This window comes from Lutra lutra, chromosome X (assembly GCF_902655055.1).
Source record: "Lutra lutra chromosome X, mLutLut1.2, whole genome shotgun sequence".
Classification (NCBI taxonomy): domain Eukaryota; kingdom Metazoa; phylum Chordata; class Mammalia; order Carnivora; family Mustelidae; genus Lutra; species Lutra lutra.
In genome coordinates, this window is record NC_062296.1 from 70,680,566 (window position 1) to 70,752,654 (window position 72,089).

The window sequence follows — 72,089 nt, forward strand, 5'->3', positions numbered from 1 at the left end:
TTATTTGACAGAGAGAGATCACAAGCAGGCAGAGAGGCAGGTAGAGAGAGAGAGAGAGGAGGAAGCAGGCTCCCTGCTGAGCAGAGAGCCCGATGCGGGGCTCGATCCCAGGGCCCTGAGATCATGACCTGAGCCGAAGGCAGCGGCTTAACCCACTGAGCCACCCAGGCGCCCCGGGAATACCTTTTAAATCAAGTTTTGGAATAGAAGCAGTGCATTATTTGGGGATCTTCCAGATGTGTGTATTTGTTTATAAATCAAATAGATCTTTATAGATCTCTGTTTACTTAGGGTCTTTTGTTGATGAGACATTACTAATTATGGAACACAATACTCAGGATCAATACATTTGATTGATTTCAATGTGGATTTTACCTACATTACTATTTTAAAATAGTTTCAAGGTTCCAATAGGCGGATAGTGTTGAGAGGAATCTGCATCTTTTGTTGGTAGTGAATGTAATTTAATTGACTTAGAGCCTTATAAAAAGGATTTCAAAGTATATTCTAAATTCATTTGTTTCAAAGGTGAGTAGAAGAGAATGGAGAGATGACAAAAACTTACAAGATTGTTATAGAAGTTTGAGTAGAGGGCTGAGAACAAACCCACAGTCATCACTTATTCCATTATTGGCAAAAATGGGAATTCTCATACACTACTGGTGGGAAAGTAAGTAAATTCTTAGAAGTATATTGGAGATTATTTAGGCAATATGAATTAAAATTTAAAATGGGCATGTGTCTTAAATTTCCAGTATGGTGTACATGGGCTACATCCTAAATATTCCCTAAAAAAATAAGAGTTAAATAAGTTATGATAATGTGATGAACAGAAAATTGTGCAGCCATCAAATTATTACTGTATTTTTATAAATACAAGTAGAAACATGTCTGTGATGTATTGAAGAATTTTGAAAATAGATTATAAAATAATATTTGCAATATAATGTTTAGGATAAGGTATATTGAATAAGAATGTAAGATATACACACAATGTAAGACAGAAAGAGACTCTTATAGTGGAGTATTATTTGGAGATGGTCTTCAAATAATTGAGTGTATTTCTGTGATATAGTTATGGGTAATTTTTAAGACCTTTTTCTAGTGAAAATTACTATTCTATAATTTAAAACTTTTATACTTAGAACAATACAATGAATTCACAAAATAATTAATGTGATTAGAAGGATTATAGAAGGATTAATGGGAAATGGGTGAGAATATATTACTTGTTTGAGAAAAATGATTTTCATACTGAAAGGAGGTAACTTTTGTTTATGGAGATGCATTTTCTCTTTTAGGATGAGGGAGGCCTCAATGTATTTTTAATTTAAGAGGCAACAAATTTACTCTTTTGGCAACTTTACATTATTTTGTGATCACATGAACCAAGCAAACAAAAACTTCCACCTATAGCCAAGTTTATGGTGGTCATGAATTCACTTGAAAATAAAAATTGATTATAAAATAAGGATATGAGATGCACTTTTCTAGTTTATATTATTTTGAGGTGGTGGTAAGATGCATTCTGCTTTATAAGATATGCATGGCTTAAAGACCTGAGATGTAAAGGAGAAAGTACATTTCAGGAATGAAAGGCAAACATGGCTAGAGTGGGGAAAGAGTAGTAAACTGACATTGGCCTTAAGGGAGAAATAGAGACTACTTCATGCAGCACCCTACAGATTGTTTACCATTTTGGATTTTATTTCAGGAGAAATAGAGAACCACTGCTAAGGTTTAGTCAAGTGGATTGATATAATCATTTTTATCCTTTTGAAGATCATCTTGACTCCCATGTGGAAAAGGAACTTGAGTGGGAACAGAGGATATCTGAATGGGGATTAGAGGCTCACCAGTCTGAGTGAGGTTGCAGAGGCCAGTTAGAAAGAATGATTGTCTAGTCATGGAAGTACTGTGATTTGGACTGAAGTAAGGGCATTCAACTTTAAAATGAAAACTTTTATCATATGGTTTCACTTATTTGTGGAGCATAACAAATAACATGGAGGACAAGAGGAGTTAGAGAGGAGAAGGGAGTTGAGGGAAATTGGAAGGTGAGGTGAACCATGAGAGACTATGGACTCAGAAAAACAATCTGAGGATTTTGAAGGGGCGGGGGGTGGGAGGTTGGGGGAACCACGTGGTGGGTATTGGAGAGGGCACGGATTGCATGGAGCACTGGGTGTGGTGCAAAAACAATGAATACTGTTATGCTGAAAATAAATTAAATTTTTTTTTAAAAATGAAAACTTTTGGCTAGCAGAATCTGTCTAGGTTGAGTCTTGATTAAATGATGGGAAGGAGAGAAATCCTAGATGACTTGAAAAATCTTGGGGCGCCTGGGTGGCTCAGTGGGTTAAGCCGCTGCCTTCGGCTCAGGTCATGATCTCAGGGTCCTGGGATCGAGTCCCACGTTGGGCTCTCTGCTCAGCAAGAAGCCTGCTTCCCTCTCTCTCTCTCTGCCTTCCTCTCCGTCTACTTGTGATCTCTCTCTGTCAAATAAATAAATAAAATCTTTAAAAAAAAAAGAAAAATCTGATAGGAGAGGTAGTAAAAGGCACTTCCATTTAAGATAGGGTACACCTAAAGCTAAGCAGATTTGAAGTGGTATGTACTTTATTTTTAGATTCTTTTTTTTTTTTTAGATTTTATTTATTTATTTGACAGACAGAGATGACAAGTAGGCAGAGAGGCAGGCAGAGAAAGAGGAGGAAGCAGGCTCTCCACGGAGCAGAGAGCCCGATTTGGGGCTCGATCCCAGGACCCTGGGATCATGACCTGAGCCAAAGGCAGAGGCTTTAACCCACTGAGCCACCCAGGCGCCCCTATTTTTAGATTCTTGTAATGTCAAATTTGAGGCAGAATTAGTTCAGTAAGTAGTAGAAAATAGGTGTCTGGAGTTCAATAGAGCTCATTTTAAAATTATTTTCTCTTAAATCATTATTTATCCTACAGAAAAGTGGCACTGATTCTGGATGTCAGTTTCAATTTTGTTTTGCTTTTGTTTTTTCAAGAAATCATTCTTGAAATGATGACATCCAAAAATCTATAATACCAGGAAACAAATGCCTAATGTGAACTATTGTTTTGTTAATAACTCTCATAGAAACCCTTTCGGGTGTGAAATGGAAAGCTATCTGGCATTCTATATTGAGGGACACAGACCCTAAATGAGTATTCTCCAACAAAAGAGTCTTGGTTGACAGATATAAAAATGTCTTCTGTTATGAATTCACCTTAGTCTTTCTTAAAAAATATTTATTTATTTGAGAGAGAAAGAGAAAGAGAATGTACAGGAGACTGTAAGCATGGAGGGGTAGAGGTGAGAGCAGAAGGAGAGGGAGAGGCAGACTCCCCATTGAGCAGGGAGCCCAACACAAGGCTCCATCCCAGGACCCTGGGATCATGATCTCAGCCGAAGGCAGACACTTAACTGAGCCACCCAGGTGCCCCTCATCTTAATTTAGTCTTAAATTGAAAACTGTGGTCCTCCTCGAGAAACCATCTAAAAAATTCCCTTATTGTCAACCAAATTAGAATACAGTTTTTTTTCAAGATGTAAATTCGTATTGAAAGTGTTATGGAAAGTGTATACAATTTAAAAAATTATTAAATGTGAGTAGTGCCTTTTTGTGTGAAATTAAAAAAAAAATCTCCAGCATCTTATTCTGAATTTTCCCTAGATTAAAAAAATTACTCAGATCTTATATTCTGCCCAAATATTCTGTCCATTTAATACACAATGACTTCTGACTCTTCTATGAAAAACATCTGTACATGATTTTTAAAAATCATGCTATGAAAAGAGTTGTATTCAAAGAAAAGATGAGAGTCTGGGGCCCAGAAAATTTTATTTACATTTGAGATACAAAGTTGTTTTTCATGCAGCATTTTAAACAATAAAAACTTTTTAATAAAGAGCTGTAAGTATATTTTGTTGTGAGATTTTAAAAATGATAATTTGGTCAAAATAGAGTGAATCAAGCTTAAAGGCATCCTTGTTTGACCTTGAGCACAGAAACTCAGAAACCTCACAGTCCCATCTTTCTCTTGAGTCTTTGGGTGCAAGTTTGTTTACAGTTCAGGTCACATTTGCTTGTGTTTTCAGTAACAGAGCTCTTTTGGGCTCCAAGCATGGTAAAAGATAATTCGCATATACCACAAGGATAAAGCAATGAAACCAATAAGCTATTGAAGTACTTACAATCCTCAATGATCTAGTGACCTTGACATTTATGTTGAGAAATTCTAAACTATGAAAATTGAAGAGAAGAAGGCGGAGGGCATTTACTACAGAGAAATAACACATACAAATGCCCTCGGGCTTGAACAAGTTGGTGAACTTGGGAAACTAAAAGAGGCTAGTCAGTACCTCTGGAGCTTAGGGGTTAGCCTGGGATAAGTTCCATGTAATGAAGTAGGAGAGTTTGACAGGGAACTTTCAAGTCTAGAAAGATTTTTTTTTTAAGATTTATTTATTAATTTGAGAGAGAAAGAGAGAGAAAGATTGATAGCAGGAGTGGGTCAGAGGGAGAGGGAAGGAGAGAATCTCCAACAGACTCTCCACTGAGTGTGGAGCCTACTTTGGGGCTTGATCTCATGATCCCAAGATCATGACCTGAACTGAAATCAAAAGTCAGAGAGACACTTAACCAACTAAGCCACTCAAGTGCCCCAGAGTCTAGAAAGATTTTTAACTTCATTCTAAGGTGAATAGGAAGTCACTGAAGGATTAGGGGAGAATGTAATGATGAGATGTACACTTTTAAGGGGGGTCAGTCTGATGCTGTTAGCTATGAAGAGGACATTGGGCAGAAAATCAGGAGTACAGAGTTACTGGTCAAGTACAGATTGGGTGGAAAAAACCTATGCAATCAGTTTAGACAGAGTTTCCAAGTTAGTTAACCAAGGACTTTCAAAAGCTGGATGACCACGTAGACAGGAATAGATACTCTACTTGGCAGTATAGATTGCCTTGGCCCATCAGAGTCATCAGTGGCATAGGCAAGCAAGACACAAAAGACATATGGTAAGGTGTGTCCAATTCTAGGAAGTACAGTCCTTCTTATGACCCTGCCCTGTTGAATTTGGATCTGACATCACCATTTTAGAAGACTTTAATAATCTGTGTACTTCCATTTGAGGGAGTATTTTTGTAAAGATCTTTTTTTTCTGGTCCTCAAGCTAAACTTAGAGTCATAAAGGCCACGTTATCATCAGTGGATGAAAATTCTCTTTTTGGTAGTCCCTTTCACTTCTGCAGGTGGCTTAAGCAAGTCTGTTGGCCTCAGATGAAAGTATATTTTCCAGTGAGCAGTGACAGGAAATGAATATTAGTTGGATGGTAGGGATTCGTTTGGAGAAAGTAAAAATCATAGAGGAATACCAAAGAAATAGATACTGAAGCCATTTGGCTAATCTTCCTAACTTAAAAGCATCCATTCCATTAATTAACAAATAAGAAATGAACATGTCCCAGTGTAGAATTCAGTGTCATTTTGCACTGGCTTAGCACTCTAAATTTTACTCCCCTCATTTATCTGTCCCTTATTTTTCAGAATTATATAATTAAGTGTTTTCCTTTTCTGGTGTGGAAGAAAAGGAGCTTCTTCTCAGATAATTAATATGAGTAGCACAACTTGGCTCAAAATCATTTGCAACTGTTGATTGCAGCAATGGTTTAATAGTGAAAATACCATAAATATCCTTAGTGCATGTGATGGAATGCTGTTGAGTAGCTAAAAGGGATGTGTTACAGGCATTTTTCTCAAGTGAGTGCGCTATTGCTACCTAGGGCATATTTTGCAAAGTTTGGAGACTTTTTTTTTTAAATTGTAATGACTGCAGAGGATGAAGTTCTACTGGCATCTAGTGTGTAAAAGCCAGGGATGCTACTGACCATCCTAGAATGCAAAGGACAGCCCTTCTCTCCCGATACCAAAGCATTGTCCAGGACAAAATGTCAGTAGTGCTGCTTTTGAGAAACTCTGTATTATATATACATGACATAGTAATGATATATGCCAAATACATAATATTGAAGAAAAAAGAGGAAGATCTTAGAATGATGGGAAAGTATGCTAGTATACACCTTATTTTCATGCTAGCTGCTAAAACAAACCAAACCCCCAAACTTCAGAGAGTTAACAGCCATGGATTTCATGCTCATGTTCCAGTCCATGGCAGCATGTGGCTTTCCTACATGGGGCAATGTAAGCCTCCAGACTTTCTCCTGTCTGTTTGATCCACCATCTCTTTGGTCTCAGAATCCTCTGCATTCAGCCATCGGATGGAAAAGAAAGAGTGGAAAAGACATGTTAGCTCTTAAAAATCTCAAACACAAAATTGACACAAATTACTTCCACTCATATTCCACTGGGAGAAACTAATCAAATAAGCACACACTGGATGTGAGAAAGGCTATGAAATGTTGTTAGAGGGTGAACAGCGTCTCCCTCAGCAATACTACCACAGTATGAGGAGGGGAATATGGATTGCTCTGGACAGCTGCTTAGTTCTGCAAAGGGCACCTAGCACATAAGTAAATTGGTAAAGGACACACACACTCGCGCGCGCACACACACACACACACACACACAATACCATGTATTGGTTTTGGATATAGAAATGTATGTGGAAGATAGAACAATTGGACTGGATTAATGAGCATAAAATTCACATCTGATGACCACCTATGAAAGAGGGGGGGATAGAAGAACAGATCTCGAGATAAGAGAGAAAAACTCTCTTCCAACATGTCTGTATTGCTTTCTTTTATGATTGAATTATGAACACTGAATTAGATAGGACAAGGTATTAGTAATTATGATTTCTTGGATATGTATACATATGTACTTGTATAATTCTGGACTTCTCTACCTGATTTTATCTTCTTCAAAAAAAAATAATGAACTTCTTTTATGTCAAAGACTTTGTTTTTAAATTGATAAAATGAGGTAGAATTTATACATTATTTTTAAGTTCTATGTAAAAAGTGTGGTTATATAAAAGAATTTTTATAAAAGTTTTATTGATATAAAAGTATAACTTGGAGGAACATTATATAGCATTCCTTCCTATGCATTCCTTTTCAGGTTTATCTATAGAACACAATACTTATATGTTCCCAGGCTTCTTGAAGAAATTCTACATACAACGTGATCATTCAGTAGTCTCTTCTTATCTGCGGTTTTGCTTTTTGCGGTCTCAGTTATCCGCGGTAAATGGTGTTACTACATCACAGTGCCTGTCATTTATTTCTCTTCATCTCATCCCATAGGCATTGTAGCATCTCCCATCACCACAAGAATGATGAGTACACTTCTGTAAGACACTTTGAAGAGTGATATTCACATAATGTATTACAGTGTATTGCTATAGTTGTTCTATTTTACTATTATTGTAAATTTCTCACTGCTGATTTATAAATTAAACTTTATCATAGGTATGTATGTATTGGAAAAACAGTGTCCGTAGGGTTTGGTAGTATCCATGCTTTCAGACATTCCCTGGGGGTCTTTGTACATATACCCCATGGATAAAGGGTGTCTACTGTATGTTGTTGAAAATACCCTTGTTCCTTATTTACTTCAATCTCTCTAGTAGCATCATCTTTTATTCCTGAAATATACCTGATTTTTCAAGCCATGTTGTGAATATTAATAGTATATCATCCTTGCAAAAGATAAAAAAGCAAATCAAATACACTTTGGAATTCAAATTGTGCACATGCACACATGTGTGTGTGTGTGTGTGTGTGTGTGTGTGTGTGGTTTCTATAGTAATAGAATTCAAGGATAATTAAATAATCAAGCTGTAGGAATGGTGGGGACATGGGCCTAGTTGTCTGCTATTAAGGATGACTGAGTATACAAGTTCTCAATTGATGTATCTCGAGTAAAACACTCCAAGGGGAGCATGTGTGTGTCACACTTTGAGTCAGGTATTGATAATCTTGGTCCAGTCAGCCCTGGCTGGAAGGCACTGTCATGCAGTACAAACATGACACCTGGGACTGTGCTTATAGGTATATTGGAATGGAAAAGGTGGCAGTTTTCAGAAAAGGGAGACAAACTGTGGGCTGGGCGGTCCTTCCCATGTCTCTCTCTCACTTGGTATGCTCCATGCCCCACACTATTTGGGCAGAAAGAATTCTGAGTTTTGTCATTTGATCCTCTAGTTTTCAAAACCTATACAAATGAAAAAAGTGTTTCAGAGGCTTTATGCATATTTTTCTTCCTCTTAGGATGAAACCTTGAATCAGGAATCCATCACTATGTAGTGTTAGAACATGAACTGTATCAAGTTCATCCTTCCCTGACATTACAACATACAAAAAGTAAGGAGTAATTTAAACTCTTTGTAAACTATGATTTTAATAAGTGAGTGATGATAAAATTACTAGTATTATTTTACATTATCTAAGGTTTTGTATTTGGTTTTCTTTTTAAAAATATATAAGTTAATAAAGGAGTCAATTGAAAATATACCTGTGTAAATTGTAGACATAATAAACTAAAATTATATCAGCCCAGTTATAAAGGAGCACTTAGGAATAGCTTAGCTAACTCTCCTTCTTAGGTCCTTATGCAAACCTCAAATCCTGTTGTTATTTATCACTTATTGGGAACCAAAAAGAGTCCCAAATGTTGCTTTGATGAGCAGGATGCCATGAAGTACTGTTTTAAAGGCCTTATTAAACACTTCAGTGAAATAGGAAGTCATTTATGTGGCATCATTAATACCCCTCACTGAATTTAAACTATGATTGTCAAAGGAAAAAACTGCTCCTCTCTCATAATTTTATCTTTACTTACTCTCTTTCTTGTCAAATACCCATGCATTTAACAAGAGTCTTTTGGGAACTTCTTTGTGCTATGCTCTATGTTAGCATTAGGGCAAAGGAAAGAAGGAAGGGAGGAAGGGAGGGAGGGAGGGAGGGAGGGAGGGAGGGAGGGAGTCTTTGCCTTTGAATTCCTTACACAATGACATGAGATGGAAAACCAAAGTAGCAAATATATAAAAGGGCCTATGATATGAGAGGTAGAGAATGGTTTTTTAAAAAGTGCCCAAACTGAAGAAGGCATTAGTAGTAAATAAAAATGTTTCAGCAAGATTATGAAAGTTTGTGTAAACCTTAATAAAAAGCTTAGAAGGAAGTATCTAACATAAAAAAAGAAGTGGTTCAGCAAAAATTACTTTGTATGTTACTATGTTAAAACATTTTTAAATAGTTTGTCCTACATTTAATTGGAATGATTTTGGAAAGTAACATCTTCTAAAATTCATGAATTATTTGCTATGTATTATTATTTCCTTTAGAAAAACATTCTAATTATGGGAAAAATAGATTGTCTTAATGTGTTTTTATATTCAAACAAATTATGTTTAACTCAGAATTTGAGTTCCTCATTAACAACCAGTCTTTTTTATTTTTAAATTTTATTTTTTATAAACATATATTTTTATCCCCAGGGGTACAGGTCTGCGAATCGCCAGGTTTACACACTTCACAGCACTCACCATAGCACATACCCTCCCCAATATCCATAACCACACACCCCCTCTCCCAATCCCCCTCCCCCCATCAACCCTCAGTTTGTTTTGTGAGATTAAGAGTCACTTATGGTTTGTCTCCCTCCCAATCCCATCTTGTTACATTTATTCTTCTCCTACCCCCTTAACCCCCCATGTTGCATCTCCTCTCCCTCATATCAGGGAGATCATATGACAGTTGTCTTTCTCCGATTGACTTATTTCGCTTAGCATGATACCCTCTAGTTCCATCCACGTCGTCGCAAATGGCAAGATTTCATTCCTTTTGATGGCTGCATAGTATTCCATTGTGTATATATACCACATCTTCTTTATCCATTCGTCTGTTGATGGACATCTAGGTTCTTTCCATAGTTTGGCTATTGTAGACATTGCTGCTATAAACATTCGGGTGCATGTGCCCCTTCAGATCACTACGAACAACCAGTCTTGACCTTGACTAAAACACTTAAAATATTAGGAAATGTGGTAGCTGTATATTGTACTGCCTACCTTGTTCAAACTAGACATGTGTAATTAATGAGTGTATATATATATATATATATATATATATATATTTACATATGTATTCAGTATATATATTATATACTTGTCATACTGGTCAACAATTTAATTTTTTGTTTTGACAGTTTTCATTAAATCAGAAAATATGCCTACATATTAAATTTTCAAATATTTCAGTGAACTGAGATATTTTTATTGTTGGCATTATTTTTAGTTTGATTATCAACATAAATGCTAAACACATAAATTTTTTGAAGTTTTCAAATTCCAGTTAGCTAACATACAATTTAATATTAGTTTCAGGGGTACAATTTAGTGATACAACACTTCCATATAACACCCTATGCTTATCAAATCAAGTGCCCTCCTTTGTCCCCATCACCTATTTTACCCATCTTCCCATACAACTCCCTTCTGGAAACCATCACTTTGTTCTCTATAGTTAACATTCCATTTCTTGATTTGCCTCTCTCTTTTCTTTCCTTTTACTCATTTGTTTTACTTCTTAGATTCCATGCATTAGTGAGATCATATAGTATTTCTCTTTCTCTGATGTGTTTTGCTTAGCATTATACTCTCTAGCTCCATCCATGTCCTTGCAAATGACAAGATTTCATTCTGTTTATGGTTGAGTAGTATTCCATTGTATGTATGTACCACATCTTCTTTATCCATTCACCAATCAATGGACATTTGGGCTACTTACATAATTTGGCTATTGTAGATGATGCTTCCATAAACATTAAGGTTCATATATCCATTCAAATTAGCGTTTTTGTATTCTTTGAGTAAATACCCACTAGTACAATTGCTGGATCTTAGGGTAGTTCTATTTTTAACTTTTTGAGGCACCTCCACATTGTTTTCTAGCAGGGCTGCACTAGTTTGCATTCCCACCAGCAGTGCAAGAGTTTTGCCTTTTTGCCATGTCCTCACCAACACCTGTTGTTTCTTGTGTTTTTTATTCTAGCCATTCTGATAGGTGTGAAGTAATATCTCATGGTGATTTTGATTTGTAGTTCTCTGATGATGAGTGATATTGAGCAGCTTTTCATGTGTTTGCTAGCCATCTGGATGTCTTTGAAAAATGTATATTCATATCTTCTGCCAATTTTTAAGTGGAGTATTTGTTTTTGGGGTGTTGAGTTTTATAAGTTTATTACATATTTTGGATACTAATCTTTTATCATGTATGTCATTTGCAAATACCTTCTTTCATTCCATAGGTTGCCTTTTAGTTCTGTTGATTTTTTTTCCTTCACTGTGCAGATTTTTACTTTGATGATATCCCAATAGTTGGATCCCAAGGCATCCTAATTGTAAAGGAAGAAGTAAAATTGTCACTATTTTCAGGTGACATGATACTAGATAGAAAACCCTAAAGACTCCACCAAGAAATTATTAGAATATATGAATTCAGTACAGTTTCTGCATACAAAATTAATATTTACAAGTTGCTTGTATTTCTATACACTAATAATGAACTATCAGGGAAATCAAGAAAATCATCCCATTTACAATCTCATCAGAAGGCTAACATACAGGGCACCTTGGTGCCTCAGTCAGTTAAGCACTGCCTTTGGCTTAGGTCATGATCCCAGGGTCCTGGGATTGAGCCCCCCATTGGCCTCCTTGATCAGCAGGGAGCCTGCTTCTCCCTTTGCTCTCCCCTCTGGCTTGTGCTCTCTCTTGCTCACTCTCTCAAATAAATAAAATATTTATTTTTAAAAAAAGAAGACTAACATACATAGGAATAAATTTAGCCAAGGAGGTAAAATACCTATATTCTGAGAACTATAAAATGCTGATGAAAGAAATGGAAGATGACATAAAAAATGGAAAAATATTTCATGTTCATGGATTAGATGAAGCAGTACTGTTAAAAGGTCCATACTTCCCAAAGCAATCCATAGGTTCAATGCAATCCCTATCAAAATACCAATTTAGTTTTTCACAGAACTAGACAAATAATCCTAAAAATAATATGAAACTTCAGAAGACCTTGAATAGCTAAACAGTCTTAAGAAAGAGCAAATCTGAATATATCACACTTCCTGATTTCAATCTATACTACAATTTTTTAGTGATCAAAACAGTAGATTTTGTCATAAAAACAGGCATGTAGATCAGAATGGAGAGTCTATAGATAATACTACAAATACATGGTCAGTTGATTAATGACAGAGAAAACAGGAATATACATTGGGGAAAGGAGAGTCTCTTCAATAATAAAGGGAAACTAGACCATTATCTTCTACTGTATACAAAAACCAACTCAAAAGGGTTAAGACTTTAAGGTCTGTAAAGCTACTGGAAGAAATATAGGTGCTAAGCAACTTGACATTGGTCTTACTGATGTTTTTTGGGTCTGACTCCAAAGGCAAGGGAAACAAAAGGAAAAATAAATGGGATTACACTAAACTAAAAGCTTCTGCATAATGAAGTAAATCAAATAAACAAAAAGGCAATCTACTGAATGGGAGAAGGTATTTACAAATCTATTATCTGATAAAGTGTTAATATTCCAAAAAAGGGATCATTATTGACTCATAAAACTCCACAACAATAACACAACAAAAAAACTGATTAAGAAATGAGCAGAGGATCTGAATAGACATTTTTTCCAAAGCCTTACAGATGGCATACAAGTACATGAAAAGATGTTCAATATTAGTAATCATCATGGAAATACAAATCCAAACCACAATCAGATATCCCTTTATACCTGTCAGAATTCCTGTTGTCCAACAGACAAGTGTTGGCAAAGGTACTGAGGACAGGGAACCCTCATGCAATGTTTGTGGGAATATAAATTGGTGCAGCCACTGTGGAAAAGAGTATGGTAGTTCCACAAAAAAATTAAAAATAGAAGTACCATGTGATCTAGGTATCTTTTCAGTATATATCTAAAGAAAGTGAAATCAGTATCTCAAAGAGATATTTGCACACCCATGTTTATTGTAGCATTATTAACAATAGCCAAGATAAGGAAAAAACCTTAAGTGTCCATCAATGGATGTTTGGATAAAGAAGATGTAGTGTGTGTGTACACAGTGGAATATTACTTAACTATAAAAAATAATGAAATTTTGCCACTTGTGGCAATGAAGATAAATAGGCCTTAAGGGTATTACACTAAGTGAAATAAGTCAAAGAAAGACAAATACTGCATGATTTCAGTTATATGTGGAATTTACAGAGCAAATCAAACATAAACAAAATAGAACAGATCTCCTACTCACAGATGCAGAGAACAGATTGCCAGAGTGATTGCCAGAGTAAAAGAGGGATTAGTGTGGATGGGAGCATGTGGCAATGGGTGAAGGAATCTAAGAAATACAAACTTCCAGGGATGCCTGGGTGGCTCAGTCAGTTAAGCGTCCTACTTTTTTTTTTCAGCTCAAGTCTTGATCTCAGGGTTGTGAGTTCAAACCCCACATTAGGCTCCATGCTGGGAATGGAGCCTACTTAAAACAAAACAAAACCAACCAAACAAACAAACAAAAACCCAAAACTTAAAAAAAGAAACACAAACTTCCAGCTCTAAAATGAATACATCATGGAGATATAATGTACAACACAGGGAATATAGTCAATAATATAGGCAATAAACTTATAACAACCTTGTAAGATGACAGATAGTAACCAGACTTATTATGGTAACAATTTTGCAATGCATAAAAGTGTCCAGTTACTATGTTGCATACCTGAAACTAATATAATATTATATATTAATTACACTTCAATGAATAATAAAAGAAATGCCTATTTCTTGAATGCATATAAGAATAGCATTTACTAGGCTGTTCCATATATTGATTCAGTCAAACCATATGACTTAAAACAGCTTCCTATAGTATCAATTTTATATTCAGGATAGGATTGGAGACTGCTTCTTGCTTTGAAAATAAAAACAAACAAAAGACTCTGCTCTAATTCCATTATATAGGAGAGCACAGACCTGTGGTGAGTCAAGGCTATATAAAAGCAGGCACTTGGTTTCATTTAATGAATTCATTACCGGGGGGCAGGGGCCAGCATGCTGCCCAGATCTCAGAATGCTGGCTTCTTTTTTATTAAGGCAACAGTCTTAGAATCCTTGTAATAAAAGTTTGAACAAAATTCCAAAGCTCTCTAATCATCCTGGAGTTGACAGATGCACTGATATAACACATGCCAGTCTGGAGCCCCAGTTATGAGCTCCTCAGTTATTGCAGATTACAGTAGTGGGGTTTGAAACCGTTTGTGCTAAGTGAGCCCCACATTTTGATTAATAGTACTAAAAAATTATTTTAAAGGTAAATTTCAGTGTTTGTGTAATTAGTGTGGGTCATTTATTTTGGAAACCTCAAATCACAGAACCTTATCTTAGCTATTGCATTCATTCATTCAGTGCTCTAATTTTGACCCAACTGATGGCAAGGTTTTCTCCACCTTATCCTGTAAATTAATAACAAATTAACCTTGCTAAAAATATATTTTTCTCATCTTTCCTTTTTCTCGTAAGTCTTCAGCATATGTCTCCCATGCATCTAATCTAGTTCAGACTCCCTGATCCCTCAGGCCACCTTGGATCCCACCTCATCTCTTACCACTCCAGCAAGACAAGCTTTCAAAATTTTTTCAATGAAGTCCTTTTAAAGCTGTCAAGTTACAGTTAGTGCTGAATTGGTGGTAGTTAATGCCAGTATAAAAATGAAGTATAATGGTAAAAATATTTAGTCAAAGGTGAACAGTGAATTCTCTAGGATGTACTGTCTACCTGTGTGACCTTGAGCTAATCATATACATTCTGCCTTGCTTTCTATAATGATGCAATTATGTTGGATGATTTTAAACACATTCTTTAACATCTTTGAAAAAAAACTTCAGTATCTCACTGCTTATCTAATTTGTGTTTGTTTTGTATTCTCTTACATATACTTGAATATGTGAATCCATATACAATCACTGAATTAGCATAATAAGATTCTTCTTCTGGCACTGGTGTTAGATGGGGAATTTTTGAAATTGATGGACAGAGATGGGGAATTTTTGCAATTGATGGACATTGTGAGGCAGTGTTTCTTATTATATTGCTTTTGTTGGAGTTAGTGAGTAGTGTAATCCTGAAAGTGAAATAAAACGTGGAGCTAAACACACTGCCTCTCATATTTACAGAGGGCAGGCATTCATATTACTTCACATTATGCATAACTGAAGTTGTAAAATACTGCTGTAGCGTTTTGATGATTCAACAGTTAGGGTGTGTCATTGATCATAGAACTGGTGTTGACAGAGCATACCACAGTAGAACATATGCTAATTGCATATGGCTTCATATGAGCTCTTAAAAATAGAGGAATGTGAAATTTTTTGGATCCGCTATCAGAATTTGAAAATTCTGGGTTGTGGAAAGGGATATGATTTCATATTTGACCTCAAGAAATGGACGAGATTAGTTAGAGATGTAGCAATATTTGCAAGGTCTATATGACCTTTACATAGCAAGAACTATTGAAAACTGTTTTTCCAGATGTTTATATGTATGCACATTGACATTTAAACTGGAAACAATGGGATATAAATCTTCTCATTAAGAAGGTACCACTGACTGATCATTATTCTTGAAGCAGTGTTGTCCTTTTTCTTGCATGATAAGTGCTTCTTTTAAAAAAAATTCTCTTGCTATTTATAAAATGCATTATTCTGAGATCCTAACCGAAGTTAGAATTATCCTTTTGGAACTTTAATTTAGACAAGTTTAAAAACCTGTCAGAACATGGTCACTGGTGGATGTTTCATTGCTGTTCAGAGCTCTGCTGTGGGTTAGGTCTGGATTGAGAACTATTTATTATTATTTATTTATTATTTTATTATTTATTTTATTATTGATTACCATCTCTGGGTAATGCTTAAAGGTGGGAGATATCAGTACTGCAGTTTAGAATGTGCAATCAGTCAGTCATTCAAGCAGTATTTAGAGAGAGTGAGATACCTTTATGTTAGGAATACACTGGTGAACAAGATAATTTTTACCCTGATGGCGATTAAAATCCATGGTTTTTAATTATTTCTGGATTTCTCAATTTTCCGAAGGCATACTGAAAGGCCCTAAAACTACCAGTATCCAGGAGCACCGGGGTGGCTCGGTTGGTGAAGCATCTGCCTTCAGCTCAGGTCATGATCCCAGGGTCCATGTCAGACTCCCTGGTCATTGGGGAGCCTGCTTCCCTCTCTTCCTCTGCCCCCCTCCCTGGCTCATGCTCTCTTGCTCTCTATCTCGAATACATAAAAGTTTAAAAATCTAAAAAATCAAAACAAAACAAAACAAAAAAAACCTGCCAGTATCCAAAACTTGTCTCCATCTCTTTCCTTGCTTGTTTTTCATTCCTAAAGTCCAATGTCCCCCTTTTGTAGGAATGTCGACTTTTATACTCACTTAGAGTCTAACCCCTTTAAAATTCAAATCAACCTTAATTACTATCCCACATTCCCAATTAAGATAAATCTGAGTCATCTTCATCACTGTATTTTGCTTTAGCACTAACTAATTTGGTAAAAGCATCTGTGGTAAACCCCCAACTGGTGTCATAAAGATCACTTCTAATTGTTTCCATTATATTTTTCTCACCTCATATAGTTGCTCTTCTTCCTTTTGTCTTTTCTCACAAACATGATTTGACCCATCATGGTCTCTATTCTTCCCGAGACCACTATGGAGACACATAGATCATATGTGGCTCCACCTCTAATTACAGTTTGCTTGCATTGGTTCTCATTTTAATGCCATTGTCCTAAGCAGGGATCCTAATACAGGGCAAAAATTGCAGTCATCCCCCCACAGTAAGCGTAGTTTCAGCCTTGACTCTTGAAAATATTTTACCTTGACTCAGTAAGTTCATGACTTACTTCAACCTTATGAGAAAGACATGGGAGAGAGACAGAGAAATAAAGAAATAGGTAAGTGCTCACAGAATGTAGTACTGATGAATATTCAGTATTCCAGGAGTCCCTTTTTTTTCAGTTTTAGGTTAAAATAGGAATCATTAATTCCTTAGACCTTCAATAGTTTTTTGTGTGTAAAATATTAAATAATAAGCAGTACTAATAGCAATAAAATGAGATTAATTTTTTAGAGAAATCCTTGGTACTTTTGGTATTTAAAAAGAAAAAAAAAGGGCACCTGGGTGGCTCAGTGGTTTGAGCCTCTGCCTTCGGCCCAGGTCATGATCTCAGGGTCCTGGGATCGAGCCCTGCACTGGGCTCTCTGCTTGGCAGGGTGCCTGCTTCCCCCACTCTCTCTCTGCCTACCTCTTTGCCCACTTGTGGTCTCTCTCTCTCTCTGTCAAACAAATAAATAAAATATTTTTAAATTTTTAAAAAAAAAGAAAAAGAAAAAATTAGTAATTCTTACACTATGAAAATATTAGAATTATAACTTAATATTGGTAATGCATTCAGTACAATATTATACATTTACTTCATATTCAATAAATGTTCACTGTCAGTAATTGTTATAGTTTCTTTTTCAGATTTTAAAAAATTATTCAATTATTTGAGAGAGAGAGAGCAAGTGGGGGAAGGCACCAAAGGAGAGGTGGAAATTGAATCCTCAAGCAGACCCCCTATTGAATGGGGAGCCCTATACAGGACTCAATCCCAGGACCCTGAGATCATGACCTGAACCAAAACCAAGAGCGGGTCACCCAACCACCTGAGCTGCCCAGGTGCTCCTCTTTTTTAGATCTTTAAGAAAAGAGGATTAACATTAAAATATTGTCATAAGTCACACCTTTTTAAGATACTTGGAATGTTAAAGTAATAAATCAATCTTAGTTTGAGTGGCAAAAGTCCTTGTTTATTTAAGCCCAGATATTAAAATTTTGAGGTTATTTTTTTTAAGATTTTATTTATTTATTTGACAGAGAGAGATCACAAGTAGACAGAGAGGCAGGCAGAGAGAGAGAGAGAGGGAAGCAGGCTCCCTGCTGAGCAGAGAGCCCGAAGCGGGACTCGATCCCAATACCCTGAGATCATGACCTGAGCTGAAGGCAGCGGCTTAACCCACTGAGCCACCCAGGCGCCCCTGAGGTTATTTTTAAACAATAAGTACAGCCAACATTCTATTCATGTATTTTTTGTGGTATCTATAACTTATACAGTAAAAGAATGCAGTGGTTATTATATTGATTCTTTCTGTTCAAGCTAATAGTTTATTCAGCTATTCCCATTGGAATTACTGTTATTTATATATCATTCCCTTATTTCTGCTTATATTTGCTCTCTTTTTATGAAGACCACTTATTGACCATATGATTAGATACTCTTGACATTTGTTACAATTTTTCTAGGTGAGAACAAGCATAATGGTGGGCCTTTTGCTGCTATTCACTTTATTCCCAGGTACCTAAGCTGAGACTTTGTCTTTTAAGCCCTACCATTGTCTGGGAGTCCCTGTGCTTTCCCTTCTTTGGGAGGAAGTTGATTATAATTGCCTCAAAGTATTAAAGAAGCAGAAGGACACACTGGGGTAATTCATACCAGGTTGGACAGAGAAAATGGATACGCTTGCACTTCCTGTCCTCAGCCTTGGTGATTCTCCTCTGCTGTGCTAGTGGCTAGAGTGGTGTGGGGCTGTCATTCTTTCTCAATGTTGTTTCTTGTTTTCTTGCTGGAGGATAAACTCTGAACCTTAATTTACTCCGATCTACCACTGTGTTGCTCAAAAGCCAGTTTAGGCTTTAAAAAAAAAAAAAAAGACATTTACTTTTTCTTGATATTTTCAACCCTTGAGCAAAAATCTTTTCTTTGAATACCTGCTAATGATATCTGAAACAATGAGAACCAGAAAATAGGAATAAAAAAGCAAAAGAAAAACATAAGCATTATCGCACCAGAGACATAAACCAAGTATAGTGTTGAACAGGGCAGGATAGAGAAAGTATAGCCCCCTTCCATCACCTGTAGCTACTCTCCATTTTGGTGGATGATTATAAAGCTATAGTAAAGAAAATCATATGGAACCAGCTCATTTACACATGTATATAAAACAAACTCTCAGCAGCCCCAAGGTATATGTCCTGAGACCTTTGCAAATCTCCAAATTTACAAATACCACTAAACCATATAATTCCCCTCATAAAATTCAGTAAAGTATAACCGAACAATTACAGACCCCTATCAGATCCTTAATGATTGTATAAACTCAAGTCATTTATAGAGGTATTAAAGTCTGTCACAAAACACCCACACACAAATACACACACACTGTATCACCCCCACATAAATTTCAACCATAAACTCACCTGAATTCAAAGCTCTGACAGCTCAGCCATAAAAAAAAGCATGCCATTTGCGACCACATGGATGGATCTAAGGGATATTGTGCTAAATGAAAAAAGTCAGAGAAAGACAAATACCATATGATTTCACTTATATATGGAATCTAAAAAGTAAAACAAATGAATGAACAAACAAAAAGCAGAACCAGACCCATAAATACAGAGAACAAACTGAATGTTGTTAGAGGGGAGGGGTTGGGGTGAGCAAAAAGGGTGAAGGAGAATGGGAGATACAGGTTTCTAATTATGGAATGAGTAAATTGTGGGAACAAAAGGCACAGCATAGGAAATACAGTCGATAGTATTGTAATAGTGTTGCATGGTGACAGATAGGAGCTACACTTGAGAAGAGCAGAGCATAAAATATAGAGCTGTTGAACTACTATGTTGTATGCCTGAAACTAATGGAGTATTGTGCATAGACTATATTTCACTAAAAAAAAAAAAAAGAACACTGTGACAGATAAATAATGGTAATAGTTGCTCTGTAATATGTTTCTGGCATATATATTCTCTGCATACCATACTTTTTGTCTGTGCTTTAGAAATTGTTTCTTATTACTCCTTACTTGTTGAGCTGTTTCCTTTCAAGTAGAAATGCTCAAGTAACAGTCTGGTCCTACATGCTTATTATTATAGAACTAAAAATGCTTCCTAATGTTCTTTGTTCAGCTCATGCTCAATTATGTTTTGCCCCCTCGCTGAACTAGTACCTCTCTCTCCTGTCACTGAATGAGAATATATCCCCAAGACATTGTTTTTCTCCTCAAGTCTGCCTTCATTAGGTGTTTGTTGACTCTGTCTTATTTCACGTTAACTTTTCACGTTGACCTTTGTTAAACTTCTGACTCTTACTTGATCAGATATTGAATATTGTACTCAATGAGATAGTTTTGTAGGTTTCTGTTTTCCTTTTTAAGTTTTCTCTAGAGAGCATAATGGGGTTGGATCATTTCAAGAAACAAAACACTGTACTTTTAATAACCCCAAACTTTGCTGGTCCAAGAATCATCTCTTCTGTAAAATACTTTACTTGTGTATCTTTGTATTGACAACATTATCAACTGTCTTTAGAGTAAGCAGAGGTTGGAGAGATAGCAGAGAGATGAATGGTGGTTTATTTGTCTCAAAGGAGGGAAGTTTCCTTCAAATCAGGGGATCACTGACCATATAAAGATAAGGGCAGATCTAGGCTGCTTTGAGAAAGAAAAGGCTGGAGGGGTCATTTTGGATCCCTCACTAGACTAAGTGACTTATGTATGTATCTCAATAAAATAGCAGTATTCTAGATATAGTAGAACTTTGATATTTCTTGATGTTTTGATGTTTCTCAAGAATAGTCAGACTCTTTAGTATTAAACTCAATGTCAAGGGTATTTATGTCTGGAAAAAAAGTGACTAATTTGGTTGTTTATAAAGCACTAATATTTACTACTGAAAAGACCTGTCAATATCATGTTGTATATTTTATGTTAACTAAAAGCTATGTTGCTGATTAAGCTTATAATAAGTTCAGGAGCTTTAACTAGGAATTCCATTAGAATGGAATCTTAGGACTTGAAAGAGTTTTCATTAAATAACCTAGAATGCATGATATAAAAATTGAGAGATTTAGGTGGTTTTTTTGAACCCATATTGGTATATTAAGTTATTTCATGTCATGAATTTACATTTGGCAAAACTGAGTCTTCAAATGAGATATTAGAATTTGATGTAGCTTTGTTGATGTGGAATTCGTTTTTAAATCAACAATAACTTACTTGATCCTCTTTTGCTAAAGTGCACTGGGATTTCAACTAAAATGCAAAATAGAGAAGTAAGGATTATTAACTCAAATTCTCAGCAGCTTTATGTAGATAAGTTCACAAGGGGCCTATGGAACAATATATGTTAGTTTTATTTTCTGTTGTGGCAAAGAATAAAAAGTAGTCGTTTGCCAGCCTCTAATAACTATTATAATGTGTATATATATATATATATATATATATATATATATATATATATATTTTTTGTAATGGTGTCTTCTGAAGCATGTTTAGAAACCTTTCTGGTTCCAAGTATGAGCCACAGGGTGGATTGAATTCATCTTCTGTACCTGTGACAGTAAGGATCTAGGCAAAAATCAGAAAAACAGTAGGTATATAAATAGACTTGCCCAGTCTACGATCGATTCTCTAGGGAAAATAGAAAATCTCTAGACCTAGCCTAGAGGCTTCCTTAGCCTCAGAGGTCAATGATACATCAAATGAGTAGACGTCTGAACTGGGTACACCATCCTGGTTGTCGCACTTGTTCTCACCAAGCCATCATTCCCTTCCTATTTTCTGCATAACTTTTCTGTATTCCATGGTTGCCCTTCTCACATTTCTAGACCTCTGTGGCCACAAGTTCCTGTTTGTCCATAATGTAGGCATAAGTTTTAATTGAGTGCATTATGAAATTATTTTCAAAGTATTTATCATTACTTTTCCATGTTGGAATACCAAACCCATCCTGCCACTGTGCAGCCTCGCTCTCACAACCAATGACCATAAAGATAATACTTCTTGCTCCTTCTTTCTTTTAGTGCTAACTTGTTTGAATATTGGTTACTTTGCAGATGTTTTTAAATTAATATACATAAAGGAATTTTCTTGATCTTTACAAAAATGCATACGTTCAAGATTCACAATGAAGGGAAATAGCGTCCATAGGAAAAAGAGAGTAAACCCCTCAACTTCAACTCTGATTCCATTGATTTTTTTACTTTGTTCTTAAGTGTATTTTACTGTTTCATCGTTGAACACTCTAACCCTAGAGGAACTAGGATTTTGTCTTGCTCCTTAATGTTATGTGTGGTCACAATTATGCCCTGGTCAAAATTCTAAGATACAACTTTACCATAGGTAGTGAAAATTAAAAAAAAATACATAAGTAAGGAAATAACAACAAACTGGATGAATTTTCTGATGAAATATCATTTACCTCGAAGGTCTTAAAATCCCATCCCTCCTAACTCATGACGTGCTTTCCTGAGGTGACTGTCCTTCTACCATCATATTTATCATTTGGCCTCTTAAAAGATGCAAGTCTCACTCACTGTCAAACTTTTGATATTTGGTTCTTCGTTTTAGACTTATCTAGCAGGCGTGGGACCTTATCCATGGACTGAATGGTGTATTTCTTCCAGGAAAATAACCTGTATATTAGGCAATTTGTTCTAGCAGAATAAGTTTCAACAGTTATACACACACACACACACACACACACACACACATGTGCCAAAATCTGTAATATGTTAATGGTTCCTTCAAAAATTGTGCTAAATATTGTTATTCTTTGACCTTTTACAGGCAAGGCACTAGTGTGAAAGTCCATAGAATGCATTTTAACATATTTTTTCACTTGATAGATTAGGCTTGAGAGAAGATTTTAAGCATAAGATTATTTGTATACACACTTTTATTCTCACATGTTGGTGTAAGTTGTTAAAAGAAAATTAGGACTTCAGTGTAGTTTTGAATTGTAAGTACTTTACACATCAGTTTCCTTTTCTTGGAAATCCCTGTTTCTCAGAAGTACGTATTGATATCATTCTTAGTATTTTGGGGGCATAAATTAAATTTAACTTTGTAAACAACTTCTCATAAGGTTATGTTGCTATTATTATAATTGTGCTGATATTCTATCACTTGGTTTCATATTCATCTCTTTTTTTTTGTTTGTGCATTTTTATTTGGTAATGTTTATATCAGTACACTGAAACTAAATTTTAGAGGCACTGGATGTCATTCACTTTGATGTTATTAATTTATAATAAAAGAAAGACATGCAAATTATTTACATGATGGAAGATTTCACAGCTTCACTGGAATGGACAGCTTCACTTGATGCCATTTCGATAATGATTTATTTCATTCTGCATACTTTCCGGAAATGTCACCATCTCTAAATAAGAAACAATCCTTGTCATGTAGAACTACTTTCTTGCCTCCGTATTCGGGGAGAATCTCCAAATTTCACACCAACAGGTGGAATTTCTCCACCCTTTCCTCTAGAGCCCAACCCAACAGCTACTAGTGTTGCTTACCATACTTTTCCTTGAGATTTTCCTGGAAGCATAGTATCTCCTCTGGTTACAGTTTCGGCTGCCTTCCTTTCAATTCAAACTCAAAGTGGGGAAGAAACTTTGTAAACACCTGTCCCGACATGATTCTGGCTTCTGCAGTCTCTGAGGAGACTGGCAGTCCGACCCCTGGGGCCATGTGAATGTGGGACTATGTTCATCTTTTTATTCGTCTTTTTATAAAGATGTCAGATTAGTATTATATAATAATAGTTTTATGAATGGTGCTTTAAAGTCTAACCATTCGCTTAAAGGGGTAAAGACTATATATAAATTAAAATCTAACTAGCAACAAAGGAAAAGAATAAATCCATAGAAAACAAGATTTCATAGCTCAAAACCAATTAGCTCTAAATCTATGCTCAAATAATAAAACAAAGCAGTTTTCTATAGAATGAAAAAATTTATTTTCTAACTAGAGTAAGGTCACTTTTGAATCTGAAACAATGCATGTTGATAAGGCATTATAATTGAAAGACAAGACTCCAGTGTTGCCTTTAACAAAGAAAACAAGTGTATACTAAATATACAGGATTCTTTATTAGGAATGAATAAAGAATTCTCAAAAGGACATAGTAAACACTTGAATTAGTTCTTAAGGATAGGTCATGTCCACCTGTTTTCTTATTTAAAGAGAGCCATTTTGGGGCACCTGGGGGGCTCAGTCAGTTCAGTGTCCACCTTTGGCTCAGGTCATGATCCCAGTGTCCTGGGATCAGCCCTGCATTGGGCTCCCTGCTCGGTGGGGAGCTTGATTCTCCCTCTTCCTCTGTTACTCCCCCTGTTCGTGCTCTCCCTCTTTCTGTTAAATAAATAAATAAAATCTTTAAAAAAATAAAGGGAGCTATTTTATTTATGTTATCATGTTGACTATGATGAAATAAGTCCCACAAATAAAATGATTGAGAATATGAAAAGTTTTACCATACTTGCTCGTATGACGGGTATTAAGGATTGCACAGAGCACTGGGTGTTATATGCAAACAATGAATCACAAAACACTACATCAAAAACTAATGATGCACTGTATGGTGACTAATATAACACAATTAAAAAAAAGAATTGTTATAGCAGTTTATGTTTACAACGTGGTGTAGTCATCCCCTTTGTTTTGCATCCTTATCAATTAGCCATCGACATGGTTACTTTTCTCAATTTGATGAGTGTGAAATTGCATCTCATGTTAATTCCCTTTTTTTAAATGATACTAGATCTTTTACATTCATTGGCCTTTGTATTTGCTCTTCTTCGAATTACCTGCTTTTGTCCTCTGCCAATGTTTTGATTGAGTTATGGCTCTAGTTATTTCCTTTTATGTATTCTGTTAAAATAGTCAAGTTTTACTCCACTTTTACATATCTTAATAAATCTGCATGTCACTCTTAGTGATGTTTTTATCCATAGATTTTTTTTACTGAAGAAGCAATTGTCCTAACATAATTTTAAAAATCTGTCTTTTCCCTACTTACATATATGTAGTACTACCTCTACAGTATATCAAGATTAATATATACATATGTATTCCTCAACATTCTTTTCTGTTATATGCTTCATTTGACAATTCCTTTGTCAACACCATACATCTCTATTAACGTAGATGTGTAATTAGCCTTGACATGTGGTAAGACAGAGCACCCTACCTTGTTCTTCACAATTTTCTAAGATAGCCTTAGTCACTTGAGTGTATATGAATTAGAGGCAAAATTGATAAAAGCCCCCATTTTTAAAAAGTGTTTGTATATTTATCTGGATTATATTAATTTGAGAGAAGTGGCGTTTTAAGTTTTTTTTTATTATAATTTTGCCTGATTCCATTGCTTGCTCTTTTTTAATTTATTTTTTTATTTTTTTTTATTTTTAAAGATTTTTATTTATTTATTTGACAGAGAGAGATCGCAAGTAGACAGAGAGGCAGGCAGAGAGAGGGAGGGAAGCAGGCTCCCTGCTGGCAGAGAGCCCGATGTGGGACTCGATCCCAGGACCCTGAGATCATGACCTGAGCCGAAGGCAGCGGCCTAACCCACTGAGCCACCCAGGCGCCCCCATTGCTTGCTCTTAACATTAATAAAAACTGTTTAAAGCTCTGGATTCACTTTCCATCTTGCTGAAATAAAACTTTCAGGAATTCTTTCAGAGAATATATGGAGGTAATAATCTTTCTTAGTTTTTGTCTGAAAATACTCTGATAATAGTTGTGGTTCAAATTGTAGTCAGCGCATTTTTTTCTCATACTCTTTTGAACATATTATTTTCTATTCTTATTTTCAGCCACAAAGTCACAGCTGATTAGATCTTTTGCAGTGTGATAATCATTTCCTTAGATATAACCTGCTTTTTCCTAATATAAGTCTTCAGATGTGTTCCTTTATTATGATGTTCTGCAGTTTTTCTACAACATATCTGGGTGTAAATTTATCTTTTTCCTGCTTGGAATTCATAGTGCACTTAGAACTGAGTGCTCTTGTCTATCTTCAGTTCTGTAAAAATATCAGGTATTATTTTTAAATTTTGTTTTTCTGCAATTCCACACAAGTCCCTTCTTTAAGAACTCTTACTTTTGGATATTAGTGGTTATTTTTCACATCTTTTGAATTCTCTCTTTTTAATTGATTTGCTTCCCTGGGTTCTGTTCTGGATGAGTTCTTCATTATTATCCTTCTAGCTCACTAACTTTATCTTTTGTGCAATCTAGATATTCTATCATGTTTAATTTTTTAATTGACTCATTTACTACATTTGCCATTTCCAATATTTGTAGTCAGTTTCTTTCTCATAGATAACAAATTATGCCATGCACTTTCTCCCTGCTTTTATTTTATAACTCCAAATTCTTTTTTATTGGATTTTCTCTTTTAATTTTATTATTGAAAATTCTCAACATATCCTTTTAATTTCTCAGACACTTCTGTGAGAACAATTTCATCTCGACTGAATCCAGGGTTCCATCATTGTGCTCCTGGTTTTGGTGTTAGTGGTGAATTTCTATCTTTTTTAGGCTTGTATTTGATCACAGGTTTCTGGATCCTTTCAAGTTAATATATTTTTGTCATTGTTTTTGTTATTTCTTTTCCTTTCTTTATTCCTTCCTTTATTCCTATTTATTGCTGTCCTCATCTGTGCAGTGAAATAGCAGTCTAGATATAGATAATGGACTGGTATGTTGGGGTGTCTGTTTTTGCAGTGATAATTAAAGTTATTGAGGGCTCAGTGCTCAAGTCAGTTTCTTTTTTTTTTTTTTTCTGCCATCACGGTATGTCTTTCTCTCTCTCTCTCTGTCCCCATATCTCTAGTTTAATAGTTTTCTATAAAGATAGAGCATCAGGAGGCAGGTCAGCAAAATTTTCCAGTAATTTCTTCTTTCAAGAATGATTACCGGGTAGACCTTTACTTTAACCTGTGACTTCAAGCAGTGATCTTAACTCTGGTTCTTCTCTTATGTGTGGACTCTTAGTGAAGGAGCCTAAATGCAGGGACACTGTCAGTCTGGGGAAGAGAACCTTTCAGGACTGCCCCTATAGTGTCTGATCCACAGCAGTGCCAAGTTTATGTCTAAGCCCTGCTGTGTTACTGTGTGAATTTTTTTTTCTCTTTTTTTCTCTTTTTATGTTTTGATCAGTGCTCTGTATTTTAAATCAGTGATATGTATCAAGACATGAAATTGTCATGTCATCTCAATTATAGAGTTTTCAACATTTCCTGTTTAATCAACTGGTATTCATTAACTTCACAAAGTCAAAATTAGACTCCAAAGACATATGCTAATAATTTTTTTAAAGATTTATTTCTTTATTTGAGAGAGCACATGCATTGAGATGAGACACAGAGGGAGAGGGTGAAAGAGAATCTCAAACAGACTCCCTGCTGAGCAAGGAGCCAGACGCATGGCTCCATCTCATGACCCTGAGATCATGGCCTGAGCTGAAATCAAGAGTCAAACATTTAACCAACTGAACCACCTAGGTACCCCTATACTAGTAATATGTTAATAAGAGATTTCCTTATGTTTTATGAGGCAATATACGTGTATTGTTCTGACATACTAAAATTAACATAAAGTTTTCTGTTTTGTCTCTATCTCTCTAGCCAAGAGACTAGTATCCAAATTTAAAAGTGTTTGATAATTTTGTGGGCATTTGAGTTAGTACAGATAAACCTGGATTAAATGATTCTCCTCTGTGCTGTTTTTCTGTATCTACATGACCCTCTAGAATATGGGCTGTAGAAGGCTAGGAGTGGCGTTGTAAGTGTATGGTTTGTTATTGTTGTTGTAATTTTCTATTATATGCCTGTCACTTAATGTGATAACTGACAGTTAAGCCTACAAATATTCATTGAAGGAATAAACATTGAGGGGTCTTGCAGGCATAGACAACTTGTGTACTGCAATGCCTTGAAGGCTATCATCAGCAAAATAGATGGGCAATAAGTACTTTTTAAATAATATGTATATAAAGTGATCAGCACAGAAAAACAGAATAGATTCTCTAAGAATATGTAACAGTGTAACAGTAAAGCAATCCTGTTTCATTTTTGACAGGCTTTATTATGATAATACAAAACATTTTCTTAATTCAGTAAGTCGTTTGATGAATTTCCTAATAATACTGATATAAATATAATAGAAAATATGGATATAATATTTTGCATTTTCCCACAGTAATGATGTCTTAAAGAACTACCTACCTGATTCAAGATTCATTATGTTTCTCTAGTCAATTTCCTGCTTTTAATTCTTTGATAGTGTTATGAAAAGACATAGTTTGAATGCTTTTTGGTAGGACAATGCCATTGTCATGTTATTGAAAAGTAACTAGATAAAAGAATGTGAAGATGCATTCCTGTTATCTTAGGGTTTGGGGACTGTTTCACTGTTTCTTGAAGAACAAGAAAAACAGCATGTTAGGATAGCAAAAATTATTATTGCTTTAAAAAGTATTTGCCCAGTACACTCCTTCATAGGAGTATGACCAAACCCAGAATACTAACATCCAGTACTGGCAGGATGTGGAACAACAGGAATTCTCATTGTTTCCTGCTGGGCACACAAAGTACAGCCACTTTGGAAAAGAGTTTGGTGGCTTCTTAATAAACAAAATGTACTTGTATAAAAACAAATTCTTACCATATAAGCCAGTAATTTCACACCATGATATTTACCTGAATGAGTTGAAAACATGTCCAGAGAAAAACCTGCCCAGAAATTTTTATAGTAGCCTTATTCATAATTGCCAAAGGTTTAAGTAAACAAGTCATCCTTCAGTAGGTTGATAGATGAATAAACTGAGTCCATCCAGACAATGGGACTATATTCATCACTAAAAAGAATTGAGCTGTTAAGCCACAATGAGACATGGAGGAAACCTAAATGCATATTACTAAGTGTAAGAAGTCAGTCTGAAGAGGCTACATACTTTCTGAGTCCAACCATATGTCATTCTGAAAAAAGAAAAACTGTAGAAACAATAAAAGGATAAGTGGTTGCCAGGGTTTGGAGGAAGGAATGACTATGTGGAGCACAGAGGAATTTTAGAGCAATGAAGCTACTCTATGATACTGTAATGGTGGATATGCATCATTATACTCTTCTCAAAATCCATAGAATGTACAACACCAGGAATGAACCCTAATGTAAACTACAGACTGTGGGTGATCCTTTATCTTTATAGGTTCACCCCCTCTAACAAATGTACAACTTCAGTGTGGGATCTTGACAGTGGGGTAGGCTGTGCTGTGTGGGGCAAGGGATATATGGGAAATCTCTATATATTCTTCTCAATCTTTCTGTGAGCTTGAAACAACTGTAGAAAAAAAGTCACTTAAAAAAAAATATTCACCAGCACAAAACATGTTGTTTTAAGCCCAGTATTAAAACATGCACAGTACAGTAGCCTATGCCCATGAGTGTACAATAATTCCTTTGAAACTGCTTGTCTTCAAACATGTATATTTTTTGAATAATTTTTTTTCATTTTATTTCTTTTTAGTGTTCCAGAATTCATTGTTTATGTACCACACTCATTGCTCCATGCAGTACATACCCTCCATAATACCTACCACCGGGCTCACCCAACCCCCCACCCCCTTCCCCTCCAAAACCCTGTTTAGTTTCTGAGTCACAGTCTCTCATGGTTCATCTCCCCCTCCGATTTCCCCAAACTCACTTCTCCTCTCCATCTCCCAATGACATCTGTGTTATTCCTTATGCTCCACAAATAAATGAAACCATATGATAATATATTTAAATAAGACTTGTCCATATAATAGCAGGTATTTTATTTTACCCTTCTGCATATATTTAATATGATAATTAATTCAACCTGGTATTATTCTGGCTGATATTCAAAGCCTCATACGTGTTTGTTAATTTGTCACTTGTTCCTTATACAACATCTTGGCTATTTAATAAGCAGTCACAAAAGTCAAGAGAGTCCTGCCCCAGCATGAGTCTTAATTGAATATGTACTACATAATAGAATTAAATTCCGAACAAGCCATCAATGGCAGGTGATCTTTGGTTATGAGCAAAGCTTTGATAGGAGTGAAGGAATAATGCTGATGGTGATAGCAGCAAACAGCCTTGGAATATCATATGATATACTCATACAAGGACTTTAAGGACACCCCAGGCTAACATGGAGAGAGGTGTCTCTGGGGTCACAAGCTGTCATTCATTTGTGAGTCATTTCACCAGAAAAAAAAAATATTTTCCCATAAAATTTTATAGCATCTTCTCCCAATGTCTTTGGGAAATCTTTGAAATTCTGTCTCTAAACAAATGAGGAAGATAATAATAATGTTGGAAAATGATATTGTAATGCTCAGTGTGTTGTTTTGTGTTTAATCAAAACTATTACTACCAGTAGAACTTTGGGTGGTGGTGTTGATCAGTTTTTTGGTGTAGGTAGTTCTCAGGTGACTGTGTAATCACAGATTTAAACATTTACAATATGGTTCCAAACTGGAACACTTTGATGTGGCTATATCTATGGAATAAAAGACATTGTGTAAAACATTATAGCAGATCTCTTAGAGCGAGTTGACAGTATAGTTACTCACAGTTCAGACTACCACAATGTAGGATGTAATGAGCCATAATGCCATTAGTTTTCACTTTAGAATTCTAATGTTGTATTTTGTATAGTTCTTAAAATATCATGCATAAAACACTGTGCTGAAGCAATAGTGAGTTGTATATCCATAATGTCATTAGGAGCCAACAGTCTAATAACTGTAGGAAACAATGGAACATTTTCCTCAGACTCTTGGAATCTGGTAACAAGAAGAGTTGCTGCATGAATGATCCCCTATCTGGAAGGCATTCTGGCTATATCTGTAGATACCATAGTTTGATCCTTTGTTCTGCTGGGAGTCTCTATAAATGCAGCTGGAGGGAGGAGGGCATTTGAGGCTATAGCAATCTTTAGTGATAGGGTGATTCAGTTTTACTCATCCTCAGTACCCACCAGAAAACAAAACAAAACAAAATGCATTCCTCAGATAATGAATTGGCCACTAACTAAACAAAAGAGGGCAAGAGGCTTGGAAGAATAATGACTATGCACAATAGAATATTGAAATAAGCATCCTATAGGAAAAAGGGATGGCATTCTGATACATTGGATTGGCTTCTGGGATGGTATCACATAATTTCATCATCATGATTACTAGCAGATGGAGTGATACATTTTGTTTCCAAATATTAATACAAAAGAGCAGACTACAGAATCTAATAAGAAGGATGCCACAGTTGATATTTAATAGTGTATATATGGCACTAGGCAAGTACTGAGAAATTAATCTCTTGGAATGAACCACCATTAAAGGAATAGTTCTGTCAAGTAATGCCATTTACTCTCCTTATTAACATACAGAGCAATTCTGTTGGATCACTTAGCATGGTGAGCTTATTAGAAAAATCACATTAGTTTGAGCAAAGAACTCCTCTGACCTTTCTAAATGAAAATAGCATGATGCTAAAAATAATTGGTGGAAGGACCATCGCTACACACAAAATGGTTTTGTGCAATTAACTATCATATGGAGAAGAAAATTTTATTTTTTGTTAGGAGTGCAGATTTTCTGTTTTTTTTTTTTTTTTTTAATTAAAGGGACTGGAAATGGTTATTTACATTAAATGCAGATAGCACCCTCCTTCCTGCAGGGACTCTTCCTTCCTGATAGATAACTTTTCTCCCCTTGGCCTCTAGAAACCCATTGATCACACTAAAACTGGAGCTATTTTTTGAAAACAGGAAAACTGAAGGTTAAGTTTCATTTAAAATCTCAGAATTTTTGCACATATTATAAAATTATGACTAGGAATGTGTAACTCATTTATATATTTATAAAGGGGCTAAAGACATCTAATGTAGCTTTTCATTAATGTGGAAGAAACTCATATATAAGAAGTAATAGGAAAAATCAGTGTGGTATGTATAATCTCAAGATCAAAATACTGTATCTCTTATTAAAAAATAAAACATTGTGTTTACCATTTAATAATTAAGATCTGGAGGAAATAACTTTGAGTAAGGTACACTTCATCATTTTCTCAAATGTCTTTCTCAAGGCACATATTCAGATGAAACAAAAAACAAAGAATCTAGTAAACATTGATCTCTGAAACCTGAAAATTAAAATGTGAATATCATTTCCTTCAGAGATGTGACAGATACACATTCTCAGTCGAAAAGTCAGCTTCTATTTTAAATCAGAATTAATGTGTAGTTTATGATTGATCTCAAATATACATGTTATACCTCTTCTCATCTAGCACAGAATGAAATTGGTTTTGAAGGATTTTGATTAATCACATAAGTTAGAAGCCATACTTTGCTAGGAAAAGAATATTTTAGAGAAATACAGCTCTGCTTGAGGCTTAAAGAGTGTTACCATCAAACTCAAGCATATTTTCTTCTATATGTGTGGCTGTTGAAAACTAATTTTTAAATATCCATTATACTATATTACATTGTGACTACTCAGTGTTTTGTCTTTCAGTTGTACCTGTTTGTTCATATTTTAAACCAGACCAGAAATACCTGGAAAGAAATATGTTGCTGTATCCACATAATGTATGTTGTATATGCAGATGGAAATAATTAGACAATTGGGGACAAATGAGATCATTTATATTTTGTATATAAATGTGTAAAATACTTTCCCTAGATTATGGATATAAATATTATGAAGTATAACTGAGCCTGTGAGACTATCAATAAACTTAAGTGTCTATGAAATCTAAAGTCTGGCTCAAACCTATGATTAAACTGTCAGTAGTAAAAGGCAAAAAATAGAATCCTACTTAAATTTTGAAGTTTTTCTTTTTTGGGACCTATAATCACCCAGAAATCAGTCTTTACCTGATATCCATTCAACACGGGGAGCCATAGGATAATTTTAAGCCTCAGATACAAGTCCTAAAGGAATGAGGGGTACAGGACAGGAGAGGATTAGTCTGTGATGACATGTCTCTGAGGATGCAATCTTTGAAGTCTTCTGAATCAGAAGTCCTAGGCATAGATTGACTGAATAGGGAATAGAGTAATAGAGGTTTAAAATTCTACCTCTACGATTTCACAGAGTTCTGTCCCACTAAAAACTTTTCTAGGAAGGCAGATGTGTATGGACTAGTTAAAAGTCCAGACATTTTTATGATAGTTCAGTTAATAAACATCACTAATAGGTGATAGGGTATTTTTTTAATTTTTATTAATTTTATTTTTTATAAGCATATATTTTTATCCCCAGGGGTACAGGTCTGTGAATCACCAGGTTTACACACTTCACAGCACTCACCATAGCACATACCCTCCCCAGTGTCCATAATCCCACCCCCCTCCCAACCCCCCTCCCCCCATCAACCCCCCATCTTGTTTCATTTACTCTTCTCCTACCCCCTTAACCCCCCATGTTGCATCTCCTATCCCTCATATCAGGGAGATCATATGATAGTTGTCTTTCTCTGATTGACTTATTTCGCTAAGCATGATACCCTCTAGTTCCATCCACGTTGTCGCAAATGGCAAGATTTCATTTCTTTTGATGGCTGCATAGTATTCCATTGTGTATTTTATCAATCTGTTTTCAGTGTAGCATTGCATAAAATCAAAGAAGTGAACATGTTATTCAATTGAAGAATTCTTCAGGGTAGGCCACAGACATAGAGAATTTTTGAGTTGGAATTCACTTGAAAGATCATCCAATCTGTTTACAGATGAGAAAACTGGGAGATCAGAAACGTTAAGTGACTTCCTTAAAGCTTTGAAGTTACTGGAGCATCAAAACCAGACATATATCTCCTTTCCTTAGTCTCCCTGTTAGTGTTATCTCCATTTTTGTTTTTAAGAGAATCCAGTGGTTTGTTATGTAGTTAGTTTTAAGAAGGTGTAATCACATTTGACTAGTATTAAACTCTTTGATTGTCACCAACAATAACAAGTGTTTTTGGAATATGTTTCCTGAAAATGTGAAGGGTAATCTTTAACATTATTATTCTCAGATAAAAAGTGCTTTCTCCATTTGTTTAGAAATTTGATATGTTCATTTAACTCAAATGATATAACAATTATTTCTCTTTTTTTTCAGTATAGTATTGATAGTTATTCAGAATTCTTCTGGTATTTATTTAGGTTTGTAACAATATGAGGTGATTTTTTTTATTTTATTGTTTCTTTTTTTTTAATTTTTTTTTCAGCATAACAGTATTCATTATTTTTGCACCACACCCAGTGCTCCATGCAATCCGTGCCCTCTACAATACCCAACACCTGGTGCCCCCAACCTCCTACCCCCCACCCCTTCAAAGTTCTCAGATCGTTTTTCAGAGTCCATAGTCTCTCATGGTTCACCTCCCCTTCCAATTTCCCTCAACTCCCTTCTCCTCTCCATCTCCCCTTGTCCTCCATGCTATTTGTTATGCTCCACAAATAAGTGAAACCATATGATAATTGACTCTCTCTGCTTGACTTATTTCACTCAGCATAATCTCTTCCAGTCCCGTCCATGTTCTACAAAACTTGGGTATTCATCCTTTCTTTTTTCTTTTTCTTTTTTTCTTTTTACAGCTTTATAAACATATATTTTTATCCCCAGGGGTACAGGTCTGCGAATCGCCAGGTTTACACACTTCACAGCACTCACCATAGCACATACCCTCCCCAATATCCATAACCCCACGCCCCTCTCCCAATCCCCTCCCCCCATCAACCCTCAGTTTGTTTTGTGAGATTAAGAGTCACTTATGGTTTGTCTCCCTCCCAATCCCATTTTGTTTCATTTACTTTTCTCCTACCCCCTCAACCCCCCATGTTGCATCTCCTCTCCCTCATATCAGGGAGATCATATGATAGTTGTCTTTCTCCGATTGACTTATTTCGCTAAGCATGATACCCTCTAGTTCCATCCACGTCGTCGCAAATGGCAAGATTTCATTTCTTTTGATGGCTGCATAGTATTCCATTGTGTATATATACCACATCTTCTTTATCCATTCGTCTGTAGATGGACATCTAGGTTCTTTCCATAGTTTGGCTATTGTAGACATTGCTGCTATAAACATTCGGGTGCACGTGCCCCTTCGGATCACTACGTTTGTATCTTTAGGGAAAATACCCAGCAGTGCAATTACAGGGTCATAGGGTATTTCTATTTTCAACATTTTGAGGAACCTCCATGCTGTTTTCCAGAGTGGTTGCACCAGCTTACATTCCCACCAACAGTGTAGGAGGGTTCCCCTTTCTCCACATCCTCGCCAGCATCTGTCATTTCCTGACTTGTTAATTTTAGCCATTCTGACTGGTGTGAGGTGATATCTCATGGTGGTTTTGAATTGTATTTCCCTGATGCCGAGTGATATGGAGCACTTTTTCATGTGTCTGTTGGCCATCTGGATGTCTTCTTTGCAGAAATGTCTGTTCATGTCCTCTGCCCATTTCTTGATTGGATTATTTGTTCTTTGGGTGTTGAGTTTGCTAAGTTCTTTATAGATTTTGGACACTAGCCCTTTATCTGATATGTCATTTGCAAATATCTTCTCCCATTCTGTCAGTTGTCTTTTGGTTTTGTTCACTGTTTCCTTTGCTGTGCAAAAGCTTTTGATCTTGATAAAATCCCAATAGTTCATTTTTGCCCTTGCTTCCCTTGCCTTTGGTGATGTTCCTAGGAAGATGTTGCTGCGGCTGAGGTCGAAGAGGTTGCTGCCTGTGTTCTCCTCGAGGATTTGGATGGATTCCTTTCTCACATTGAGATCCTTCATCCATTTTGAGTCTATTTTCGTGTGTGGTGTAAGGAAATGATCCAATTTCATTTTTCTGCATGTGGCTGTCCAATTTTCCCAACACCATTTATTGAAGAGGCTGTCTTTTTTCCATTGGACATTCTTTCCTGCTTTGTCGAAGATGAGTTGACCATAGAGTTGAAGGTCTATTTCTGGGCTCTCTATTCTGTTCCATTGATCTATGTGTCTGTTTTTGTGCCAGTACCATGCTGTCTTGATGATGACAGCTTTGTAATAGAGCTTGAAGTCCGGAATTGTGATGCCACTAACTTTGGCTTTCTTTTTCAATATTCCTTTGGCTGTTTGAGGTCTTTTCTGGTTCCATATAAATTTTAGGATTATTTGTTCCATTTCTTTGAAAAGAATGGATGGTACTTTGATAGGAATTGCATTAAATGTGTAGATTGCTTTAGGTAGCATAGACATTTTCACAATATTTATTCTTCCAATCCAGAGGCATGGAACATTTTTCCATTTCTTTGTGTCTTCCTCAATTTCTTTCATGAGTACTTTATACTTTTCTGAGTATAGATTCTTAGTCTCTTTGGTTAGGTTTATTCCTAGGTATCTTATAGTTTTGGGTGCAATTGTAAATGGGATGGACTCCTTAATTTCTCTTTCTTCTGTCTTGTTGTTGGTGTAGAGAAATGCAACTGATTTCTGTGCATTGATTTTATATCCTGACACTTTACTGAATTCCTGTAAAAGTTCTAGCAGTTTTGGAGTGGAGTCTTTTGGGTTTTCCACATATAGTATCATATCATCTGCAAAGAGTGATAGTTTGACTTCTTCTTTGCCGATTTGGATGCCTTTAATTTCCTTTTGTTGTCTGATTGCTGAGGCTAGGACTTCTAGTACTATGTTGAATAGCAGTGCTGATAACGGACATCCCTGCCGTGTTCCTGACCTTAGCGGAAAAGCTTTCAGTTTTTCTCTATTGAGATTGATATTTGTGGTGGGTTTCTCATAGATGGCTTTGATAATATTGAGGTATGTGCCCTCTATCCCTACACTTTGAAGAGTTTTGATCAGGAAGGGATGCTGTACTTTGTCAAATGCTTTTTCAGCATCTATGGAGAGTATCATATGGTTCTTGTTCTTTCTTTTATTAATGTGTTGTATCACATTGATTGATTTGCGGATGTTGAACCAACCTTGCAGCCCTGGAATAAATCCCACTTGGTCGTGGTGAATAATCCTTTTAATGTACTGTTGAATCCTATTGGCTAGTATTTTGGCGAGAATTTTTGCATCTGTGTTCATCAAGGATATTGGTCTGTAGTTCTCTTTTTTGATGGGATCCTTGTCTGGTTTTGGGATCAAGGTGATGCTGGCCTCATAAAATGAGTTTGGAAGTTTTCCTTCTATTTCTATTTTTTGGAACAGTTTAAGGAGAATAGGAATTATTTCTTCTTTAAATGTTTGGTAGAATTCCCCCGGGAAGCCGTCTGTCCCTGGGCTTTTGTTTGTTTGGAGATTTTTGATGACTGTTTCAATCTCCTTACTGCTTATGGGTCTGTTCAGGCTTTCTATTTCTTCCTGGTTCAGTTGTGGTAGTTTATATGTCTCTAGGAATGCATCCATTTCTTCCAGATTGTCAAATTTGTTGGCGTAGAGTTGCTTATAGTATGTTCTTATAATTGTCTGTATTTCTTTGGTGTTCGTTGTGATCTCTCCTCTTTCATTCATGATTTTATTTATTTGCGTCCTTTCTCTTTTCTTTTTGATAAGTCTGGCCAGGGGTTTATCAATCTTATTAATTCTTTCAAAGAACCAGCTCCTAGTTTCGTTGATTTGTTCTATTGTTTTTTTGGTTTCTATTTCATTGATTTCTGCTCTGATCTTTATGATTTCTCTTCTCCTTCTGGGTTTAGGGTTTCTTTCTTGTTCTTTCTCCAGCTCCTTTAGGTGTAGGGTTAGGTTGTGTACCTGAGACCTTTCTTGTTTCTTGAGAAAGGCTTGTACCGCTATATATTTTCCTCTCAGGACTGCCTTTCTTGTGTCCCCCAGATTCTGAACCGTTGTGTTTTCATTATCATTTGTTTCCATAAATTTTTTCAATTCTTCTTTAATTTCCTGGTTGACCCATTCATTCTTTAGAAGGATGCTGTTTAGTCTCCATGTATTTGGGTTCTTTCCAAATTTCCTCTTGTGATTGAGTTCTAGCTTCAGAGCATTGTGGTATGAAAATATGCAGGGAATGATCCCAATCTTTTGATACCGGTTGAGACCTGATTTAGGACCAAGAATGTGATCTATTCTGGAGAATGTTCCATGTGCACTAGAGAAGAATGTGTATTCTGTTGCTTTGGGATGAAAAGTTCTGAATATATCTGTGATGTCCATCTGGTCCAGTGTGTCATTTAAGGCCTTGATTTCCTTGTTGATCTTTTGCTTGGATGATCTGTCCATTTCAGTGAGGGGAGTGTTAAAATCCCCTACTATTATTGTATTCTTGTCGATGTGTTTCTTTGATTTTGTTATTCATTGGTTTATATAGTTGGCTGCTCCCACGTTAGGGGCATAGATATTTAAAATTGTTAGATCTTCTTGTTGGACAGTTCCTTTGAGTATGATATAGTGTCCTTCCTCATCTCTTATTATAGTCTTTGGCTTAAAATCTAATTGATCTGATATAAGGATTGCCACTCCTGCTTTCTTCTGATGTCCATTAGCATGGTAAATTCTTTTCCACCCCCTCACTTTAAACCTGGAGGTGTCTTCGGGTTTAAGATGAGTTTCTTGTAGGCAACATATAGATGGGTTTTGTTTTTTTATCCATTTTGATACCCTGTGTCTTTTGATTGGGGCATTTAGCCCATTAACATTCAGGGTAAGTGTTGAGAGATATGAATTTAGTGCCATTGTATTGCCTGTAAGGTGACTGTTATTATATATTGTCTCTGTTTCTTTCTGATCTACTACTTTTAGGGTCTCTCTTTGCTTAGAGGACCCCTTTCAATATTTCCTGTAGAGCTGGTTTGGTATTTGCAAATTCTTCCAGTTTTTGTTTGTCCTGGAAGCTTTTAATCTCTCCTTCTATTTTCAATGATAGCCTAGCTGGATATAGTATTCTTGGCTGCATGTTTTTCTCATTTAGTACTCTGAATATATCATGCCAGCTCTTTCTGGCCTGCCAGGTCTCTGTGGATAAGTCTGCTGCCAATCTAATATTTTTACCATTGTACGTTACAGACTTTTTTTCCCGGGCTGCTTTCAGGATCTTTTCTTTGTCACTAAGACTTGTAAATTTTACTATTAGGTGACGGGGTGTGGACCTATTCTTATTGATTTTGAGGGGGGTTCTCTGAACCTCTTGAATTTTGATGCTTGTTCCCTTTGCCATATTGGGGAAATTCTCTCCAATAATTCTCTCCAATATACCTTCTGCTCCCCTCTCTGTTTCCTCTTCTTCTGGAATCCCAATTATTCTAATGTTGTTTCATCTTATGGTGTCACTTATCTCTCGAATTCTCCCCTCGTGGTCCAGTAGCTGTCCCTTTTTGCTCAGCTTCTTTATTCTCTGTCATTTGGTCTTCTATATCGCTAATTCTTTCTTCTGCCTCATTTATCCTAGCAGTGAGAGCCTCCATTTTTGATTGCACCTCATTAATAGCTTTTTTTGATTTCAACTTGGTTAGATTTTATTTCTTTTATTTCTCCAGAAAGGGCTTTTATATCTCCAGAGAGAGTTGTTTTAATATCTTCCATGCCTTTTTCAAGACCGGCTAGAACCTTGAGAATCGTCATTCTGAACTCTATATCTGACATATTACCAATGTCTGTATTGATTAGGTCCCTAGCCTTTGGTACTGCCTCTTGTTCTTTTTTTTGTTGTGAATTTTTCTGCCTTGTCATTTTGTCCAGATAAGAGTTTATGAAGGAGCAAGTAAAATACTAAAAGGGTGGCAAAAACCCCAGGAAAATATGCTTTAGCCAAATCAGAAGAGATCCCGAATTGTGAGGGGGAAGAAAGGGGATAAAAAGGGGTTCAGAAAGAAAAAAAAAAAAGAAACTATTAAAAAAAGAAAGCCGATAAAAAAAATATAAAAAGAGGAAAAAAAATATATATATATTAGATAAACTATTTAAAAAACGTTAAAAAAGAAATGGGTAAATTTAAAAAATTTAGCAGAAGAAGAGAAAAAGAAAAAAAAATTGAAAAAGAAAAAAAATTAAATTAACTGCAAGGCTAAAAAATCATGGGGAGAAAGCCATGAGTTCCGTGCTTTGCTTTCTTCTCCTCTGGAATTCCGCTGCTCTCCTTGGTATTGAAACTGCACTCCTTGGTATGTGAACTTGGTCCTGGCTGGATTTCTTGTTGATCTTCTGGGGGAGGGGCCTGTTGTAGTGATTCTCAATCGTCTTTGCCCCAGGCAGAGTTGCACCGCCCTTACCCGGAGCCGCGCTGAGTAATCCGCTCGGGTTTGCTTTCGGGAGCTTTTGTTCCCTGAGCGCTTTCCGTAGAGTTCCGGAGGACGGGAATGAAGATGGCGGCCTCCCGGTCTCCGGCCTGGAGGAGCCGAGAGTCCGGGGCCCCACTCCTCAGTGCGCCCTCAGAGAACAGTGCTCAATGACTCCCGTCACCCTGGCCTCCGGCCGCGCTCCGAGCTGACCGAGCCTGCGACCGGTTCAAGGCAACCCCAAGCTGAGAGTCACTCCTCGGCTCTGTCTCTGTAGCCGGCTTCCCCGTTCTAATACCGGTAAGCTCTGCGACACTCAGACACCCCCGATCCTTCTGCGACCCTGCGGGACCTGAGGCCGCGCTGACCCCACCTGGGCTTTACCCCAGTTAAGCCTCTGGAGCGATGTCCCTCAGTGAACAGACTTTTAAAAGTCCTGATTTTGTGCTCCATTGCTCCGCCGCTCGCCGGGAGCCGGCCCCTCCCCCCGCGGTCTATCTTCCTGTCGCTTTGGATTCACTTCTCCGCCAGTCCTACCTTTCAGATAGTGGTTGATTTTCTGTTTCTAGAATTCTGTTCTTCTTCTCTTCAATCTCCCATTAGATTTGTAGGTGTTTGCAATCTTTAGATAAGCTATTTAGCTGATCTCCCGCTACCCAAAGTAGTCTCAGCCTGCTACTTCTCTTCCATCTTCTAAATTTTTTAATTTATTTTCAGCGTAACAGTATTCATTGTTTTTGCACCACACCCAGTACTGCATGCAATCCGTGCCCTCTCCAATATCCACCACCTGGTTCCCCCAACCTCCAACCCCCCCACCCCTTCAAAACCCTCAGATTGTTTTTCAGAGTCCATAGTCTCTCATGTTTCACCTCCCCTTCCAATTTCCCTCAACTCCCTTCTCCTCTCTAACTCCCCTTGTCTTCCATTAGGGAGATTCAAATTAAAACCACATTTGGATACCACCTTACACCAGTTAGAATGGCCAAAATTAGCAAGACAGGAAACAACATGTGTTGGAGGGAATGTGGAGAAAGGGGAACCCTCTTACACTGTTGGTGGGAATGCAAGTTGGTGCAGCCTCTTTGGAGAACAGTGTGGAGATTCCTCAAGAAATTAAAAATAGAGCTTCCCTATGACCCTCCATTGCACTACTGGGTATTTACCCCAAAGATTCAGATGTAGTGAAAAGAAGGGCCATCTGCACCCCCATGTTTATAGCAGCAATGGCCACGGTCGCCAAACTGTGCAAAGAACCAAGATTCCCTTCAGTGGACGAATGGATAAGGAAGATGTGGTCCATATACACTATGGAGTATTATGCCTCCATCAGAAGGATGAATACCCAACTTTTGTAGCAATATGAGGTGATTTTAATGACTTGACTGATGAGTTTTCACTGATGTTATATGATTTTTTTTGGTAGTTGGTAAATGCTCATGATCAAGTATCACTCCAAGAAGTTTCTTTGAATATAGTGTCAAATATATGACATATTTTGCATTCCCTATGTTTTTACATGAACATAAAAGGGTCTTTCAAAAAATTTTTTTGATGCCAGTGTTTTTTTTTAAGATTTTATTTAAATTCTAGTGAGTTAACATACAGTGTAATATTAGTTTCAGGTGTACAATATAGTGATTCAACACTTCCATACATCACCTGGTGCTCATCACAAGTGCCCTCCTTAATCCCCATCACCTGTTTCACCCATCTCCCCCCCATCTTTCCTCTGGTAACCATCAGTTTATTCTCTAGATTTAAGAGTCTATTTCTTCTTTTGCTTCTCTCTCTTTTTTTCCCTTTGTTAATTTTTTCATGTCTTAAATTCCACTTATGAGTGAAATGATATGGTATTTATCTTTCTCTGACTGATTACTTCACGTGGCATGATACACTGTAGCTCCATCCACATCATTTGCAAATGGCAAGATTTCATTCTTTTTTATGTCTGGGTTATTCCATTATGTAGGGGGCGCCTGGGTGACTCAGTTTGTTAAGCATCTGCCTTCAGCTCAGGTCATGATCCCAGGAGCCCCACATGGGGCTCCCTGCTCAGTTGGGAGTCTGCTTCTCCCTCTGCCCCTTCCTCAGCTCATGGGTTATCAAATCTATTTTAAAAGTATCTAAGTTGTAACAAAAAGGAAAGAAATACATTGTGGAAAAAAATATATATATATAAATAGTGTAAGTTGCAGACAACCAAATCCATGTGGAAGAAAATAAAACAAATATATACATAATTGTTACCAGTACTGCTGATATAAGATACACAAATTTGTCAAGAATACTGGGGGGTGGGCACGCACCTGTGTGGCTCAGTGGATTAAAGCCTCTGCTTTTGGCTCAGGTCATGATCCCACGGATCCTGGGATTGAGCCCCGAATTGGGCTCTCTGCTCAGCAGGGAGTCTGCTTCCTCCTCTCTCTGCCTGCCTCTGCCTACTTGTGATCTCTGTCTGTCAACTAAATAAATAAAATCTTAAAAAAAAGAATACTGGGAATATATTCTCAAATATTCAAATACAAAAATGAAAAATAATTTTTAATGGAATTTTCTGTTTACTATTTATGGAAAAGCAAATAGTAGGAGAGGAATAAAAGCTTTTTTAAATGGATAGTTTCTTATTAAAGGGAAGATGTTATTAGGTATATTCAGAGTTTGGTTTGCAAATTATCATAAAACATTAATCAAGAGCCATTGCTAATTAATGATGGCATTTTCTGGTTTTCTCTGTGAATAAATTGTGATTAAACTAACAAAACTAATAAGAATGATGATCCAAATAGAGTTGGAAAAATGCTCTTAGTACTTTCTGGATGCATTGGTTTCCCAGATGAGAGGACTCTGGGAGAAGGTGAAATTTTTATTTCCTCACTGCTGACATCTGTTGTGAAATGCAAGATTCTATCAGAATGTTGGCACTTAAATGGGGGAGTTCACTTAAAATCCTTCCAGTTTTTCTTTTGCACAGCATATTTGTCCTGTTTCATGGATCAGAAGTTGTTGGTAAACATAATTTTTTTTTTCCTTCAGTTTAACTGTAAACACCTCCACACTTCCCAGTAGTTTAAAGATCATTCACTGGCAGTTGTTTGGTTCACCTCTGAAATGATAAACCTCTTTTTTTACCCTTTATGAAATGGATGAAGTTTTTAATGCCATAATGATTTCTTCTGCTTCCCTTTCTGTACAGGTTGCCTTTCTGTGTCTTTCTGGTTCTGTTTAATCAGTGTAGGGGTATGTGTGTTCATTATTAAGTGATTGTCATCAAGACCAAATTTGTCTCGATACACATATAGAAAAAGTTCCATTCGTTACTCTTGGTCATGACCAAACTTCTAGTTAAATGATTATTCCTAGTATGTAGTTGACATGTAAATACTAGACTGGGTATAAGTATGGTTTCTTAATAGGATATGGACCTTCTCTTGATGGTCAGTATTATTAGTTTTAGGTTGATTTTCTTTTTGTCACATCCTCATTTCAAAGTGACTGAGAGTGTGATTTTATTTTATTTTTTAAAGATTTTATTTATTTGTCTGAGAGACAGAAAAAGAGCACAAGTATGGGAATCAGCAGGGGCAGAGGGAGAAGCAGAGTACCCGCTGAGCCAGGAGCTCAATGTGGGGCTCAGTCCCAGGATCCTGAGATCATAACCTGAGCCAAAGGCAGACACTTAACTGACTGAGCCACGCAGGCATCCCAAGAATATAGATTTTAAAAGAAATCATCTGTTACTGGCTAAAATTTAGCATTGTTCACATACAAATACAGTCAAGTGTCTTTTTCCACATTTTTATATAGGATTATAAATACTTATGGGTTATTTAATGATGAGGAAATACCTAAATAATATTAAATTAAGCAAACAATATGATTTTCTATATGATTATTTTTTAAATTTCTGTGTATGTGTTTGTTGTTTAAAAAAAAATCTGGAAGTTATGTAGTAGAGCTCTCCAGAGAAACAGAACCAGTAGGATATATAGATGGGTACATGTAAGAGGAGATTTATTACAGGAATTGGCTCATGCAGTTACAGAGTTTGAGAAGTCTCACAATGTGATATTTGAAAGCTGAAAAACCAGGAAAACTGATGGTATAATTCACTACAAGTGAGTCCAAAGACCTGCAAGCCAGGGAAAGAAAGGGGATAAATCCCAGACAGGTCAAGGGCCTGAGAACTGAGGGGCTAATGGAGTAAAAGTCAGAATCTGAGGGCCCCAAGAAACAGAAGTTCCTATATCTAAGGGCAGGAGAGGATAAACTCAAGAAGAGAAAGAGAATTCACCCTTCCTTCATCTTTTTGTTCTACTAAGTTCCCCAAGAGTTTGATGCCCACTAACATTGGTGGAGAGAGTTTCCTCTTTCCTCCATCTAGTGATTCAGATGCTATTCTCTTCTAGTTACACTCTTATAGACACATCCAAAAATAATGTTTTTCCAGCTACCTGGGCATCCCATATCTCGGTACAGTGACACATAAAATTAACCATCACAAGATGTATGACTTTTTTTGTAAGTAACTCAATTGCCATGTAAGTTTGTGACCATTAAAATGAGGTCCTGTATAACTATAAAATTAAATATCTTATCTTTGACTCTTCATGAGTAGAGTTCAAACCTTAAACCTTAAGTGCATCCCCAAATCGCCATCAATTCTCAGGAAGGACCTGTTCTTCCTAATGCCAACATGAAGGTCACACATTTTAAAAGAAATAATGTGCAACACTACTTTCCAAATAGTTTAGCCATTAATGAAATTACCCGGTTGTCCCTTGGTAACTCTGAGAAACAAAGAGCTGTGGAGGGCAGACAAAACAGCCAAGTGACTGTTATTGAAGAGAGAGTTATCAGCAAATGTGGTATGCAAAGGAAAGCAACTTGAGGTAAAAAAAAAAATGCAACTGAGATGGGCAGATATGATAAAAAGATGAAAAAACTACTTTAAAAAATTGTCAACATCTCTCTCTGATAGTCACCTTGATGTTTCTTAGTCTTATGGTTTCTTATAAATAATCACAAAATGACTGTTTTCTTCTTCTATTTATATATGTGTGTGTGTATATATATATATATATATATATATAAATGGAATTAATGGAATATATAATTAATAATAATTATGTGCTATACATATAAAGCATATGATTCCATAGACCTGGACACCAATTAAGTGTAGTTTTGAAATAGAGGTACATTATCTTATGTACTAAGGAGTCCAGAAGTAGCGTGCCTGTCATTGATTTAGGCATGTCAGTATGACTCCATTCTGGTCAGTCACTGGCAATAAGGAATAGAATCAGTGTGACTCCCTGAGCCAATCATGATTTGTTTTTCTGGGATGGGTACATTCTCTGACTATGATGCCTCCCAATACATGAGCAGCATTAGAGTTCTGTTAACAACAAAGATGAGGAATCTGGATGGGCAAGTGTGAAGATTATTTTTAATTTGAATTAGACATTGAGAAATGTAGACAGAGAAATAGCTTGCTATACTGTGCACTAAATTAAATCAGTTACTCAATTTATGTGACTTTTCTTAATCTTTGGTGTCATCTGTTTTATTTTGCTTTCTGGACAAATAAATTTAAGATGGCAAACAATAAAATATAGGAACATAACATTTCAAAGCATAGATTCAGCCATTAGAAAGAAAAAGTAAGCACTTGGATTCCAAAGGATTTACATAAAATTTAATCTTTACCATTGTTAATTAGTAAGCCAAGTATGTCTTTCAAAGGGCTTAGCCCCCACAAATAATATGTGAGTTTTATTCTTAGGGTTATCTATGCATCTCTTGTCTGGTACTATTTTGTATATCTCAAGGTACAGAGTCTGTCTCTGACAAGTTAAAACTAAAATTATTTTTTTCTTCACAACTGCATTACTGTGTACATATAAGAAGGAATATAATTTTGAATATGTGATGGGTTTTGTAATTATATTTGAAATATTTTTGATATGAATAGTTTTCTTTTTTTAAAGATTTTATTTATTTATTTGACAGAGAAATAGAGAGAGCACAAGTAGGCAGATCAGCAGGCAGAGGGAAAAGGGGAAGCAGGCTCCTTGGTGAGCAGGGAGCCCCATGTGGGGCTCAATCCCAGGACCCTGAGATCATGACACGACCCAAAGGCAGATGCTTAACTGACTGAGCCACCCAGATGCCCCTATATGAGTAGCTTTCTTTTCTCCACTGTTTAACACACTTGATATTTGGAGGAAAATATCCATATTGATAAATGAATAGTTAAAAAAGCATTGTTTCCTGTTTTCCAGAACTTACATTGAAAAAAAAAGAAAATACATACTTGTATGCATATTTATATATTTGTCTTCTATATGTATATATACACATCCATATATACATATTACAGAATTTAATTACAGAGTTAACTGTGTAGAATATAATACAGAAATGAATAATACTCCATATAGTTTAGGCAACCACAGGCCTTAGCAAGCTTAGAAACCAAGAATCTCTGACATTTTACTTTACTACCAGTTAGGATTTCCCAGATGGGTTTAAAACAAAGCTAAATCAATGTTACAGTATTTTTTAGTTGCAGAAACTAGACTTGTAATCTTTCTTTTTTTTTTAAAGATTTTATTTATTTATTTGACAGACAGAGATCACAAATAGGCAAAGAGGCAGGCAGAGAGAGAGGAAGGGAAGCAGGCTCCCTGGTGAGCAGAGAGCCCGATGCGGGGCTCGATCCCAGGACCCTGAGATCATGACCTGAGCCGAAGGCAGAGGCTTTAACCCACTGAGCCACCCAGGCGCCCCAGACTTGTAATCTTTCTGAATGGCTTTTTTTCTTACCAAAAAAAAAAAAAAAATATATGCTTAGTTTTGTGCTCTGATCTATACAATGTTGAAACAGACTACATTTTTAAACATTCACAGTCTTTGTTGTCTTCCTTGTACATTAAAAAATATGCCAGATGTGGAGAATTTTCCTGAAAAAGTTAGAATCACCCAAAAGTCATTAAAAGTTGAAAAATTATGAGTATTTCTGTTATGATACATATAGCTTCTATACTCATTTAAACTGACACTCTAGCACTTGCATGCAATTTTATTAAAATTCTTAGTTATTTTGTCCTCTTAGCTATTTTGGTAACTTGGTCCTCATCCATTGCTTACATTAAAAATAAAGAGGATAGGGGCGCCTGGGTGGCTCAGTGGGTTAAAGCCTCTGCCTTCAGCTCGGGTCATGATCCCAGGGTCCTGGGATCGAGCCCCGCATTGGGCTCTCTGCTCATCAGGGAGCCTGCTTCCTCCCCTCTCTCTCTGCCTGCCTCTCTGCCTACTTGTGACCTGTCAAATAAATAAATAAAATCTAAAAAAATAAGAATAAAAAATAAAAATAAAGAGGATGAAGTGAAAACTAATATAAGACAATATAGAACAAATCTGATTTACCTTGTAAATTCTCCTTTTATGTTGCGGTCAGTGAATAGAAAAAAGGGTGATTTTTGTGAGTTATTATCAGGAAAGAAGATAAATACAATGTATGCCATTTTATTAAGTTTTTGAATATTCTAATTATTTCCATTCACTCTCTGTTTTTTCCCAGAAACTGTTTTTTGATCATTGATTTTTTTTATTCTTTCTCACTTTCCTAAGCCCTAAAAAAATAACCATGTACATGTAGCTTATGTACTAGTACAATTTATGATAAGCAAGTATTACAGAACTATATTAGTTCAAAACAATAATGAAGGAACAAAACATTTTATATTTGTAAACCACATTCCAGGGGGAAAATTATATTATAATAAAAATCAAGCTAGTTTCTCTTAGGGTAAATAGTTTTTTATGAATTAAAATTATGAATGAGAGAAAAGTCACAGATCGGATAACAGAATATACAAAGAAAATGCTTTTTTGTGTGTGGTGGCAGGAAGAGTAGACCAAAAATTTGTATTTACCCCCATTTATCATAACATGTTTGAAAAGTTTTTTCAAATCACAAGAAGATCTTGATACTGTGTTCTGAAAACAGTTTTTTCATGGCTTCAAGAAAGCAGAACTTTCCAGTATACTTTACTTATGTAGTGCATTATAAAATGAAGCTTCATTTGGATTATGTCAGGCCTTATGAAAATACAACCAAATGTGATATAGTCTTTTTTTTTTCATTTTAGTTGTACAACATTAGATAAATTCAGTTTTACTCAAGAAATTATATTTCTGTAAACAGGGTGGATACTGATTTCTTCTGTATTAGTCTTTGGAGGAAGTAAATTCTGAGATGTTGCCCTCTCCATTACAAAACTACTAATCCAATTAAACAATTTATTCCACAGTTGACCAATTCAAAGAGAAAACAAACCAAGCTAAAGTATTGTTTTAATTTAAATTATCTATTTGTAAACTCAGAGAATAAATAGAGCTGAACTCAAAGTCTTAAAAAATATTTATTTTTCTGTTTTGCTCTTATTTACTTTAACTATGTTTGACTAATCCAACCTGACTCCGTGCTTATGTGGTTCTGAGAAAGCTGATATCTGTATGTGAGTATTTCAGGTTTTATGATGATCATTTTATTGTCAACATGCTTTTTAAAATTACACAGGTAATAGCGAAATTTTGATTTTGATGACTTTCTTACTCATTAATGTAATCTACCTTATATAATCAAAATCTAAGTATCCATACCTGTGGTTAGCCAGGAATGGCAGTATTTAAAAAGCAAGAAGTTTTTTAAAATTGATTTTATTCTGGAATTCCTTTTTACTTAAGCTCAAATATTCATCTGGTCAGGGCTAGTACAAGTTTCTGGATGGTTATAAAATCTCTTCAGAAGTAACACAGGGATTTCCACACTTGTTTCAAGTTTATGAAATGTTTAGATTGGTTAATATTCCTTACTTTGCTGTTTTCCTACAACTGGAGAATAGCAGTTGTATATATAAGTGCTTCTCAAACTTTAAACCCAAATCACCTGGGTTTTTGTTAAATTTCAAAATCTGATACTGTAGGCTTGCAGTATGCCTGAGATACAGCATTTTTAGCAAGGTGATGCTGTTTCTTCATAAGTAGCAAGGGTATATGTAGACTGTGTCTTTTCAATATCTTTTTAAGATTTTATTTATTTGAGAGAGAGTAGAGCACAAGTGGGAGGGTAGGGGCAGAGGTAAAGGGAGAAGGAGACTCCCTGCTGAACAGGGAGCCTGACACTGGTCTTGATCCCAGGACCCTGAGATCATGACCTGAGCCAAAGATGTCTCTCTTTGGGGCGCCTGGGTGGCTCAGTCAGTTAAAGCCTCTGCCTTTGGCTCAGGTTATGATCGCAGGGTCCTGGGATCGAGTCCTACATCGGGCTCTCTGCTCAGCAGTGAGCCTGCTTCCCTCTCTCTCACTGCCTGCCTCTCTGCCTACTTGTGATCTGTCTCTCTGTCAAATAAATAAATAAAATCTTAAAAGAAAAGATGTCTATCTTTAACACAATGAGCCACTAGGTTCCTCATATTTTCAGTATTGAAAATAAAGTTTTCACTTAAATGTAGATAGCATTTAATGACCTTGGTAATTGCTGCCCAATCCTTAATTCAACAGATTTTTTAAACATTATCTCAAATCCTCATAAAGATTATGATAGTAAGAAGCATAGGGTTTAGAGTTGGACATAACAGTATTCAAAAACCTCAGTGGATAGAACTGGAAGGTATTATGCTATGTGAAATAAGTCAGTCAGAGATACACAATTATCATATGGTTTCATTCATGTGTGGAACATAAGGAGTAGTACAGAGGTAGGGGTCAGGGCAGGGAGTGGGGGACTGAATGGGAAAAAATCAGGGAGGGAGATAAACCATATGAGAATCTTGACTCTGGAAAACAAACTGAAGGTTGTGGAAAGGGAAGTTGGTGGGGGAAGGGGTAACTGGATGACGGACATTAAAAGGGCACGTGATATGAGGACCACTGGGTGTTATACTGAACTAATGAATTACTGAACACTAGATCAAAAACTAATGATGTTCTATACCTTGGCTAATTGAATTTAAATTTTAAAAAACCCTCAGTTCCAACTTTGGGCAAATTTCTTAACTCACTGAGTATTCATTGTCTTATCAGCAAAATGCAAATACCTACCTACATCACAGTGGGATGATGTTTCAATGTGCCACAAGAATTTTCTAAAATGAACAATAGCTAACATGTAATGTACAGTGCCAGATACCTTCTACACATCCCACATACAACTCTGCATTTATGGGTGTGTTTGTATCTATGTGTTACAGATAGATATAGATACATACATATATATGTGTATATGTATGTACATATGTATATGTATATATATACACATACACATATGCAGTTTCTTTTTCTGATATAGAGCATTTTCAATGCCAGAGCATGCATGCGACATGTGAGCTAGAACAAAGCAAAGAGAGGGTGATCTTCAGTGGTGTAAATGTATGAGTTCAAGAGCGTACAGACCTCAAAATGAACTCATCAGTACCCTTATTTGTAACAGGTTTATTGAGGTATAATTGGGACACTAGAAACTGCACATATTTAATATATATAATTTAATGGGTTCAAACATCAGTACCCTTTTGAATTCTGTATTTTATAATCTGGTTATGGGTTTTGGGAAAAATTCTAATTTAGATCCCTTTCTAAGTGAGACACCATAGTGCTCTGCAAATGATAGACTCAAGAAGGAATGAATTTTTTCCTACTGAAAGTTTTGTCATGGGAAAATTTTCACATTATAGGAATGGAAATTTATTTGAAACTGGTTGGCAGGTTAATTTGAGATCAATTCAAGAACTCAGAATCCCTTTTGGTAACTATTATGTTTAGCTTAAAAACTCTATAGGCTAATGATGGGTATCATGGTGTGTGTGTGTGTGTGTGTGTGTGTGTGTGTGTGTGCATGAGAGAGAGAAAGAAGGCGATTCACATGCTGATTTATGTTTTACTACTGAATTTTTAAGTAGAGGAATTAAATCTTTGAAACTTACAAAAATACAAAATATATTAAGGTAAAATGATGCATATTTATGCTTTCATGCAAAGTATATATGGCACAAGATACGAAAAAATGAGAACTGTGAGATGGTCTTTTTTTTTAATAGCCATGCTCACTTCATATCCAAAACAAAGTGCAATAATCCCCATGTCAATGAAGTATTTCCTTTATTCCTATATTTGGTTGTTACTGCTCACTGATATGAAAATCCTATTTCACAAAGGTTTGTGTAGTGAAAGGAAGAAGACCAACTGCACATTTGATAAGCATATTGAAATTCTTAGATTAGACTGCTCTAAAAATACTAAATTATTTCCTATCATACAAGTGTTCCCCTCAGATTTTTGGTAAGGGGGCTAACACCATGTATCCTCGATTGAAGTATTCTAGTGTTTTGTTGATTTTGATGCATAAACATGTTGAGAGACATTTAATTACTTGTATTGAACTTCCTTTTTTCTATCACAGATAGGTGGGGAATGAGTTGAAAAAGTATTCATATTTAGTCAGCAAGACACATTGAGTAGTTTAACAAATATATGTAATTGAAGGACAATAACCATTCCTATCCTCACCATCCCAGGAGTTTTTTCTAGGAAAAAAGATTATAAATCATCACTCAGCTTCCATTGTTAGAGATTTCAGGAAATTGTCCTGTCCTGGAGTCTGATCAGGTCGCCAAAATCAAGAAGAGTTTGCTAGCATTTAGTGTGTCAAAGGAGTTGTCCTCTTTCTGGTAGGTGTCTCTGCAAAGACAGCATTTTTTATGCTTCTGGAGTGCCTTTCAGGGCATGTTCTGAAAGAGCAAGGAGAAACGAAATACTGGTACTTAACATAAGTTGGCAGGGGCAAATGAGCAGGTTGTGTGCAACTTGGAAAATGTTTCTTCATTGTGTATTTCAGTATGAATTAATCTGAATTATCCTTAATAATAAATGGGGCCTCTGGGAGATATATAAATCCGAGGGGAAGACCATATCCTAAGGGTATGGTGTCAGGCTGCCTCGTTCATATCTAACTTTTACTAATGTTGTGTCCTTGAGCAACCTTCAGATTTCCACTGGCATAACCTCACTGAGCTTCAATTATATAATCAATCAAATGGTGATAAAAGTGAGTGGCTATCTGATGGAGTTATGAGGATTCAGTTTCCATGTTTCATTGAATCTAGGAAATCATTGATTATAAGATAGAGTATCATTTTCTATACCACTACAAAAGATAAAAAAGGACCCCTAACCTCTATACACTGATGATTTTAAGACACAACTCAATTTTAGAAATATTAAAATGTCAAATACCTCATCTGAGAATCAATGAAATCCCGTTGATAATACTGATAAGGTACTTACATCAGTATTTGGCACATAGTAAGTACTCAAATTTTGCTATTAGTGGATAGAATGTCCCTAAGGGAAGATGGTATTTCCGTCTTTGAAAATGGAGGCCTTCCGGGAGGGTAACTATAGCCTTCAATATGGAAGAGCAAACACAGAAATGGGACAGAGTCCACAAGGACCCTGTGTAGGCTGTCATTCTCACATATTCTTCTGTTGCATAACACTAAGGCAAAAGCCCTTTTTTAGTTCACAGTTTTGCCTCCTGTCCACCCTAATTCTCTTTAGTTCTCCCTGCCTTCAGCCCTGCAGCAAGTCCAATGTTCCTATACAGCTATGTGTGGAGGAGTTGTGGAGAACACAGGGGTGAGTGGTGAGGCCAGCTTCAACTTTGCCTGACAGCTGGGACCCAGGCCTGCAGATACCTGACACCAGGAAGGACCACTGTCCACATGGTGGCTCCACATGGTGATGAGCTTGGCAATGAGCTACGGTTCACAAGGAACAGTCTCCAAGAGTGTCAGGGAGAGCACCCCACCCAGGGAAGTAGCTACCAGTAGCCTCAGACTTAGGAATACATGGGAGGGACAAAACCTCTTCCTCTGGGATTTTAGATAAAGGTAACTGGCAGCGGCAGAGGTGGCTAATGTTTAGTTGACATAAATGTTGAAATTTTAAGACAACAAGTACAATCTAGCGGTTAGTGGCCATTGAATCAGGTTAGTGATTTGCCTGTATTCCCTCATTTTTGAAAAGCATATTTTTTCATATTTATCATTTCTGAAATCAGAATGTACAACACCCATAATAGTATCACTACTGCTAGCTAACACATACAGTTTACTATGTTCCCAATGCTTTTCTAAGTACATAATGGTTATGAACTCATTGGTTATTTTGTGAGGTAGGCATAGTTATAGTCCCTCATTTAACAGTTGATGAGACTGAGATATGGAAAGGTTACCTCTCCAAAGTGTTAAATGCACACACACACACACATACACACACACACATGGGTGCCCCCCCAACACACACACAAGCTCAGTTAGGTGGCAGAGGTGGGTAGCATGGTCCTGACCATTACATTCTTGTACGATTTAACAAGATCACAAGATCTAAATTCCTTCCCAAAAGCAATTTCTAAGCCATTGGAGCCTTTAAAACCTTATGATAGCATAGAATGTAAGAAATTGGTGGGATGGCTGGATTGTGCCTGCAGTCCAGTTCTAGGCCTACCTTCCTATGTCCAGAACCTCTGAGGTCCAGGAGAGAGCAGTGGCAACAAGCATGGACATTGCCTCTCACCTGCTTTTGAGTCCCAGCTGTAACATAAACAGACTGAGCTCAAGAAAGATACTTTTTTAGGATTTTATTTATTTATTTGAAGGGGGGGGAGAGAGAGAGAGAACAAGTAAGGGAGGGAAGGAGCAGGGGGAGAAGCAGACTCCCCACTTAGAGCCCAACATGGGGCTTGATCCCAGGACCCTGAGCTCATGACCTGAGCCCAAGGCAGACCCTTAACTGACTGAGCCCACCAGGTGCCCCAGGAAAGATTTGTTTTAATTACACATTTTCTTTTGAGTTAATTGTAGAATTATAGGCAATTGTAAAAAATAATACAAACAGATACTGCATAACATTTACCCAGTTCCCCTTCACTGCTGATATCTTGCAAATTATAGTACAGTATCATGACATTGTAGAGTGAATCCATTTTAGAGTTCCCAAGTTTTCCTGTATTCATTTGTGTGCTTGTGGTGTGTGTGTGTGTCTGTCTGTCTGTCTGTGTTGAATTCAATGCAATTTTAAAACATGGAGGATAGTGCCTCTACCAGTGCAGTCAAAAATCAGATCCCTTGCATGACCACAGGGTCCTTCCTACTGCCTTTTTATAACAACGCCTACTTCCCTCCTACCACCCTGTCCTGTCCCTCCCTAACCTGTGGCAACAATGAATCTGTATTTCATGTCTGTAATTGTGTTATTTCAAAAATATTATACAAGTGGAGTACTATAGAAAGTAATACTTTAGAGGTGGCTTTTTCACTCAGCCTGGTTTTCTTGAGATGCATATAAGCTACTGCATGTAACAAAAAATCCACTTTAAAAAAAAATTGAAGTAGAGTGACATACAACGTTACAGTTCAGGTATGCAACATAGTGAATCAAGAATTCTATACAGTATGCAGTGCTTACCACAATAAGTGTAGTTACCATCTGTCAACATACAGTTATTACAATGTTATTGCCTGTGTTCCTTATGCCATACTTTTCATCCTCCTGTCTTATTTTATAACTGGAAGGTTGTACCTCTTAATCTCCTTCACATATTTCACCCATTCCTCCTCACCCCTCCCCTCTTCCAACTACCAGTTTATTTTCTGTATTCATAAGTCTGTTTGTTTTTTTGTTCATCGGGTTTTTTTTTTAAGATTCCATATGTAAGAGAAATCATTTGGTACTTGCTAATATATATTGCTGATTCATTAAATATGGATATCCCATAGTTGATTAAACCTCGTTCGACAGATAGTTTAGTTGTTTTAAGTCTGGAGTTAGTACAAAGAAAGCTCCCATGCACGATCATGTGCAGGGTTTTGTGTAAAAATAAATTTTCATTTCTCTGGGAAAAATGCCCATGAGTGCATTTCTGGGTAGTATGGTGTTTTCATATTTTGTTTTGTTGTTGTTTGTTTGCTTGCTTTTAAAAACCTATGAAACTCTTTTCCAGAGATGGCTGTGTAGCATTTTACATTCTCACCAGCAATGTATAAGTGATCCAATTCTCTACATCCTTGTCAGCTTTTGGTGTTTTCACTATTTTTTTCTGAGAAGTTTGTAGTTTGGTCTCACTGTGGCTTTAATTTGCAGTTCTCTAATACCTAGTCATAATGAGTATATTTTTAATGTATTTATTTGTTGTCTGTATATACTCTTCAGAAGAATATATCTTTACAACTTTTGCCCTATTTTCTGAGTGTTTTTTTTTTTTACTTCTGACTTCTGAGTTATATATTCTAGTTACTAATCTGTGTCTTTACAAGAGATATGCAAATATTTTTTTACAGTCTGTAACTTGTATTTCATTTCCTTTTGATTTTTAAATTTATTTATTAGAGATAGAGTGTATGTGAGAGAGAGCAAGAGAGCAAGAGAGCAGGAGCATGGCAAAGAACCCCTATGGGGCTGGATCCCAGGACCTTGGGATCATGACCTGAGCTGAAGGCAGATGCTTAATCAACTGAGCCACCCAGGCTCTTATTTTTTTTAAATAATTTATTTGAGAAAGAGAAAGAGAGAGCAAGAAGGTGTGCATGAGCCCAGGGGGAGGGACAGAGGGAGTGGGGAGAAGCAGACTCCCTGCTAACCACAGAGCCTTACAGGACCCTAAGATCCTAACCCTGAGCTGAAATCAAGAGTCAGGCATTTAACCAACTGGGCTACCCAGGTGCCCTAGTATTTTATCTTAACAGGTTCCTCAGCACAGCAAAACTTAAAATTTTGACATAATTTCTTTAATCGATTTTTCTGTTCATGGGTTATGCTGTATGTGTCAAGCAAAAATTGTCTTCACTTAAGTCACAAATAGTACCTTGTATATATACTTCTAAAAGATGTATAGTTGTATAATTAATATTTGTGTTAGTTTAGCATAGTGTTAGATTTAAGTCAGGTTTTTTTTTTTTTTGTCTGCTTGTCAATGTCTGCTTGTTCTAGTGCCCTTTCTTGAAGAGAATATCATTCCTTTATTGGATTGCTTGTACAGCTTCTTCAGAACTTGTTGGGTGTATTTGCACAGGTTTATTGCTGGGTTCTTTGTTTCATTGCATTGATCTATATAACCCTGCCCTCCACCATTTCCAACTCTCTTGATCACTACAGTTATATAGTACGTTTTAATATTGGGTGGTATGATTCCTCTCACTTTGTTCTTCTTTGTCAAGATTGTTTTAGCTGTGACAGGGCTGTTTCATTCCATATAAATTTTAGAATGGGATTCTTTGTATCTACAAAAAAGACCTTGCTCATATTCTGGTAGGAATTTCATTAAATCTGTACATCAACCTAGAAGGTATCAACATTTTTGCCATGGTGAGTTTTCCAATCCATTAACACAGCATATCTCCCCACTTATAAGATCTGATTCCTTACATGGTGCTTTGTTTTTTAACAGTGCTTTGCATTGGGATTAGATTGTGTTTTTTTATTTCTGATACACTTATAATGGTGTTATTGTCTATTATGCATGTGATTACAAAAAGAAGGGGAAAACAGAAAAGGGTCCAAAATTGTACTTTTGAAAGGGAACCACTTTTTAAAAATTTCAATCACTGTAGCTAAATATGTACCATATGTGTATGATATTGCAGAAATTTTATTTTACTTTTGATGCTGCAGTAATTTTAAATGATAAGGTTATAATTGTTTATAGATGGATTGATAGAGACCTATAATTTTTCATGAATGCATAACATCTTTCTAATTACATTAAAGTCATGCATCAGGGTGTTTTTTAATCACTCTTCTTTAACCTACAGTTTTATGATTCATGTTGTAAAATGAAGACTGGTCCTTGTTTATATTCTAATGTTTATGAATAATCCCTGGATCATAAAATGGACAACAAATTAATTAGAACTCAGTGTACTAAATTTAAAAGTGAAGAAGAAATTAATTCTTAAGTAATTGAAAACCCTAGAGACATTATTTTACATAAATTGGGAAGGGTCTGAATCATTTTCTCCATTTAATCAATTATTTAGCTTAATTTAAAACGTTCAGATTAATACAGCTTCACAGGTAATAACCTGGAAAAACACAAGCTTGATAGCTAAGATAGTTATATAAAATTCCCAGCTTTATGGAGATGAGAAATAAAATTGGCCATTTTGGCCTCTCTTTTCCACAGTGGTCCATATCTGTTAAAATGTTTCTCTTATGATGACGTATATTTTTTAAGTTTTGATTTTAAAGCATCTCTTTAGTCAAGTGCTGTTGGAAAATGTGCTAGTTTATTAGACAGCTTTAGGGCATAGAGGCCTAAAAAAAATAAAACAGTTTGGAATCAGGCCACTGGGTACTTGCTACATATTCTGCAACACTGTAATAAGGTCTTTGATCTGTCCTGTTCTTGCACAGTGACATTTGTTTATGTGTAGAGTGACCTATTCATACATACACAGGCACACAGATAATTTTAGAACTTTTATCAGTGACCAGAGTATATTGTCACCAGGAGAATCATTACCTGATTCCTGCTTTAAATTTTGAGACAGTCCAATGCTTTCAGCCCTTACATCTGGAGTGAAAACTTCATATACAAATCAGTATGGAGGTGCTAAACTTTTATTTTTTTAATTTTTTTTAGTATTATTTTTTAATTTTTTTTATTTATTTTTTATAAACATATAATATATTTTTATCCCCAGGGGTACAGGTCTGTGAATCACCAGGTTTACACACTTCACAGCACTCACCATAGCACATACCCTCCCCAGTGTCCATAATCCCACCCCCCTCCCAACCACCCTCCCCCCATCAACCCTCAGTTTGTTTTGTGAGATTAAGAGTCACTTATGGTTTGTCTCCCTCCCAATTCCATCTTGTTTCATTTACTCTTCTCCTACCCCCTTAACCCCCCATGTTGCATCTCCTATCCCTCATATCAGGGAGATCATATGATAGTTGTCTTTCTCCGATTGACTTATTTCGCTAAGCATGATACCCTCTAGTTCCATCCACGTCGTCGCAAATGGCAAGATTTCATTTCTTTTGATGGCTGCATAGTATTCCATTGTGTATATATACCACATCTTCTTTATCCATTCGTCTGTAGATGGACATCTAGGTTCTTTCCATAGTTTGGCTATTGTAGACATTGCTGCTATAAACATTCGGGTGCATGTGCCCCTTCGGATCACTATGTTTGTATCTTTAGGCTAAATACCCAGCAGTGCAATTGCTGGGTCATAGGGTAGTTCTATTTTCAACATTTTGAGGAACCTCCATGCTGTTTTCCAGAGTGGTTGCACCAGCTTGCATTCCCACCAACAGTGTAGGAGGGTTCCCCTTTCTCCACATTCTCGCCAGCATCTGTCATTTCCTGACTTGTTAATTTTAGCCATTCTGACTGGTGTGAGGTGATATCTCATTGTGGTTTTGATTTGTATTTCCCTGATGCTGAGTGATATGGAGCACTTTTTCATGTGTCTGTTGGCCATCTGGATGTCTTCTTTGCAGAAATGTCTGTACATGTCCTCTGCCCATTTCTTGATTGGATTCTTTGTTCTTTGGGTGTTGAGTTTGCTAAGTTCTTTATAGATTTTGGACACTAGCCCTTTATCTGATATGTCATTTGCAAATATCTTCTCCCATTCTGTCAGCTGTCTTTTGGTTTTGTTCACTGTTTCCTTTGCTGTGCAAAAGCTTTTGATCTTGATAAAATCCCAATAGTTCATTTTGCCCTTGCTTCCCTTGCCTTTGGCAATGTTCCTAGGAAGATGTTGCTGCGGCTGAGGTCGAAGAGGTTGCTGCCTGTGTTCTCCTCAAGGATTTGGATGGATTCCTTTCTCACATTGAGATCCTTCATCCATTTTGAGTCTATTTTCGTGTGTGGTGTAAGGAAATGATCCAATTTCATTTTTCTGCATGTGGCTGTCCAATTTTCCCAACACCATTTATTTAAGAGGCTGTCTTTTTTCCATTGGACATTCTTTCCTGCTTTGTCGAAGATTAGTTGACCATAGATTTGAGGGTCTATTTCTGGGCTCTCTATTCTGTTCCATTGATCTATGTGTCTGTTTTTGTGCCAGTATCATGCTGTCTTGATGATGACAGCTTTGTAATAGAGCTTGAAGTCCGGAATTGTGATGCCACTAACTTTGGCTTTCTTTTTCAATATTCCTTTGGCTATTCGAGGTCTTTTCTGGTTCCATATAAATTTTAGGATTATTTGTTCCATTTCTTTGAAAAAAATGGATGGTACTTTGATAGGAATTGCATTAAATGTGTAGATTGCTTTAGGTAGCATAGACATTTTCACAGTATTTATTCTTCTAATCCAGGAGCATGGAACATTTTTCCATTTCTTTGTATCTTCCTCAATTTCTTTCATGAGTACTTTATAGTTTTCTGTGTATAGATTCTTAGTCTCTTTGGTTAGGTTTATTCCTAGGTATCTTATGGTTTTGGGTGCAATTGTAAATGGGATGGACTCCTTAATTTCTCTTTCTTCTGTCTTGTTGTTGGTGTAGAGAAATGCAACTGATTTCTGTGCATTGATTTTATATCCTGACACTTTACTGAATTCCTGTACAAGTTCTAGCAGTTTTGGAGTGGAGTCTTTTGGGTTTTCCACATATAGTATCATATCATCTGCAAAGAGTGATAGTTTGACTTCTTCTTTGCCGATTTGGATGCCTTTAATTTCCTTTTGTTGTCTGATTGCTGAGGCTAGGACTTCCAGTACTATGTTGAATAGCAGTGTTGATAACGGACATCCCTGCCGTGTTCCTGACCTTAGCGGAAAAGCTTTCAGTTTTTCTCTATTGAGAATGATATTTGCGGTGGGTTTTTCATAGATGGCTTTGATAATATTGAGGTATGTGCCGTCTATCCCTACACTTTGAAGAGTTTTGATCAGGAAGGGATGCTGTACTTTGTCAAATGCTTTTCCAGCATCTATGGAGAGTATCATATGGTTCTTGTTCTTTCTTTTATTAATGTGTTGTATCACATTGATTGATTTGTGGATGTTGAACCAGCCTTGCAGCCCTGGAATAAATCCCACTTCGTCGTGGTGAATAATCCTTTTAATGTACTGTTGAATCCTATTGGCTAGTATTTTGGCGAGAATTTTTGCATCTGTGTTCATCAAGGATATTGGTCTGTAGTTCTCTTTTTTGATGGGATCCTTGTCTGGTTTTGGGATCAAGGTGATGCTGGCCTCATAAAATGAGTTTGGAAGTTTTCCTTCTATTTCTATTTTTTTGGAACAGTTTCAGGAGAATAGGAATTAGTTCTTCTTTAAATGTTTGGTAGAATTCCCCCGGGAAGCCATCTGGCCCTGGGCTTTTGTTTGTTTGGAGATTTTTGATGACTGTTTCAATCTCCTTACTGCTTATGGGTCTGTTCAGGCTTTCTATTTCTTCCTGGTTCAGTTGTGGTAGTTTATATGTCTCTAGGAATGCATCCATTTCTTCCAGATTGTCAAATTTGTTGGCGTAGAGTTGCTTATAGTATGTTCTTATAATTGTCTGTATTTCTTTGGTGTTCGTTGTGATCTCTCCTCTTTCATTCATGATTTTATTTATTTGGGTCCTCTCTCTTTTCTTTTTGATAAGTCTGGCCAGGGGTTTATCAATCTTATTAATTCTTTCAAAGAACCAGCTCCTAGTTTCGTTGATTTGTTCTATTGATTTTTTGGTTTCTATTTCATTGATTTCTGCTCTGATCTTTATGATTTCTCTTCTCCTGCTGGGTTTAGGGTTTCTTTCTTGTTCTTTCTCCAGCTCCTTTAGGTGTAGGGTTAGGTTGTGTACCTGAGACCTTTCTTGTTTCTTGAGAAAGGCTTGTACCACTATATATTTTCCTCTCAGGACTGCCTTTGTTGTGTCCCACAGATTTTGAACCGTTGTGTTTTCATTATCATTTGTTTCCATGAATTTTTTCAATTCTTCTTTAATTTCATGGTTGACCCATTCATTCTTTAGAAGGATGCTGTTTAGTCTCCATGTATTTGGGTTCTTTCCAAATTTCCTCTTGTGATTGAGTTCTAGCTTCAGAGCATTGTAGTCTGAAAATATGCAGGGAATGATTCCAATCTTTTGATAACGGTTGAGACCTGATTTAGGACCAAGAATGTGATCTATTCTGGAGAATGTTCTAGAGAAGAATGTGTATTCTGTTGCTTTGGGATGAAATGTTCTGAATATATCTGTGATGTCCATCTGGTCCAGTGTGTCATTTAAGGCCTTGATTTCCTTGTTGATCTTTTGCTTGGATGATCTGTCCATTTCAGTGAGGGGAGTGTTAAAGTCCCCTACTATTATTGTATTATTGTCGATGTGTTTCTTTGATTTTGTTATTCATTGGTTTATATAGTTGGCTGCTCCCACGTTAGGGGCATAGATATTTAAAATTGTTAAATCTTCTTTTTGGATAGTTCCTTTGAGTATGATATAGTGTCCTTCCTCTTCTCTTATTGTAGTCTTTGGCTTAAAATCTAATTGATCTGATATAAGGATTGCCACTCCTGCTTTCTTCAGATGTCCATTAGCATGGTAAATTCTTTTCCACCCCCTCACTTTAAACCTGGAGGTGTCTTCGGGTTTAAGATGAGTTTCTTGTAGGCAACATATAGATGGGTTTTGTTTTTTTATCCATTCTGATACCCTGTGTCTTTTGATTGGGGCATTTAGCCCATTAACATTCAGGGTAAGTATTGAGAGATATGAATTTAGTGCCATTGTATTGCCTGTAAGGTGACTGTTATTGTATATTGTCTCTGTTTCTTTCTGATCTACTACTTTTAGGGTCTCTCTTTGCTTAGAGGACCCCTTTCAATATTTCCTGTAGAGCTGGTTTGGTATTTGCAAATTCTTTCAGTTTTTGTTTGTCCTGGAAGCTTTTAATCTCTCCTTCTATTTTCAATGATAGCCTAGCTGGATATAGTATTCTTGGCTGCATGTTTTTCTCGTTTAGTACTCTGAATATATCATGCCAGCTCTTTCTGGCCTGCCAGGTCACTGTGGATAAGTCTGCTGTCAATCTAAGCCAAACTTTTATTTTAAGTGGTGATAAATATTTCATACTCAAGCCACCATATAAAGCCGTAGAAAATGGAGAGATTGTTTATATATATATATAGAAACATCTTATTAAAGTTAATATGAATCCCATTCATTTTTATCTTATACCTTATTACTTCAAAGGGGGAAGCTTTTGATTTTTCTGATCTCTCTGTATTGGCCATGCCCCCGGAAAGAGATAGGACCTGACACAGATGGTCCAAGAAAACCCAGTAATGGGACTACTTTCAGTGGTGTGGGCAGGTTTGAAGGAAATAAAAGGGCTGTTGGGGTTCCTATAGGTTACCAGCTGTAGGATGTTTTTACATGTCTGCCTTCCTAAGTCTGAAGGGTCAAGCAAAGGAGGTAGCATTTTCTAAATTCAGTAAGAGATAGGGCAATGGAGGAGTGGATTCCTAACAGGAGACTTAGGAATGTAAGACATAAGGCTCAAAGAAGATGGAGTGGAATGGGGAAGAAATGCCTTACTCTCTCCCTGCTGTTCTGTTTGATATGTGTGCCACCCATTGGCCAAAATCAACAAAGAATAGTCAGCAAGGGAGGTAATGAAATGTATGAAGATCAGACTTGGAGGCACAGAGCAAAACAAAAAGAAGGGCATAAAAATGGCTTGGGTTCATGCCAGCAAGAGGAGAGTAGAGTGAAATATTTAGGCATTGAAAGAAAACAACAACAATCCACCAACCTAGAATTCTGTATCACTGAAATTATCTTTCATAAGTGAAGGAGGAATAAATACTTTATTAGACAAACCAACACTGAGGGAATTTGTTGCCAGTAGATCTGCCTTATAAGAAATGTCAGAAGTCGGGGCACCTGGGTGGCTCAGGGGTTAAGCCTCTGCCTTCGGCTCAGGTCATCATCTCAGGGTCCTGGGATCGGGCCCCGCGTCGGGCTCTCTGCTCAGTGGGGAGCCTGCTTACCCCCCTTTTCTCTCTCTGCCTGTTTCTCTGCCTACTTGTGATCTCTGTCTCTGCCAAATAAATGAATAAAATCTTTAAAAAAAAAAGAAATGCCAGAAGTACTTCAGAGAGAAAGAAAATGATGTAGGTCAGAAACTTGGATCTACATAAAGGAGAGAACATTAGAGAAGGACTAAATGAAAATCAAATGAAATCTTTTAATTTTCGTTCTCCTCATGATGTAATAAATAGCTGTTCAAAATCATAAGAGCAATAATATATTGGGTGATTAGGGCTGACTGCTAAAATAAATGAATGGCAGCCATGTTATAACTCTTGAGAAGGAGGAAAGTGGAATATTGTGTTATAAGGTAGCTGTACTAACTGTGGGGAAAAATTGATTGGAGTGGGGAGCAAAGAGAAAATGTCACAATCCCCTACTTCAGTCAGTGTCAGAACTGACACCAAGCTAGTTCAACTTCACTTAGTTTGAACCATAAATTATTTCATTTTATTCTTCTCCCCATAACTGAATGAAAATTTAAAAAATGGGGGCTATAAAGTGGGGGTTAGAACCTTACACAGTTTATCTTTTCTAATGGATTTAACTGCTACTTCTAGACTTGTCTCAGTCTACAGATTTAATATTTTGTTCTGCAGACCTCCTTTTCAAGAATCAGTTGTATTACTAGATTTCCCTCTTTTCAAATTGAGGATTTGTTGAGGTAGCCTATCTCCCAAATCCACCTTTTTTCTTTGTTTTTTAAAAAACAGGGATTTATACCCATCTTTAGTCTTATTCTCTTCTCCTTCTCAAAGGTATTACCTCAGAACTTTGAAAGCCTAAAGAGTACTTCATTCATAAACGTGACAAGAAACATATAGCTTTAGGGGTACCTGAAAGGGTCAGTCATGAGACTTTTGATCTCAGGGTCGTGAGTTCAAAGCCCTAGGTTGGGTGTAAAGATTACTTTAAAAAATAAGTTTTAGGGGCGCCTGGGTGGCTCAGTGGGTTAAGCCGCTGCCTTCGGCTCAGGTCATGATCTCAGGGTCCTGGGATCGAGTCCCACATCGGGCTCTCTGCTCAGCAAGAAGCCTGCTTCCCTCTCTCTCTCTCTCTCTGCCTTCCTCTCCGTCTACTTGTGATCTCTCTCTGTCAAATAAATAAATAAAATCTTTAAAAAAAAAGTTTTATAAATATGTAGCTTTCAAGACAAATATAATTAATCATGAAAAAGGCCTCTGCACACACAGGAAACTCAGGTTAATAACTCAATAGACTTCCCAATATCCTAAATCTAAAAAATAAAGCTAACGCTGAATCTTAACAATAAAAATTTTACTCTCCTAAAAAATGGTTAAGGAAATATGAATGCTTTAGTTATTTTGAGACATCACTTGAATCCAACATATTATAGGAATGTGTAAGCAATCCCATTTAATACATACAATATGGGTTAGAGGCTATTTTCAAGTAATTTCACTTTGGAATTTTTAAACACTTTTTAAAAAATTAAACATAACATGTGATGTAACCCTCTATCAACTCTTTTTCTGTAATCCTCCTCTAAATTCAGACCATTTTTGAAACCTCATTTAAAGTCAAATAAAATGCTCTCTGTAGTTTCTGTAACAGGTTCCCACTTTCAGGCTTCAGTGAGTCAGTATATTGCTTATGGGGCTCAGGAAAATTTTTGAACCAAATTATAAATGGTCATTATTTGTGAGGTTATTTTCATTTCTTAAGCATTAAGACTTTCAAAATAGAATGCCACTCAATTAGAGACTCAATCTAAATGAGGCCCCCCATCCCCTCTCCCCTGACTCTTCGAACATACTCGAGAAAATAGCATGTGTAGCTTCTTCTGGTATATGGGTCCTCTTTAACCTGGCATCTCCAGAAGATTTGTCAGAAGACTAATGAAGCCTAAGTGTCAGGGCCTCTGCATTTCCCAGAGCTCTTCAAAGACATTGCTAAAGCTTCCAGGTTGCCAGGTGCTTGAAAAATACCCAAATCTAAGAAGATCCTCAAATTTTAGGACTCCGTCTCTTTGGATAAAGATCATTCTCATAATTGCTTCTTAGGATGACCTGTTCAGCCTTCACAAAAATGTTATCAGGTTTGATATGGTTTTGCTATGGACAAAACTAGTGATACTAACAACACAGCAAATGTTGTAACAATTGAGGAATTTTTAAAAACTTTTTAAAGAAAGAAATTAGGAAAGGATTTTGATTTGAGCCTACAAATTTTGCTGTAGCTGCAATTTAAATGCCATCCACATAGATTTATATTATTTCCATTACTCTTTCTTGCACAGTAATAACTTGGTCTAGGTTGTCAATACATTTTTGAAATATCTTTGAATGGTAAGTAATGACAAAGTGTCCTTTGAGCCTGTTCTTTCAAGATGTTAAATAGTGATTTAAAAGGTATCCAAAACTCTTGTTTGCAGATTTAAAGTCTTCGTGAACTAGAGAATTGTGACTTTGAACTGTGTTATTATTCTATAACCTGGGTTCAGTAGCTTTAAAAGCAAAGATGATTGTAAACATATTGTTGCTGTCATCTAATCTCTAGCAGGCTTTATGGTGTGTTTCAGCCTTATCCTTGTTTTGTGTGCATAAATGTCAATGTCCCATTTCAGCAGTTCAAAAACATTGGCCCCAGGGCCGAACCCAAGCCACCACCTTGTTTATTTAATTAAACTTTGTATTTTGTAGTTAATTGTAGATTCACATACAATTGTGAAAAATACAGAGATCCTAAGTATCATTTTACCCTGTTCTCCCAGTATTGACATATTGCAAAATTATAATACAGTATCAAGCCAGCTTGATAGTATGATCAAGATACAGAATTATTTCCATCATCACAAGGAGCACTTATGTCACCCTTCTTTGGCCAGACCCACTTCCTTCCTGCCTCCACCTACTCCTTAAACCCTGGCAACCACCAGTCTGATATCCATTTGGATAATTTTGTTATTTCAAGAACGTTATATAAACAGGTTCATACATTATGTAACATTTTCAGATTGGCATTATTTACTCAGGAAGAATATCTGGAGATTTTTCCAGGTTGTTGCGGGCATAAAGAACGTGTTGCTTTTTAGTTCTGAATAATATTGCATGGTATGAATGTGTCACAGTTCATTGGACCTTTCACTTTTTCAAGGAGTTTTCAACTTTCACTTTTTCAAGGAGTTTTCAACTCACTTTTTCTGAGTTTCCAGTGTCTGAATATTACAAATACATCTGTTCTAAATGCTCATGTGCAAGTCTTTGTGTGAACAAGACTTTTTATTTCTCTGGGGTTAATACCTTTGAGTGGAACTTCTGGGTCACATGGCATTTACATGTTGAGGGTTGACAAAGCTGCCAAGCTCTTCTCCACAGTAGCTGGACCATCCTACATTCCTAGGGACACTGAGTAACCCAGTTTCTATACGTTCTTGGCAACATGTAACATTGTCACTATTTTCTGACTTAGCCATTCAGATGTGTAAATAGTTGGATCTCTTTGTGATTTTATTTTGCATCCCCCTCACGCTGATGACAGTATCTTTTCATCACCTTATTTGCCATCTGCCGATTATGTGGTGAAATGTCGTCTCTCCATGTCTTTTCTCCATTTTCTCATTCAATCTGGAGGGGTGGTTTTGTTTTACTTCTGTGTCTTATGAATTATTTATATATTCTAGAACCCAGTCATTGACTGAATATGTGGTTTGCAGACATATTTTACCTTTGCTTGTCTTTTTTTCCCCTTAAGAACAAGTTAAATTTTTTGTTCCTATCTGGTTAATTAGTTCTTCCTTATGTGAACCATGCTGTTAGTGTAAAATCTAAGAACTCTGCCTAGCCCTAGATCCAGATGATTTTTCTTATGTATATATTTTAAAAATACTTAGAGTTTTGTGCTTGACATTTAAACTCACCCATTATTAGTTAATTTTGTTTAAAGTGGTGCACGTAAGTAAGTGTTCTAGCACCATTTGTAAAAAAGCTATCTTTGTTCCATCGAACTGTTCTTGGATCTTTGTAGAAATCACGTGGCCATATTTGTGTGGTTTTCTTATCTTCTGCTATCTTTGAGTCGGTCAAGCCACCAGTACCATGCTCTCTGGATTCTAGTAGCTATAAGTTTGAAAATCTGATTAACTTCTTCCTTCTTTATTCTTCCTTTTCAACTTTGTTGTAATTATTCTAGTTTCATTGCCTTTCCATGTAACTTTTATTTATTTATTTATTTTTTAAAAGATTTTATTTATTTATTTGACAGAGAGAAATCACAAGTAGGCAGAGAGGCAAGCAGAGAGAGAGGAGGAAGCAGGCTCCCTGCCAAGCAGAGAGCCCGATACGGGGCTCGATCCCAGGACCCTGGGATCATGACCTGAGCCGAAGGCAGAGGCTTTAACCCACTGAGCCACCCAGGTGCCCCTCCATGTAACTTTTAGAATGATCTTGTCTATACCAACAACAACAACAAAAATCTTGCTGGGATTTTGAAGGGAAGTGTGTTAAAGCTATATTATCAATTTGAGTAAAATTGACTATGTTGAGTCTCCCAATGAACATAGCATTTTTCCCCAGCTATTTAGATGTTCTTTGATTTATTTCTACAGCATTTTGTGGTTTTCACCATACATGTAGAGTACCTGTTGTGTTAGATTAACACCTACTTCATTTTTTTTTTGTGAGAGAGTAACGACTACCATATTTCATTTCAGTATCCACATGTTCATTGCTAGTATGTAAAATTACAATTGATTTTTGTACTTTTATCTTGAATTCTGCTACCTCCAGTGAACTCACTTATTAGTTTCAGGAGATATTTTTTCCATGTACATTGCTTGGAATTTTCGTATTCATCCCATCTGCATGTAAGCAACAGTGTTATATCTTCCTTTCCCATCTGTATGGACTTATTTTCTTGTGTTGTCTCTTTGCACTGGTTAAAACTTTCAGCCCTCTGTTGAATAACAGTAGTAAGTATACATTCTTGCTGTGTTCACTGTATTTGGGAAAAAGCATTTAATCTTTCACTGTAAAGTATGGACTTAGCTGTAAGATTTATTTGGGCGCTGTTTATTAAGCTAAGGAAGATCCCTTCTGTTCCTAATTTTTTAGAGTTTATTTCATGCATAGGTATTGAAATTAGTCAAATGATACCATGTATCCACTGATAAGATTAAATGATTTTTCTTCTTGAACACTTAATATGATAGGTTGCAGTAATGGTTTTCAAATATCAAACCAGCTTTATTTCCCTGGAACAAACTCTACAAGATTGTTTTATATGTTGCTGAATTTTACATACTGATATTTTGTTAAGAAATTTTACAAACTGAAGGTTACAGAAGGGATGGGATAGCCGGGTGATGGGTATTAAATAGAGCATTGCTCTGATGAGTACTGGGTGCTATACACAAGTAATGAATTGTTGAACTTTAAAAAAAAAAGAAAGAAAAAAATTTTGCTTTGCTATTGATAAGGGGTATTGGTTTTTTGGATTTTTTGTTTGTTTTTGGTGTTTTTGATTTTTTTTTTTATATTTTGGTATCAGGCTATTGCTGGATTCATCTAATATATTCAGAATTATTGCTTTCTCTTCCATTTTCTGGAATAGTTCATATAGAATTGGTGTTGGTCCTTCTTTAAAAGTTTGGTATAATTTCCCATTGAAACCATACTGGCATGAAGATGTACTTTTCAGAAGTTCTTAAATTATGAGTTCCATTTCCTTATTGGTTATATGCCTGTTCAAATTATCTGTTTCGTACTGGGTGATTTGCAGTAGTTTGTGCTTTATGAAGAACTGGTCCATTGTATCAAAATTGTCAAATATGTGTGTGAATAATTGTGCATAGCATTCCCTTATTATCTTTTTTATGTCTGCCCAGTCTATGGTGATATCCTATTTTATTCTTAACATTGGTAATTTGTATGCCTTCAGTTTTTTCCCTTTGTCACTCATTTGTTAGCACTTTGTCAATTTTACTGATCTTTTTGAAGAATGAGCTCTTTGTTTCATTGATTTTTGTCTATTGTTTTTCTGTTTTCAATGTTGTGGTTTTCTCCTCTTTATTATTTCCTTCATTGTGCTTGTTGTAGATTTTATTTTGTTCTTTATTTTCTAGATTCTCGAGGTGAGAGCTTGGATTACTAATTTCTTCTTTTCTAATGCATGCACTTAAGAGCAACAGCTTTTTCAATTCATTGCCTTATTTAACTGATATGGCAATTTTTTACGGTAGGCGGTGCATGTGGTATTATCTTTAAAATCCTCTTCCTTTATAGGCACCTCTCTCAGACATCATCCTCTAGTTTATGTGAGTTCATTAATTAACAAGTAGATTAAAATGTATTTTCTTTTAATACATGTCAAGCATAACCCCCTTGAGGACAGGGATCAGGAGTTATTTCCTTATATCCTCAATGTAGAAAATTTGGCCCTAATTAGTATTTGATAAATAAATGCATATTCATTCATTCCCTACCCAGTACCATTGTTTTCAATGAGAATTCAATACTGTAGTCATCCCACAATGGCAAGGTTCAGAATCTCTCCTAACATATATTTGCAAACAGATTTGCTTTGCCATGCTCAAAGGATTGAACCTTTATTTTGCACTTTATAATTACCTGTGATGTAAATTCCTGTCTTCCTCCCTCATGCCTGTTTCCTTTTTTCTAGCTGATATCATTGAGGCCCTATTAAACCCAGTGCACTTTTGAGAACTAGTGATGTCAACAATAAATAGTAATAACTCTTTAACATCAAGAAGTTTATAACTGAGTAGAAAAGGTACATTCATATCATTAGACTCAACTACAAATGGGGATGAGGAAAACCTCAAAAAAATCTTCATAGAGAAGATAAATGTAAATAAAGCCCAGAAGGATAAGGAACCAAACAGTACACAGACAAAAGAAAAAGGAGAAATTATAAGCAGAGCCCATACTGTATATATAACAAAGTAATAAGCAATGGAAGTGAAGCAATTCAAAAGGAAGGTACAACATTTTTTCTGATTGAGTTTGCATTCTAACAGACAAGACACATATGAAACATATATCTAGTTGATTTACTATGCATGCCACTAATGTACAAAGCAGCATGCAAGGAGAAGATATATGATGAATTTTGGGAATAATTTGAGCTATCATGGTAGGAAAGTACCTCAGAACACTTCAGGGGGATTCAGAGAGATGTAATACAGTGTTAAAAAATGAAGGCAAGGTCTACATTGTGGGCCTATTCATTTCATACCATATTTTCCACTGGGGTATCATATTAATGAGTATCCTCCTAACACTGATAGAGTAGTCCTGAGCCCACATGCTAATAATTCTTCACTTGTATGATTAGCCCTACTCCCCACTAATTCATCCATTTTATGACATTCTCTGTCCTACTCTTTGCCCTGGGAAGGTTAGCTCTTCATCTCCGTCACCTCAGCCTCTTGTACCCCATCAGCAAATTGTGTGACACCAGCACATCAGAGGACAGGGGGGAAAATTTAGGGCATCTATTTGTTACTTTGTATGCTCCTCTATAAAGTTCTGGTCATGATTTTGTGTGTCTCTTACAGTTCCAACAACATTGTTCTCTCCCTTTGACCCATCAGGCCTGGTGGTGGAAACACCTTGCCACTTTTGATATTACCTGGATGACTCACTTTCTTTCAGCCTCATCAACCTGCCTACACCTTTGTCCATAGTTGTTTTAACAAATTGTTTTCTCTTAAATGCTTTTGTGTCTGCATATTTCCTGCCAGGACCTTGACCAATAGAATAAAAAAAAATTCAGCTCTTAAATCTGGGTACTGATTCTCAGCACACCAACATCAATGTCTTTAATTTCTTTGTGCTTATACTATTTTTGTTTCACTCAGAAATCTTTAATTATCATCATTAATTTCTACACATTTACCTCCTAAAATGGTTGAAGATCAATATATGAATTATGCAGCTATTGTTTTTACATCACAGATAAATTACTTTGGAGTTTTTATATTTAGTAAGTGTTCTGTCTTGACCCTCTAGAAAGCATTGCTATGTAGTACCAACTTCTGAAATCGAATCATTTTGCACGTCAGAGACATCATTGTCTATGGAAATATGAGTTAAGAAGTACTTTCCATTTCACAAGTTGTAGCTATTTTTCTGTCTAGTGGGAAAAAATGTGAATGTTTCAGAATAACCCACAATGTTCCAGAGATCCATTTACTATTTTTAATGGGCATTAAAGCGATGTTAAAGAAATATACATTGCACACATAGAAAGAAATAATCTCATGTCTCAACATAGGTTGAATGGCAAGTCTGAACTTCTAGCTCCACCTAACAATAACAAATGAATATCCCGCTTCCCATGTTCCACCAAAGGAGTATAAGAAGAGGCTATATAAAAAAGAAGATTTCAGTAAGATCCAGAGTCTGACAACATAATACCCTAAATGTCCAGGTTTCTATTTAAAATCACTCATCAAATCAAGAAAAATGAAAAATCACAACTTGAATGAAAAAAAGACAACACTCACTTACATCAAAATGACACAGGTGATAGAATTATCTGCCAAGGATATTAAAGCAACCATCATAAAAAATGGTTCAATAAGCAATTACAAACTTGCAACAAATAAAAAATAGAAAGTTTCAGCAAGAAATAGAAGACATATAGAACAAAATGAAGTTTTAGAACTGAAAAATACAGAAATCAAAATAAAGTTCAGTGGATGGTCTCAACATCAGACTAGAGGGGACAAAGGGGAAAATCCATGAACAGGAAGATAGAACAGTAGAAATTACCTAGTCTGAGAAAGAAGGAAAATAGGCTCATGAAAACTGAACAAATCCTTGG

At 36.3% G+C, this 72,089-nt stretch overlaps 1 pseudogene; it reads right to left on the reverse strand.

Moving 5' to 3' along the window:
* Positions 1 to 23,278: 23,278 nt before the first annotated feature.
* LOC125091785 (10 kDa heat shock protein, mitochondrial-like) lies at positions 23,279 to 23,575 on the reverse strand (annotated as a pseudogene).
* Between the last annotated feature and the right edge of the window lie 48,514 nt (positions 23,576 to 72,089).